This window comes from Phaseolus vulgaris, chromosome 3 (assembly GCF_000499845.2).
Source record: "Phaseolus vulgaris cultivar G19833 chromosome 3, P. vulgaris v2.0, whole genome shotgun sequence".
NCBI classification, from domain to species: domain Eukaryota; kingdom Viridiplantae; phylum Streptophyta; class Magnoliopsida; order Fabales; family Fabaceae; genus Phaseolus; species Phaseolus vulgaris.
The window spans coordinates 11788161-11860249 of NC_023757.2; the positions used below are offsets into that span (position 1 = coordinate 11788161).

General features: G+C 33.9%; 1 protein-coding gene and 1 pseudogene across 4 annotated transcripts; one reads left to right on the forward strand and one right to left on the reverse strand.

Annotated features, from left to right (window-relative positions):
- Window positions 1–6767: 6767 nt before the first annotated feature.
- On the forward strand, window positions 6768–60499 carry LOC137806667 (DExH-box ATP-dependent RNA helicase DExH7, chloroplastic). Of its 4 annotated transcripts, XR_011080385.1 has the most exons (35): window positions 6771–7110; window positions 7206–7308; window positions 7414–7604; window positions 7765–7821; window positions 10341–10491; window positions 10574–10974; window positions 11574–11792; window positions 13646–13757; window positions 13938–14129; window positions 16289–16368; window positions 25057–25179; window positions 25294–25380; window positions 25747–25847; window positions 26166–26223; window positions 28168–28233; window positions 31910–31992; window positions 32104–32287; window positions 32450–32605; window positions 32687–32788; window positions 32881–33033; window positions 35068–35172; window positions 35265–35405; window positions 36800–36889; window positions 36970–37026; window positions 41175–41258; window positions 43944–44042; window positions 44125–44265; window positions 44654–44724; window positions 49123–49192; window positions 56014–56106; window positions 56969–57181; window positions 57646–57738; window positions 58588–58710; window positions 59990–60160; window positions 60234–60442. XR_011080385.1 is itself a non-coding variant. In XM_068606894.1 (34 exons), the coding sequence occupies exons 1-34, from the start codon at window positions 6853–6855 to the stop codon at window positions 60065–60067; spliced, it is 4335 nt and encodes a 1444-aa protein (XP_068462995.1). In that variant the 5' UTR covers window positions 6771–6852; the 3' UTR covers window positions 60068–60499. The 4 variants fall into 4 exon arrangements, 2 of the variants coding, with proteins under 2 accessions (XP_068462996.1, XP_068462995.1); XM_068606894.1 differs by having other exon boundaries at window positions 59990–60499; XR_011080386.1 differs by lacking the exons at window positions 56014–56106; window positions 56969–57181; window positions 57646–57738; ... (1 more) ...; window positions 59990–60160; window positions 60234–60442 and adding an exon at window positions 45201–45378 and having other exon boundaries at window positions 6768–7110.
- Window positions 8876–9343, reverse strand: LOC137806668 (small ribosomal subunit protein eS27y-like; annotated as a pseudogene).
- Window positions 60500–72089: the final 11590 nt, after the last annotated feature.

Below are 72089 nucleotides of genomic sequence, written 5' to 3' on the forward strand. Positions count from 1 at the left end.
TTTGTCCAAGCGTACCCTTAGTTTCATTACCTATATATTCCATCCTTTAAATATTTTAGTTCTATAGGTATTTGTTGCATATCCCATATTAGTAGACTAAATTATAATATATAAGTAGGGTGTAATCCTCACCTTACAAACCGACGGTTTTTTAAGGTTGAGTTATGCATAAACCCATTCACTAAGATGGTATCAAAGCCATTTAGAGCCTATCATAGTCAAGTTCATTGGGCCATTGTGCCACCCACTATTGGGCTCCTGTTACGCTACCCTCAAAGATCTAATTCCCCACACTCGAGGTGTTCATTCCTCAACGTGAAGGGGTGTGTTAGAGATCCCCTCATCAACTATTAAAATCCTTAACAAACCAGTTGTTTTTTTGAAAATCCTTAACAAATTGGTAAATCTGTTTTAATTGATTCTAAACTGATTTGGCTCTTGCATTAAATGTTTTTAACAACCTTTTGGAGTTTAAATAATCTTTTTTACACTCCTGATAGTAATGATATAAGATGAAATCTCTCAAATCAGTTTCTCCAAGATTGCTTCAAGCTTTGGATTTTTCAAAGAGTGGAATAAGATTGCTTTTGTAACTTTTGAATTCAATTTGTGATTGTATCAGGTGTGATCAATCCTTTTCTCTCTTGAAGTTGATCAAGAGTGATCAAGTGCTTTGTAGAATCCAAATCTAAGATGTTTGATGGAAGGCTGGTGTTGTTGTTGTGTTTGGGTGGGATCTGGGTAGAATAAAGTGTGATCCACTCCCATTTTGAATCTAAAACTAATGTGAATTAAAACCTTTTTTAAATTAAGTGTTTTTCCAACTAAGTGAAAAACAACCTGTTGTTTTGTCGTATCAACTGGTTGTTTTACTCTTAGGAGTTTTTAAACAAGGTTGAAAGTTGTTTGGTTTGGTTGACTTAACTCTCAAACCAAAACAATTGGTTGTTTCGTGATTTCAATCGATTGTTTCTTTGAAAATCCTAACAAAATTAAGTTTTGAATGGTGAATCTGTTTTAAAAGTTTTCTAACTGAATACGCTCCTTCATTAAATGCTTTGACCAATCTTTGAAAAATATAAATGGTTTGTTTATGTTTTCAAAAAGGAGGAGAAAGTTTTAAGAAATTCAGTTTGACAGATTTGTTTTTGAGATTTTAAGATTCACATCAAGCTTTGGATTTTCAAGTGAGAGTGAAATAAGATTGCAATTGTATTCAATTCAGATTGTACTATGATCAAGTGTAATCCTTTCTAAACCTTCTGTATTTCTGGTGTTGTGTTGCCAAGGAGTGTTGTGTGTTCTTGAGGTGGTCAAGATCAATACTCTTGGTGTGGTTTGCCAAAGGTAGTGTGTGTTAGAAAAGATGGCTTTAAACTAGAGGGGGGGAGGTGAATTGTTTAAAGGGGTTTTCATAAACTTTTCCAAGCTAGAATGAACTTATTTCAGAAACCAATTAATTCAGCAATTCAGTTAGCCAAAATAGCAAGCAAAGCTGTAATACCAGGAAAAACAATCGGTTGTTTCTTCGAAACAATCGGTTGTTTATACCAGCAAACAACAAACAAACTGAAATTAAAGAGTTAAGGATAGAGAGATTGTACACAGTTGTTTATACTGGTTCACTCAAAGCTAGAGCTATATCCAGTCTTCTAAGAAACCCTGAGGATATCCACTAAGCAACCACACCTTGATCACTTACACCACAACCAAGAGAATGACCTTGAACACCTCAAGAAACACACTCTCCTTGGTCAACACTAAGATTGCTGATCTTGAACACCTCAAGAACACACAACCAATCTCAACAACACACACAAACGAATTGTTCAGCAGTTTACAAAGATTACACTTGTTACAGATAGAAATCTGAAATCAATACAAGTAGAATCCCTATTCAGCACCTTGATCAATCTCTCAACTCTTTAGCAATCTCAGAATACTTTTAAAAACTCTTCTTTGATCAAAACTATGTTTCAAGATTCTTAATATATCAAAACTGTTTTTCAGAATATATCTAAGAATATAGTTTGTTATCAAATCTTAACAAACTCTTAATTGCATTTAAAATAGATTGGTCAAAGCATTTAATGATTGGAGCATATTCAGTTAAAGCATTTAAAGCTCAGTCAAAGAAAACAGTTTTTCTGTTATGGTTTTAAGACAAACAATCAATTGTTTCCTCGAATCAATCGGTTGTTTTGTTACTTAACAAAAACACCATTCAAAAACAGTTTTCAAACTTTCTCAAAACACCTAAGTGTAAACAAGCAGTTGTTTCGACAAAACAATCGGTTGTTTCAACTTAGTTTGAAAATAATTTTGCTTTGATAAAATTGAGATGCTAATTGCTTTGAGATTTAATCTAAGTGTTGATTACAACATTGAACTACCCTAGAACAAGGCTAAAACCAGCACAATAACAACAAACAAAGCAGAGGCTTCATCATCCTTCAAAGGATTTGGATTCTTCAAAACATTGAACACCACTTGGTTCAACAGTGTGTTTCTTGAGGGGTTCAAGGTCACTACTTTGGTGTGTTGTGTTTTTGTAATTTGGTTTGATTACATAATGGTTTACCCAGTGGTTTCTGGGGACTGGATGTAGCTCTTGACTTAAGAGTGACCTAATATAAACTGTTTGTGTGATTCTTTCTTACTCTGAACTCCTTTAAATTCTGTTTTAAGCTGTTTGATTTTTCAACTGATATAAACAACCGATTGTTTTGAAGAAACAACCGATTGTTTTGAAGAAACAATCAATTGTTTTTCTGTTGCTTTGCTGTATAATTGTTGATGTTCTAAACCAACTTGATTCCTGTTTTGGATTTATACATAGAATTTCATTAAACCTGAAAAAGCTTTCAAAAACCTCCTTTAAACAATTCACCCCGTCTTGTTTAAGGCCATATATTCTAACATACTGTACTTTTGTGTAAATGTGTTTTGTGCAAATCCAGATGGTGTTATGTGATCTATGGTGTGTTGTTTGCCAAAAGAGGTGTGTGTTCTCGAAGGGTTCAAGCTCAGCTCTTTGGTGTGTGGTTTGTAATCAAGGTTATTTGATTGCTTAGTGGAATACCAGTGGTTTCTGGGGACTGGATGTAGCTCTTGGAGAAGAGTGAACTAGTATAAATTTGTTGTGTGATTCTTTCTATCCTTAATCTCATTTAAATCTGTTTTGGTTTGTTTTTATTAACTGTTGATAAAAACAACCGGTTGATTTTCTGGAAACAAAATAAAACATATTTGTTTCTTGGCTAACTTGGTTTCTTTCTCTTTGATTCTTCATTGGCTTTCTCTATACCTTCAATATTTGCGAAAATATTTTACAAACAATTCACCCCCCTGTTTGTTTAAGGCCTACAATTCTAACACCTTTAAACTTATGTGGGTGGAACACCAACCATAAGTTTACGTCTACAATCTAAGAAGGAAAGTCTAGAGATGGGCTTAGTGAGTATATTAGCTACTTGGAACCTAACAGGAAGGTGAAGTAACAATTTTTTTCTATTGAACATAATCTCTAACAAAGTGAATATCTAATTCAAAATGTTTGGAACATGAATGTAGTATAGGATTTGCACTGAGTAGTACAACTCCCAGATTGTCTGAGAACAACTGTGGTTGCTTAGATGGTATATGGAGCTCATGTAGGAGAGATTGTAGCCAGATGACTTTAGTTAGAGCAGCAACTATACTACGATATTTTGCTTAAGTACTATTACGTGAAACAACACGTTGTTTGTGTGATGACCAAACAATGTTATTGAGTCCATAATAAACACAATAATCAATAATAGATTTCCTATCATCAATGTCACTGCCTAGTCAACATCATTGAAAGCACGAACATCTATGGTAGGACTATGTTGAATAAACAAGCCATGAGAACTCGTGCTAGCAAGGTAACGAAGAATGCGTTTCACTGCCTTCCAGTGGTGTTCTTGAGGGTTGTGCATGAATTGGCATACTGTGTTCACTGCATATGACAATTTTGGACGAGTGATGAGAATATATTGTAGTGCTCCCACAACAGACCGAAACATAAAGGGGTCATGCATAGCAGAAGAAACATCTTTCTGTAAATGAAGGTTAGTTGCATGGGTGTGGGTAGCGGTTTGGCAGCTTGCATGCTGGTGCGGTGAAGAAGATCAATGATATATTTTTTCTGCGATAAGTGGAGACCACCATGATGATGGTGCCTAACTTCAACACCGAGAAAGTAATGGAAATGGCTAAGATCCTTGAGAGCAAAGCAAAAGCTGAGTTTGGAGATGAGTTTTTGTATTTCTTATAAGGAGGAAACTGTGATAATAATGTCATTAACGTATATGAAGACGAAAATAGTATATGCAAAAGTGAATTGAACAAACAGAGACGTGTCACTTTTGGTAGAGTGAAAACCGAAGGTTTGTACTTAGCTTTTGGAACCAAGATCTGGGAGCCTGCTTTAAGCCATACAGAGCTTTATGAAGTTTACAAATAAGGTGTGGAGAGTGAGACACAAAACCTGGTGGTTGAGTCATATAGACATACTCTTTAAGATCGCCATTCAAAAACACATTATTCACGTCTATATGATGGATAGGTCATGCGATAGAGACAACATGTGATAACACCAAGCGAATGGTGAAAGGCTTTACAACGGGGTTGTATGTTTCATTATAGTCACAACCTGTTGTTTGATTGAATCCTTTAGCTACAAGACGTGCTTTGTGTCTTTGAAAGGAACCGTCCACATGATACTTGTTTTTAAATATCTTGTTGTATCCAACAGATTTAACACCAACTAGAAGAGGTGTGGGGGACCAAGTGTGATTGTTGAGAAGAACAATGTATTCATCATTCATTGCTTGAAACTAGGAAGGAGAAGATATTGCTTCGTTGACAGATGTATGGACATGAGATTGTAAAGCAGTTTTAGTATTAAAAACTTTTGGTTTGAAAATACCTGCCTTTAATCTTGTGGTCATTGGATGATGATTTACAGTATCATTATTAGTGAACAAAGTTGGCACCAATGGAGAAGGAATAATATGGTGAGTAGACAAAGGAGGGTCAAAAGGAAGATGAAAAAGAGGAGTAGGAATATCAGTAGGTGAGTCAAGCACAATAAGAACATGATTTGAGCAGTTTGATGCAAAAATATTAGTAACATAAGAATGAAATTTATATTCAAGCAAATTATATGGAAACAAATCTTCATGAAAGATAACATGCCAAGATATATACATTTTACCATTGGGTGAGAGACAAATGTAACCCTTGTTTTGAGAGTTGTATCAAAGGAAAAGGCAACATGCAAATTTGAAATTAAATTTATGTTGATTATAAGGTCGAAGTAACAAATAGCAGGGAGTGAATACAATATTAACCTAAAGAATAGTGTCTTGAGAGAGCTTGTGTTTGTGCTGACAAGTTATAAATTATTTTATGACAATTTTATATATTCTATCAATGTTAATGAATTTGTATTTTTTTTAAAATAATTATTTAATTGTATAAAAAGTATTATATAAAATTTGTATAATTAAAATTTATAAAAAATATCTCTTGTTCTCTTTCAATTATTTTTAATGATACATGTAAATTTGTAAATTTACATTTTTAACATTTTAAAAAAAATAAAAATTCTCTCATATGGATGAAACCTTCAATAAACTTTTTCTACATTCTAGATATCTTATCCTAATCAAATTCTCAAATACTCTTTTCCTAATTAAAAAAAAGTAACTTAAAATGATAATAGATAAAAAGTGTTCTCGTCGGTTGATTTAACCGTTGTTGACCTCAAAGATGGGCGGCGACTCCTCCTCTCACGGTGGTTTATGTGCTCACACTTGGTTATTAGAGAACGACTCCGTTGAAACAGAGGGGACTCTATCTGTTGATTGCACTCCGACGATCAAGTCAGTACTGAGCTAAGGAACAATGAATAAGTAAAACAATTTCAGTGTTAGAAACGACGTACATTTACTAGGGATCTTAACTCCCTTTTATAGGCTATTTTTAGGTTAACTTCCCTGTCCCACGAGGACCTTTCCTCAAGTGAAATTAGGGTTACTAGGAAGACATCCTGTTGTGTGTTGCACAATCTTAGCGCAACCGCCGCACAAGACTTTCCTCTTATGGAGTGCAAAATGTTAACAGTATGACCTCCAGGGTACCAACTCATGCACCAGCGCTGCGAGGCCATCTGTTCTATAGGTGCCTTAGTTATTCATGTGCCATGCATGCAGCTTTCCCTGAAAACCCTAGTGCTCATGGGCCTTGACGCCTCCAGGGAATACTTACTTGTGGTAGACCTGAATGTATTATACACATCATATGCACGAACCCTCCTGTGATTTAGGTCTTTCTTATATCTAGGTGTCAGCTCATTACTATTTATGGGACCCCGCTTACGTGACCCATTATCGCGACCAGATCACCAATGTCCAATGTCCGATGTGAGTGTCTGATGGCGATCTCTAATGCCGATGTCTGAGGTTTGTCCAATACAAAAAGAAATAACAATTACATTTTATTTAAAAAATACAATATTTAATAACTTGTCAATTAAAATTAAATAATAGCAGTTATTTTTTTACTAAATAACGAAGTGAAATAGTCAGTAATGTAATAGTAAATCACACTGACATGACTCTGATTTGATTGAAGAACAATATTCGATTGATCTTAAAAGTTGAGAGTCGAAATTTTAACATTTTAAATTTTAATGATGGATTTTATTAACTGGATAAAAGAAAAAAAAATAAAAATTTAGCCCAACTGGCGAATGGCGCATTGGAAGGGAAAGAAAAACTCAAATGTTTGATCGTGCAAAACACATTTCACATTGAAGTAAAGATGGCGCCGAAAAAGAACAAACAGAATGCAAAGGCGCAATCAGGTCCGAGGCTTCAAATTTCGGCCGAAAATGAGAACCGCCTCCGCCGCCTCTTGCTCAACTCAGGCCGCTCAACTCCTGCGGCTGTCAGTGCCACTGCGACGGACGATACTCTAACCAAGGCCCAAAAGGCAAAGAAGCTCAAAGCCGTTTACGATAAACTTTCTTGCGAAGGTTTCACCAACCATCAAATTGAGCTCGCTCTCTCTGCTCTCAGGGTACGATGCTTCCAATCCATCTTGAGCATGGAACTATGGAATTTCAATTTTTTTTCGACATTAAAATTCATTCTCTGTTTCATTGTAATTTATAGGAAGCTGCTACGTTTGAATTAGCTCTTGATTGGTTATGTTTGAATTTGCCGGGAAATGAACTTCCGCTCAAGTTTTCTACTGGAACATCCAATTATAACGAAGGTGTATTAGTAATCCCTTTTATTATATAAATAATAATAATATTCTTGAGTTCATCCACTTTTTGGACTTTTGGTCGGTGATCATATAACTGTTATGCCTTGTTAGGGGGTTCTGTTGGTGTTATATCAAATCAACCGAACAATTCAACTCCGGCCGTGGATTCATCTATTAGAACTAATGAAGATGCTCCAGAATCATCAGTTTTAATCAAGAGACAGTGGGATGATGATACTTTAGATTCTTGTCTACCATCTCAGGCAGATTGGATCAGACAATACGTGGAGCTACAGGAAGAGGTAATTTGAGTCCGTACATCACTGCCTATGAATGCTTCTTGTAGGTTGTGCTTGAATGTATTAGGTTTTTCGTGTAAATGATAATGGTCTTCCAAGCATAACCTAAAATAGGAATTTGAAATTAATTAATCTGAGAGCCTTAATAATGTGGTATTTGCAGGATGAATCTGATACTTGGGAAGATGACATTTTTATTGGAAATAGAGCCACAAAAAAGGTATTTCTCTCTTTCTTGAAGATTAACAATGCCTAAACATTTTGGATGTTGATCCCAAGCTCAACCCCATCTATTTCCATTGTTTAGTATCCCCTCTGGTCCTTTTTATAATAGAAATACTGAGTGTATTATTTTTGGTCCTAATTACTAGAAAAGTAGACCCATTTGTCTGATGTTTTATTTGGTAAATTCCTTTTATACTCTTATTTTGTGGTGGATTCTATCTTAGCGAGACAGTTACTCATTCTCTCTGCAAGTTGATTTGTTCATCCTTAATGACAATTATTGGAGTAGTTTTTGGCACGAGGAACACCAAATGGACACTTGGTCATGTTGCTTAACAATATAAGCCACAATCATTGGTGGGAAAAAAAGGAGACTTGGAATTAAGAATGATTAACTTAGAACACATTTGGATAAACTTCTCCATAAAGTTGAAATTAGTTTATGTACAAGATGAATATAAAAATTGGGAAAGTTTATACAAGAGAAGTTTAGCAAATTAGCTTGTGCATAAACTAATTTTAACTTACGGAGAAATTAATACTTTTTCTTTTATTTTTCTCTCCTAGAAGTCCTTAATGGAGAAGTTTGTCCAAGCGTACCCTTAGTTTCATTACCTATATATTCCATCCTTTAAATATTTTAGTTCTAAAGGTATTTGTTGCAACTTGCATATCCCATGTTTGTAGACTAAATTATAATATATAAGTAGGGTGTAATCCTCACCTTACAAACCGACGGTTTTTTAAGGTTGAGTTATGCATAAACCCACTCACTAAGATGGTATCAAAGCCATTCAGAGCCTATCATAGTCAAGTTCATTGGGCCATTGTGCCACCCACTATTGGGCTCCTGTTAGGCTACCCACAAAGATCTAATTCCCCACACTTGAGGTGTTCATTCCTCAACGTGAGGGAGTGTGTTAGAGATCCCACATCAACTATGAATATTATAATATATAAGTGGAGTGTAATCCTTACCTTGCAAGTAAAATTTACGAGATTAAGTTAGGCGTAAAATCACTTACCATTAATTTTTTAAAATCCTTAATGTCTTGATAATGTGTGGGCTCAACTCATCCAATATAACAAAATTAACCAAATCATAACTAAGACAAGAGAAGGCAAATATGAAACTTTCCACTCAAACAAAAAAAGATGACGACCTTCAATCTCCCTTCTTCCTAAAGGAGCATCCCTATGTTAGCCTTGCTTGTCCACCAGTTGGCTAGCACAAGACAGTCTTACAGTTCCCACATACAACAACAATTTGAGAGTGGCTAAACACAGTCGTTATGTTAAAGCAACCTGGCACTTAACATCCACGAAGAAAGAGTTTGGGGACTGAACAAGACACTTGAGTTTGTGTTTGTTCTTCTCAATCTTAGCAAGAGGATTTGGCAAATCACTATCATTTTGAAGAACCATATTGGTAAAAGAATTTGGAGGAGCTAAAAAGAGTTTGATTTATGATATTTTTAATTAAAATTAATTGATTTAAGGCTTAATTATGTTTTAAGTACCTTATAAATTTGAGTATTTTCAATTAACTCTATACCAATTTTTTTTTGTTTATTGAGTGCTCAATATTTTTTATTTTCGTTTAAGTATTCTGTCATTTGATTTTTCCGTCAAGGAGACATAGTCATTACTTCTTTCTTCTTGTCTCCAACTTGCATATCAACACGCGCCTCCCTTTCCAATCTCCTCCAACTTGTTAGTGAACTTGCTCTTGAGAGGGAATTAACAGGTTGATCGGTGAGTTGGAGGTGATTGGAAAAGGAAGGAGCAAATTGATTGATGAGTTGGAGACGAGAAGATAAAAGTAATGGTCACGCCATCCTGTAGGCGCCAAAAATCAAATTGCAGGGTACTTATGAAAATAAAAAAATACTTAGAGCATTCAATAGAACAAATTTTTTTAATAGGGACTCAATTTCAAATTTCAAATTTATCAGATACTTAAAACTTAATTAAGTTGTAAGCCTTGATTTAAATGTTTTTCGTTGGTACTAATGAGTTAGTTGTTTGTTTCTTAAAAAAAAAGAGATAAGAGGGAGTATAACTTTTGGTTAGGTATTACAAATTCTAGTTTACACCCATAGTTATAGGTATTCAATAGTCATTTTTTTTTTCGTTTTTACATCATGTTTTGGTTATAGTTGATTCTTGCTTTAATTTCTTATCAATCTAGTAGTTGTTTTTTATTAAATGCATGATAATTTCTACAATAAACGGTTAGGTTCATTGGCTTTTCCTATATGCCATTTTTAATGACATTGAATTGATGGAGCTTCTTACTTTAAGTGGTTATTCACTTAGACAGTAAATTTTTCTGGGTAGTATGATATGCTGATAATCTTATAGGTCTCCATCTTCATTAGAGGATGGAAAGTTCAATATCTTCATATTGTTTGGTTCCTATTAACTGTGGAATTATGTTGTAACATTGTTTATTGCGAAGTTAAGGAGCTTAACCTCTGATTACGAGCTAACCTCTGTCTCTTGTCTCGTTAGCCCTGTGAACCTAGGCCTTATGATGTGATTGCGAAGGAGTATCTTGCTGCAAGATTAGAGGCTACAAAAGCCAAAGAAAAAGGGGAAAAAAAACGCCAGGAGCAGGCAGGCCATATCATCCGTAAACTGAAGCAAGAGTTGGATGCTCTAGGTTAGTTTGATTTCATTTTCTATTTCAATATTTTTTTTGTGAACTGTAATTGTCTCATTTGATTGTTTAATACATTGATCAGGATTATCAGTTGACAATTTGTCCTTAGAACATGAGCATGAAATCAGTTGTAACTTCAAATCTGAGAGAGCATCCACAGGTCATGAGCCTGTTGATTGCTTTAAAGAAAAAACTCCATGTGATATCAAAGGATTGGCTTCTGACGAAACAAAAGTTGATGCAAGTGATCCTGAGAACCATAGCATGGTGGAGCATCTTGTTAAGTCTGGTTCACCACTTGTACCTGTGGAAAAAAATTCAGCTCAAGGGGAGGTTGGAGATGTTGAGCTTGGTGGTTTCTTCTTGGAAGATGATTCATCTAGTGAAATATTACCTCCTGATATTTTGAAAGTACAGAAACAAGAAGAAATTAGAAGACTATCTGAGAAAAATTTGGATAAACTAGAAGGCATTTGGAAGAAGGTAATTTTTAGGCTCTGCATTTGATGTTTCTTGATGAATGGAGTTTAATGCTGTTTGTGTTTTCCGGTTGCTCTCAAAAGTTTGAGGAAATGCAATAATTGTGTATAGGTAGAGAGAGGGAGGGGGAAAATTCACGCATGGATATTTGTTTCAAATAAAGTTAATATATCAATCAAGGTGGATGGGATATTTTCATTGATTTTCATGCTATATACCTTTATGCATATAGTTTTTCGATTTTTGAAACCAGTAAAATGCCATAAGAACTTACATATAAATTTAAAACTCTTGATTTGGGATACGATTAGATATTTGGCTTTTGGTGAAAATCAAAATGTGATTTCACTGACATTTATGATTAGGAACTCTGCAGGTTTGCTCCACTGATTTTCTCTTTTGCTTAGGAAGATTCCTTAATCTTACCTTCCTTTCCTTGTAATCTTTTTCCTCTTCAGCTTAGTGAATTCTCCTTCATAAAATAGTGATTTTGAAATAACTATGTTGTTTCTTAGAATTAGGTGGTCAACATTTTTTGTGTTTGTTCTTGCTATGATCTGACAGTAGTTATTTCCTGCATGTTATAATTTTCATACTGTTAGGGGGACCCTCAAAAGATTCCAAAGGCTGTCCTTCATCAACTATGCCAGAAATCAGGGTGGGAGGCTCCAAAGTTCGATAAAATTGTTGGTAGAGGAAAGAGTTTCTCTTATACTGTAAGTATATTGCGTAAAGCCAGTGGGAGGGGCAAAAATCGAAAAGCTGGGGGATTGGTCACACTTCAGTTGCCTGATCAAAATGAAACTGTTGAATCTGCTGAGGTGAGTCATCAAAATCAAAATGAAGTTGCCTTAAGCTTGTCATCTCCATGCTTCTGTAGATATAGAAGGTTTTTTTGGGTACTTGAGAGGGATCAGAACTTATTTTGTTAGGCAACTTTTTCTTTTTTGTTTTTTTCTGGCATGAAATATAGGTTGTCTGTAGGTAAAATTTCAGAAGGTCAAGTAGATTGAACTCTATACTCTAAACTCTCTCTCTCTCTCTCTCTCTATATATATATATATGTATTAATAGAAAACAGTATAAAAAATAGAAGAAAGAGAAATATATATTGATGATTTCTGTGGACTGAGAATGAGTTCTTTTTTCAAGGTAATTTCTGGAACTGTCAAGGAATTGAAATGACAATGTAACAGAGCAACATTTCTCGCAAAATGATGAAACAGAGAAGAAGAAATTTCCCAAGTCTGAGAGACCACTTTCCTAATCAGTTAAAACCTCCCATTTTCATTCCCCCATTTTGATTACCCTCACTGCCTAATAATGCTTTCTTGCATGATTCCTGAATAGGTCCTGCAATTCCCCTATATCACATGTCCATTCTGTTATGTTTTTCATTCTGTTGTCCCTTCCCTCTAATTCAGTTGCTACCTGTCCCTCTCCACCTTCACCCAAGAATCTAGAGGGTCCTGAAGCCCATTTATTTCCTTCACCCCTTCCTCTTTTTTCCTTACCTTCTATAGACATGTAAATTGTGCCTATTGTGTGTGTGGAAAGGGGAGGATGGGGGAAGATCATGATGTTTTGTTTGATATAAGCAGAATAGTCAAGTGCAACATGGAAGTGGATGCGCCCCAAACAGGTTATAGTGGGAGGGTGGGTGGGAGATATGTTGATCCTTAAGTAGATTTACATAACATAATGTATATAATATATTTTGTTAAACTAAGAAAGAAAATTTCCTAATGTGCTTGAGTGTTTTCTCTATCGGGTAATTGATTGATTTATAATAAAAAAAGAATGATTACAAAATCATAAATAACTATTGGGTAATTGATTGCCATCCTTACTTCAAACCTTTTTTCCTTGTAGGGAATTATTCATTAAACTTCATTTGTTAACACACTATAACAAAATAGTGTTGCTGAATGCAAATTTTGTCAACTAGTTGAGACAAATCACACCCTTTCTACGTCACTATCAAATTCCATTTCACTTCTAGAGTGACACACCTCCCACAATCTATTATTTAATCAATTGGGTGTTTGTTTCTTCTAAATAATAAGACTTTGTACTATATCTTGTACTGTATATTTAATAGTAATTATTCTTATGGTATTTAGTGGCTCATATTCCATGTCCATAGTCTAGTTCAAACAAAATACTTAGTACTAGTTAAATGGTTCTTGGGCATTGAGGTTGTTATATCCTGTTTGGGCCCTTCCATTTCCCAGAGAAAGTATGTCTAGATATAACAACCTATACTGAGCTTGTATCTTAACACCTCTTTATAGGGTGTGATTTGGGTGTTGCTCATGCTTGTTAAAAAAGAAATTTTTTAATTGGAGGACCAAAAGAAACATTGCCCCAACTTGGAGGACTAAAAACATATATAAGCATTTAATAAATTTTCAAAAAACCATGTGACTCAATTAAATCCACGTGGCAAACGCTAAGTAAACCAGCGTTTGCCACATCATCAACATCATGAACATTGTCTAATCTTAGGACTAAAAATTGCATTTCGCAAAAGGAAGTGAAATTTTTTAACTAGAGGACCAAAAGAAAGTGCTCCAATTTGGTGGACTAAAACATATTTAAGACATAAAATTATATGTTAACAAATTCTTGTTATCTTTCCTTACATTGTTTGCAAATCTTTACCTGATTTCAGGATGCACAGAATAAAGTGGCAGCATATGCATTGTACAAACTGTTTCCTGAGATCCCAGTTCATCTCACAATTTCAGAACCTTATGCATTTCTTATTCTGAAGTGGATGGAAGGTTGCTTTTTTTTATCTAATCAATTTTTTGTTTGTAAATAATTAGTTGTATACATTTTATTGCTTGAAAACTTTAATTTTTATCAATCTCTAATATAAGTATTATCAAGCTATTGGTGTTAGGTATTTAACCATATATACGAAGTTTTGTATAGAAGATATGACATTTCATAACTTACAGGGGAATCATCAAGCAATCTAGAAGACAGTGAGAAAGATCATAGATCAGGTTTTGTGGATTCGTTATTAAAGGATAATAGTTCTGGTGCAACTGCATGTTTTGATGTTACAGATTATAAGTCTCCCCAAAACTTTGATGAACTCTATGAAAATAAATGTTCAACCATTGCCCATCATCAACAATTTGCTCAAAGTAGGTTCATCCATGTCTTATTTAATATAATTTTGAATTTTATTCCCATTCTTTTCTGTTTATACCATGTTTCCTGTTTTCTGAAGTTTAAATAGGAAAAAAGTGAAAACAAAGAATGATAAAAGAAAATTAAAAAAAGTTGTCACTCTTTGCTTTATATTTTTGAAAACTTGAAAGAAAGTGCATGCAGAAATAATTTTCTTAAACCAAATGGCTCTTTAAGATTTTGAAATACATTTATTTCTTTGGCTGCCTTTATGTTTAAATTCTTTCTGTTGTGATTTGCAACCATTTATTAGTGTTTTAGTACTTTGTAAAAGAAAGCCTTTGGGAAATATGCTCACTATTAGGAAGGGTATTGTAGAAGGAACTTTATTAGTGCTTTGATGGAGTATATTATCTGTTAATGATCCTTTAAATCCTGACGGTTTTTATTCTGAACTAGCTTTTATAATCTTAAGATGTTAGATGGGGCACAGTAGACAGGTCAATGTGAATTGTGGTTCATGAGTCAAGATGCTTTAGCCTGACTAACAGTTGGCGGGGTTGGTCAAAAGTTGGCTCATTTTTTTCATGTTAAAATGAGTTGGCTCCCTTAATCCATGGGTCAAAGTAGGTTGAAGTTTGGTTGACCCACTTAACCCACTTTTCTTTTTTTCATAAAATTGGGGTTATAAAGTTTGGAACGGTAATATTTGCATCATTATAATGGTTTTTTATTCTTTTTCCTGTTTTCCTCACTAGTTTTCCTTCTTTTTTTTTGTATGTTTTAGGAGAACCAACCAACTTTTAGGAGAAAGAGAGATAGGAGTAAAGAGAAGAAAAGAAAAGTATGTGAGGATTGAGAAAATTTAAATCTAATTCATGAAAACTGTGATTACAACAGATAGCTATATCTAGTTCTAAGTGTGATACAATTCTGAGTCAGCACTGTAACCACCTGTAGCTAACTTGTAATCTGTAACTAACTAAAATAGAAAAGCTAAACAGAATGTAATGTAATTATGTAACTACATTGAAATGAAAGAAAATGTAAAATATGCATTAATCTGAATACACAGCTTATACAATATCTCTAATACAAACCTATGGTAGGTTGAACCAGGTTATGTTTTTTTTCTAGCTCATTAGAAAGGTGAACCAGGTTGGGTTGACTCTCCTTTTCGCATCCTGTGGTGAGCCAACATAAGTGAGTTAGGTTGAGTTACTATGACAACTCTAGGACATGCGCATGATTTTTTATATTATTTATTTAACATGTTCCTATCTCTAGCTGCTTGGGCTTAAATATTGGATAAAAAACAGACTTATCTATCTTGTGCATGTTGGAAATAGGAGCTGTTGTAAATTCAATTCTGAAAGAAAACCACCTTTATTAATACTTGACATCACATATTAACTTAATGGGGGAAAATTATTATGATGAAAATGCCCTTTCTAAAAGAAATCTAACACTGTTTTCTTCAAAAAAGGTGATGAATGGCACTTGATTAATTCTCGTAAAGCATCCACATCCTTGAATCCTAAATGCTAATTTGGGGTTGTTTGATTTTAATACCATCACCATGATATATGATTGTCATAGTAACTACATGTAAAAGCTGCCTAGCCATTTTTGGCAACGTGCATTACATTGGTTGGTAAATTGTATGGTTTGGCTAAATACATCAACTTTAGTTGAAAGATCATTACAAACCCAATACTCAATAATGTCATCTGATTTTGTATAGTAATTAAATAGTGTTTAGTATAACAAATAGAATATGTTTAGAAAAGGTATAGATGTGCTGATAGGTTAGCTACTTTTGGTCTTTTGATATGTTTACTTGGTGGGAGCATATGCCTACTATTGTGAGTCATGAGTTTGTTAGATATAGACTCAGTCTATCTAACTTTAAGTTTTCATAGTGGGTTTGGTTTGGTCCGCCCACTATCATGTATTTTGTTTTTTTTTTATTTCTTTTCATAGACTTCTTGGTGTGCTGCAAATGGTTGATACAGGTTGAGATACTGACTTCGTATAATGATGGTTTTGCACACCTTTAATGAAAAATGATTTGTTGATAAAGTCCTAGTGGTTAATGCTTATTTTTTTCCTTATACATGTAATTGTTTCTTTTTTAGTTTCTCCTTCATGAAATTAGTGTTCCATTGTATAGGAGAAACCTATATCAAGGAAATGGAGAGTGGTGATTTGAGACAGGAGCAATATATTAAAATGAGAACACCAAGATACCAGGTTTGAGCATATTTTTGTATTTTGACTTTTGGCTTTGTCACTTTTTGGAAGCTGTATAGCATTATTGTAAAGAGTATATTATTAGGATAAACATATCCTTAATACGTCAATAATAATTAGGAAAAAATATCTTTTGGATTTTCGTATTCATTTTAACATATTTTTGTTTCCTTATTTAAGAAAAATTTATTGTTACAAACATAGATGACAAGAATCTAATTGGTGTGTGATAGTTATTATTAAAATAATTTTTTATTTTCTTTCAAAGTTAAAGTTAGTATCAGAACTCACAATTTTGGGAGTTTTGTTTCCATTGCCACATTAAACGTCGCTACTACCACTGTTGACCACCATTGTCGAGGTCAATGGTGGCCAAAATAGTTTGCCCCACTTTGATGATCACAACACAAACAATTGCGTTATCAATGCAGTTGCCACAATATTAGTGATGTACATATTCAATTATTCAACTGGATGGTGGGTGTTGACTTTTTTGTTTTCTATTATGGTTGTGTAAGCTATTTAGAGTATATATACTCTGCTTGTGTAGTCTTTATGTACAAGTGAAATAATATTTAGGTCTTTTGTTAATTTTTTTTCTTCTGTTTTTTCTTCATATCAAAATTTTGATATGGTATTAGAGCCTATCCTAGCCAGGTTTGTTGGGCTTATTGTGCCACATGCTTTCGGGTTGCTATTGTTTCACCCACAAATATCTAGTCTCACACTTGAGATGTAGATGTCTCTTTGTGAGGGGGTGTGTTAGAGATCTCACATTGAGTAGAGATAAGGCTAATTTACAGTATATAAGTGGAGGCAATCCTCACCTTACAAGCCAACTTTGTAAGGATGAGTTAGGCTTAAACTCACTTCCTAATATGGTATCAAGAGCCAAATATTGGTCTGCAATGGTTAGTTCAAGCTCGCTCCCATCTGCTTCCTTGTTTTTTCCCAATTCTATAGCTGAAAAACTTTATGATGCCAATTATTTCCATAAAAAACAAGTTGAACCCGTTATAAGTCACATAAACTTCATAGATTTGTTGTAAATTCTGTGATTCCTCCATGTTTCCTTTTTGACGATGATCGTGCCTTTGGAACAATTAATCCAGCTATGAAGAATGGGAAGTCCAAGATCAAATCTTGCTTTCTTGGCTTCTATCAACTCTCTCAAAGTCTCTTTTGTCTCGTGTTCTTGGAGTTGTTCACTCTTATCAGGTGTGGGAACATATTCATGATTTCTTCTTTCCCTAAACCAAGGTGTGTTCTAGATAGCTTTGCAATGATCTTTTTGCCCACTAACAAGACTATGCGTGAATTCTTGGGACAAAGTAAGTCCATTGCAGTTGAACTTGCTGGAATCGGATGTCCTGTCAAGCATGATGAATATGTTGATGCTATTCTTGATGGTCTTCTACAAGAATATGCTTTAGTTATTTTTGTTATTGAAAGCAAATTTGAAACACCTCCTATCATAGAAGTTGAGGCTCTTCATCTTGCCCATGAATCCCACTTAGAGGAAATTTTCCCCTCCTTCGATAAACTACTCAGTCCTATGAAAATCCAACCTCTTCAAGCTTGCAAGTTCGCAACAATTTTTGTGGAAAATTTAGCCACTCTTCCTTTTTTGATTGTGGTGCTCGAAGCCACGGTGGTTGTGGTCGATAATTGGACAACGTTCAATGTTGATTTGTCTTTAATATGGACACACTTTTAGTATTTGTTACTATCATGCTGATTCATCGTATCAACCTCCTGAATTTGTTGTCCTATATGACCTTACTATGAATCAACCTCTGCAGTTTTCTACTAGTAAGTCTAACCCACCTTCTAAATCAAACATCTGGTCAATCCTACTTGTCTTTGTAACAACTCGAAATTACCCAAGTGCTATGATAACTAATTCATCAGCCCAAGAAATGGTAATTCCAATTGGATACTCAATTTAGGAGCCTCTTTTCATGTGGCAGGCAAATCACAAAATATTCAATAGTTTAATCACTTTGAAGGGCCTGATGAAATTTATATTGGTAATGGTGAAGGTCTTAAAGTTCATGGTTTTGTTCTTCTTGTCTCAAAAACCCTACAAATCCTAATTTCTCACTTTACTTACACAATTTATTGAATGTCCCTTCAATTACCAAAAAACTTACTTAGTGTCAGTAAATTTGCTCTTGATTATGTTGTTAATTTTTAGTTTTTTCCTTACTATTGTAATGTTAAATCATAGGCAACCAAAGAAGTCCTTCTTCGAGGCACCGTTGGAATTGATGGTCTATACTCCTTCCCTAATCTCAAGATTCAGGATTGTTCATCTCAAGCTATGTCAAAGATTTCTTAATTTTACCGTACTACCTCCAGTTCAGTTGTTACATCCGATTTTGTTGTAACAAATATATTCGAATCTAGCAATTTGTGGCATGCTAGATTTGGTCATCTAGATGCTAATGTGTTGAAACATGTTATGACTCATTGTAAAATAAATCCATCTAATAAAAATGTGGATTTTTGTTCATCTTGTTGTGTTGGAAAATCTCATGGAGTACCTTGCTCTTTGTCTGAGACTGTGTATAATTCATCTTTTGAGTTGTTTTTAGTGATCTTTGGGGGTCTTCATATATTCTATCTAACAATGTATATTTGTACTGTGTCCTTCGTTGATGCTTTTTCAAGATTTAATTGGTTGTATCCTCTAAAACTTTAATATGAAGCTTTTACTGTTTTTTAGAATTGTAAGTCCATGGTTGAACTTTTTAGTTTGATACCAATATTAAAAGTGTACAAACTAATTTGGGAGTTAATTCCGGTCCTTTAAAGTGGATTTTAAGGCGTACCCAACCTCATAAAACTGACTTGTAAGGTGATATTTGCAACCATTTATTTACTATAATTTGGCCATATCTTTAGTCAATGTGAGATCTGGACATCTCGAGTAGGGGACTAGATGCTTGATGGTCTAGTAGACGTTTGATAATGTGTGATACGATAGTCCTAACAAACCTTGCTAGAATAAGCTTTGATACCATTTTAGAAAGTGAACTTTAAACCTAAAGTTGAAAGATATAGATGGAATGTATTTCTGATCTTTCTTACAAATGTGAGTACAGTCTCTATTTATAGACTGTTTTACAACTTAATTAAAGAAAGAAATAATAGGTAATGAAAGCCAGAAATAATGAGTGTTTAAAGATGTACAAATAAAATAAAATAAAATAAAATCACTAACAAATCTGTCCTAATAAATATAGAATGGAATTTGCACTTAATTATAGCATAATTCTCCTGACTATACAACACTCCCCCTCAAGTTGGTAAATGTATATCTATCATTCCTAGCTTGCAAGTAAGATCTTCAAATTGTTTTGTGGGAAGTCCCTTAGTAAACATATCTGCCAATTGAAGTCTTAAAGGGATGTACTCAATGGCTATAAGACCATCATCCAACTTCTCCTTATTAAAGTGTCGGTCTATCTCTACGTGCTTTGTTCGATCATGTTGAACTGGATTGTGTGCAATATTGATAGCAAACTTATTATCACACGCCAAGCCCATAGGAGCTTCATATTTTAAAATTAGGTCATCAAGTATGATCTTCATCCATAATAGTTCACACACCCCTTGAGCCATGACTCTAAATTCTGCCTTTGCACTTGATCTTGCAACTACATTTTGCTTCTTGCTCCTCCATGTCACCAGATTTCCACCCAAGAACATGCAGTAGCCTGTGGTGGATCTCCTATCAACAATCGATCCTGCATAGTCAACATCAGTATATACTTTCATGGATAAGTTTTCCCCCTTTTTGAATAGTAATCCTTTTTTTGGAGAGGCTTTTAAGTACTGAATAATTCTATCTACTGCTTGCAAGTGTCTTTCTCTTGGATCATTCATAAATTGACTAACCACACTAACTGCATAGGCTATGTTTGGCCTAGTGTGTGATAGATAAATGAGTTTTCCCACAAGTCTTTGATATTGTGTCTTCTCCACTTTTGGGTTTTCCTTATCATTCCCAATCCTATGATTTTGCTCTATTGGCACTCCAGTGGTCTTACAACCCAACTTACCTGTCTCTTTGAGAAGATCAAGGATGTATTTCCTTTGAGAAATAAAGATGCCTTGTCTTGAGTAAGCAACCTCTATCCCAAGGAAGTACTTCAGCTTCCCAAGATCTTTCATCTCAAATTGAGCAGCTAGTCTCTCCCTCAAATTTTGTTTTTCAATCTCATCATCACCTGTAATAAAGTTGAAAGAAATAGATGGAATGTATTTCTGATATGTCTTACAAATGTGATTACAGTCTTCTATTTATAGACTGTTTTACAACCTAATTAAGGAAAGAAATAATAGGTAATGAAAGCAAAAAATAATGGGTGTTTAAAGCTGTACAAATCAAATAAAATCAAATCACTAACAAATCTGTCCTAATAAATATAGAATGGAATTTGCACTTAATTACAACATAATTCTCCTGATTATGCAACACCTAACATAACCTTATAAAACTGAGTTGTAAGGTATGGTTTATATCCGTTTATATACTATAATTTGGTTATATCTTTAGTCGATGTGGAATATATTCAATACTATTGGCCTTATGTCTCAGTGTGCTTGGATCCTTGATTCAGAAGCATCTAATCACATGACTACCTTTCTCATGCTCTTCAATTCCCAAACATGGCTTCATCATAAAAGACTTGGGCATTCCTCTTTGAACATAATTAAATACTTGTTCCCTTATTTGTTTACTGAAGAGTTTGTTTGGTCTTTCAAATGTGATATTTGTTGTGAAAAACATCATTATGCATCTTAACCCATGATGGTATTGTTCATGAACTAACATGCGTTAGCACTTTACAACAAAATGGGGTTACAAAAAGGAAGAATCGTCATCTTCTAGAAGTAGTTAGAACTTAGAGCCCTCCTTTTTCAAATGTTTGTGCCCAAAACCTACTAGAAATAAGTTATGTTAACTGTCACATACCTCATCAAATAGTTACCCACTTGTGACTTAAATTATGTTATTCTTATTGGGTTTTTGTTGTTTTTTGTTCCCTTTACCCCCTTAGTGTCGAGTCTTTGGATGTGCTGGTTTTGTTCACTTTCATAATCCTAATAACAGGAAATTAGATCCTAAAGCTTATAAATGTGTATTTTATCCTCCAATAAAAGTGGATGCTAAGTTTATCATTCCAAGAATTTTTGTCTTTATCATCATGGGTGTAATCTTTCATGAACAAAATCCCTTTTTGTTAATCTTCCGCTTTATGGGAAGAAAACACTTGAATTTTCAATACTTGAGAAAATGATATATTGGGAGCTGGAAAGAGGTTGCTCTTTGGTGGTTATATACCTATATACATAAGTTTTGTCATACAATAGTGACAAAGCAAAGAGTAAAAGACAAGTAATCCTAGGTGCAAATAAGTATTACCTGTTGCATAATCAGGAGAATTATGCTCTAATTAAGTGCCTATTCCATTTTATATTTATTAGGACAGATTTGTTAGTGATTTGATTTGATTTGATTTGTACAGCTTTAAACAACCATTATAATTGTCTTTCATTACCTATTATTTTTTTCCTTAATTAGGTTGTAAAACAGTCTATAAATAGAGACTGTAATCACATTTGTAATACACATCAGAAATACATTCCATCTATTTCTTTCTATTCCTTTCAACTTGGTATCAGAGCCATTTCGAGCCTATCCTAGCGAGTGTTTGTGTTGGGCCTATCGTGCCACCCGCTATCGGGCCGCTATCGGGCCGCTATCGGACCACCCATAATATATAGTCCCACGCACGAGTTGGCAGTCTCGGCGTGAGGGGGTGTGTTGGAGATCCCACATCGACTAGAGATTAGAGCCTTTCATTGTATATAAGTGGGTGCAAACCTCATCCCCATGAGTCGGTTTTATGGAGTTGAGTTAGGCTTAAAGTCCACTTCGTAATACTACCAAAAAAACAACTTTTGAATAAAGCTTATTTAGCCTACTCTGTACCTATTCTAACACGCCCCCTCCAAATCAGGGCTTGTTGCTACTCAGGATAATCAAGTACTTTTGTCACAGTTTTAGGAATAGTAATAGAAGATATAGAGGAAATAGAAAAGAAGTACGAAGGACACAACATGTACTAGCTAAGAAAAATTGTAAATAGGATGTGGATTACGGGTAGAGTGAGTACTTTTTCGGATAACATTGCACCAACTCAAGTCATCATTATCAGGAGCCATGAATATTGAGTAATGACTGAGAATGACTTGATAAAGGACTCACATTGGAGCATTGGAGTAGTTGATAGGTGATAAGAGGTGGTAGTGATGGTTTGGGTGGATTTTGTATGGCATTTTAGATATCAAGAACAAGACGAGCAACATACTCAACCAATGGTGCCATAAGGGCATGGTTAACATAACCAATATCCTTTACAACAATCCAATCAGTATTACCAAAGGTGCTAATATACAATGGCTAATGTGGTATAGTAAAAGAGATGCATAGACCACAATGTAGAGTACCTTTAAGATATATTGGGATGCATTTAACAACAACTCAATGAGATTTCGTAGGAGCAGACTCAAAATGACACACTTCGTAAACAAATGAACATATATCTCATCTAGTAATAGTAATATACTGAAGAGCGCAACAATAGACCTATAAAAAGATGGGTCAAGAAGAAAATCAGCACCCTGTGTTGATAGTTTAGAACCAGAAACCATAGGAGAAGATATAGGATTAGGTTCAAGCATATTTTTTTTTGGCAAGAATATCTTTTATATGTTTTGTTTGTGGCATAGCTAGAGCCGTTGGACTGTGGTGGACTTCAATGTCAAGAGAATGATCCAAGGAATGCATCTGTTTGAGAGAAAAGAAACAGTCAAGTTTATTAATAAGATGCAAAACAAGAGATATAGAGTTTCCCATTATAATGATATCAACATATAGACAAGTAAGTACATAATACGTTTTTTATGAAATAAATAAATAGAGATGGATCACAATTTATTGTGTTTAAAACCAAAGTCTAGTAAGGTAGTTTCGAGTCTCTTAAACCTAAACCAAGCTCGCGGAGCTTGCTTTTAAGACCATAAATGGCTTTCTGAAGCCTGAAAACTTGAGAAGTGGAATTTATATTTGAGCTCTAGCAACAACAAAATTCAGTTTATTGAAAAGGGGAAATTTGGTCAATATTGTTGTGTTGAATCTGCTGATCAAGAAGATGGGTAGAAGTAGTAGATGAAACTTGAACAATAATAAGAGAATTTTGATTATTTTTTTGTATTTTTATACAGCCAATTCTTATGCAATAATAAAACCCTCAACTTCCTCAATAGTAATAACATCAGATTCGCTATTAACAAGAGTTATAACAATATCATATTCTTGGGGAAGACCTTCAAGAATCAAATCCAAATATTCTTTTAACGCAACTGGTTCTCTAACTGAACGAAGACAATCAATAAGAGACTTAATATGAGAAAGAAGCCTAATAAGCATGCAATTATCTAAAGAAGAATGATGTAACTCAAAGCGGAAGTATCTAGCCTTTCTCCTAGTCTTATGAAGAAAATAGGCATGCATTTTGTCCCAAACTTCATATGAACTAGCACAGCCAAGAATACATGATAAGATAAAACTGGAAAGGGAAGACCTAAGTCACACAATAAGCATACCAACTATTTTTTCCCAAGAAAGAGACGTTGGGTTAACATGTTTAACATCACAATATTCTTTGCAAGAAACTGCGATGATTCTTAAGGAGAAAGTGCAAACTGTCACTAACAATGCTCCTTAATGACAGGTTCAACCTGTTGATGCCACATCCAAAGTTTTTTTTTTTATCTTCAAGCTTCTCTGTAATTTGATTGGAGAATGTGACAGGTACATTGGTAGGAACAAATGAACAAGAGTTTTCTTGAGGAGGAGGGTTTCGATTGGAGGTGGATTAGTAGAGGTTAAGGGTGGAACAGCTATTGAATTTGTTGTAATGACCGGAAGTTTGTTAGATCTAGAGCTCTAAAAGAATGACTCTGTAACTTCTTTTTTTGTAATCACAAGTTAATTAATAAAATCATTCAATTCATTTTGTTTGTAAATACTTTGAAATCCTACTTTGCTTCTTAGAGCTAATCAAAGTCATAGCAATGACAATCGATCCTAATTCTTCTACCCAAAAGTCTTTAATTTGTTCATCCATGTACCCAAAACCTAAATTCTTTCTCTCTGTTTCTCTCTCTCACTGGTTAGTTATCTCCTTTGGTTAGCATGGCAAGAACTGATGTCTTGATTGCTTATTCATATAGGCTAAGGCTATGCTTTAGCAAGAAGAAACTTTGAAAAATTTAAGCTTTTAGCTAAAGGTACAAGATTGGTTTTATTTGTTTTCCCAACTTGTCATGCAATATTCTAGTATACAATGCATCTTTCAAATTTTCCTTGTGCAAAAGCCCAATATAATATGGGAATTGGGATCACAAGGATTGATGCAATTTCAAGAATCAAATACTTGAAGCTCAGGCTATGATGTGGAAGCTTATAAAAGGTTCTATATGTATTAATGTATAATATGTGTAGTAAATGATAGCCAAAAAATATTTCGTAAGATTTTCAGAACAATTGACTTATTCTATACGGAAATGGAAAATTAATCAATTCTGAGCTGGATAATTTATCTACTTCAGGATATGCTGAATCTCAGAGCTACTCTTCCTATTGCAGCTCGGAAGGGTGACATATTGCAATTGATGAAGGAACATGATGTACTTGTTGTTTGCGGAGAAACAGGCTCAGGAAAAACAACTCAGGTAACACATCAACTACAATTTGTGATATTTTTCATCCTGTATTTTCTAAAATTCTTGTTTTCTGTCATTTGTCAGTGCATGCACAGTTTCCTTTCTGACTGCCATTTAATGTAGGTTCCACAATTTATATTGGATGACATGATTGAGTCAGGACATGGTGGATACTGTAATATTATTTGCACACAACCACGGAGAATAGCGGTAGGTTCAATATATTGTGCTCACATATTTGTCAATATATACAATATCTACAATAGTTTTCAGCTGTAGTTGGTAGTCTTCTGTCGCATATTATTAATGAATAGGTATTTACTCGTTACATTGGTTCCTTCCCTACGTGCATGTGCGGGCATGTTTTTCCTGGTCATCAAGGTTTGACGAGGAATACTGCGTTTTGAATTTTCTTACTGACTGTACACTTGCACTATATGAAGCTGTCAAATTGAAACTAAAAATAATCTTGGATTGGTTGGATACTCTAGAAACTTAGTGAATACTCCCAAATTTAATGTATGATTTTCTGCATTGTTATTACCTTCAGTTTTTGTTTTATGCCTCATGTTTTAGGCTATTTCTGTCGCTGAAAGGGTTGCTGATGAGAGATGTGAACCTTCACCAGGTTCAGATGGTTCTTTGATTGGTTATCAAGTTCGTCTTGACAGTGCCAGGTACTCATTTTTCATTTATACTCAATTGCTTGCTTTGTTTTCTTCATTCATTCATTTTGAATTTTGACTTTGAATTATTAAATATTTTTATACTAGTTGAGGATATTTATCAATACAAACCAGTATCCACTTCAGTACCTTGGACCTTTTGTGTGTAAAATTGTTACCTAGATGGAAAGGAAATTCAATGCTGATGCTTTTTTTTGTTTTCACCCTTCACATATCCCATTCCCCATGGGGCAACAAAAATAATGTTTTTCTTTCTGTTCTGTTCTTAGTTGGAAGTATTAAGTTATTGACTGTTTATTTTCTTGTTAGGAATGAGAAAACAAGGCTTTTGTTTTGTACAACAGGGATCGTTCTAAGAAAATTGATGGTAGGTTATTTTTGTTAAATAGTATAACAGGTTTATACCTCTTGTTGTCTTCAACTTGATACATGCATTATTGCATCGAAAATGAGAATGACTAATTTTTTATTGTTTTTATTTTTATTTTTTGTTTTTTTTTTGTCAAAACATGATGACATTATTTAATCCTGTGTAACCGCTTTATTTGGGCAACGCTCATGGCAGCATTAGATATGATCAAACAAACAAATAGTGGCCATCTTAGAAATGGGGGAGTAAGTATGACCATAAAGCCATGAATTTGAGTATCTTTCACAATCATGATTTCTCGGACTGACTTAAATTTGTTTGGTTTTATATATCTTGGAATATTTATGTTTCTTTGGAATAAAAGATTTTTATGTTTAGTTTTAATAGAATTTTCCCCTAACTTAAAATATTATCACATTAAATGATATAGAAAAGGTAACGTGATATTTTTAAGACAATAAAACTGTTTTTTTTTAATTGGGAATGTATGATTCACACATCTCCCATGAGAACAATTTTGTGAGAATTCCAGGTAAAAATTATTTCTTGGAAAATAGGTTTCTTGAGAATATTATTTTCTAAATAGTTAACTAAACAGGAAAAATACACATTCCTAACTTCAGATTAATTGGAAACTGAGAAATCTTGTATCAAAAGTCCCCTAATAGGAAACATGCAGCAGCAACCAATGCTAGATTCTTCTCATCAAGCATTGTCTGTTCCACCCTGGATGGGATAGTTCTTCTTGAATATACTTAGTAATGGTAACTGATTATAAAAGAGAAACAAAGTTATGGTGGGCTGGTGATAACTGGTGGTCACTGAGAAATTAATATATAGGATTTGCATTGAGATCGAATTGTATACTATCAGGTGGAAACTGTCAGGAGAGATTGGTTTAGAATCTGAAATGTGTTGTCCATTACAATGCTAAATGTCTGAATATTTTTATTATTGCTTTGTTTTGTATTAAGTTTGCTATATCATGGTATTAAGAAGTGGACTTTAAGCCTAACTCAACCCCATAAAACCGGCTCATGAGGTTGAGGTTTGCGCCCACTTATATACAATGAAAGGCTCTAATCTCTAGTCGATGTGGGATCTCCAACACATCCGCTCACGCCGAGATTGCCAACTCGTGCGTGGGACTATATATTATGGGTGGCCCGATAACGGCCCGATAGCGGGTGGTCTGATAAACTCAACAAATACTCGCTAGGATAGGCTTGAAATGACTCTGATACCATATTACAAAGTGGACTTTAAACCTAACTCAACCCCATAAAATCGGCTCATGAGGTTGAGGTTTGCACCCACTTATATACAATGAAAGGCTCTAATCTCTAGTCGATGTGGAATCTCCAACACATGGTCTTTTGATATTCTTCGTTTTTTATTGGAGAAAAATTACTTTAAATTTTATGAGATCTTAACTGTGTAACAGTATCCTAGAAGCTTTTAAAAGAGATAGTTCACTATTTATTTTCTTGACATTGTTTCATTGTAAGACATCCTGGTTTTGACTGGCCATCCATATTATTTTCCTACGATACACATTTAGTTAGTAGTACACTCTGGTTCTTAATATAAGACACATTTTATAAGAAATTCATGGTCCTTTTTATAAGTTATTTCAATAAAACATTATATATCTTTCCCTTGCCTCTTAAATATTATGAATGTGTTTTTTTGTTAAAGAATAGTGAAGGGAATTTTAAAAGTCATTAATAATGAGAGTAAATTTGATATATTGGTAACATTTCTTTAAAAAATGAACAAAATCAATTAATTACTTTTATTGGTTGATGTGATTCTGTTGGAAGGGTCTTACATTAAGGATAAGAGGAATTTTACCATAAATGTAATTATACTGTTTATAAATCATTCTTATGTTTTATTTTGTTAACTTTCAAGTTATTGTTTACCTTGTTGATATTCCAGGGGGATAAAAACTTGTCGGGCATTACTCATATCATAGTTGATGAAGTTCATGAGAGGTCTTTGTTGGTGAGTTGAATAAATTAATATGCTATAGACAAGCTTTTTGTAAAGTTTACATTGAATATAATTCACATTATTTATACCCTGGGTGATTGGATATGTGAAGTTCTCGCTAAGATGACTTTGATCACCATGTATCGTGAATCAAGTATTCCAAAAGAGTAAGCAATTAGGTAACGACAAATGACTGATTATATGTTATGTTTCCAAGATGGCCTCTCATGCTATGCTAGATCCCTTTAGGCTTGAAATGTAAACAATGCACAGACCACCTACCCTTTTTTCTTATCAAAAGTAGAATATGCAAAAGCATTACTATAAAACATGATCCCAACAAGGTTGACACCCTATGTAATATCTATATCAATCATTTGCAGCAGACTCTAATAGCATGAAAAAATAAAATACTACAGATTTCTTTTACACTAAAGTACGAGAGCTATGAACATAATGATTCCATTCACTATTCTCAATTTTAGAAAGAATAATATATTGCTTCTGTATTTGAATAATGAGGCCATTGGACCTACAAATACATGAGCCTGCTGGTTATTTTAGGAAATATAGAGAGCTAATTCTAGGAAAACAAATCCCTGTAATTATGTGATTTTTTTAAATACATAATCCTGGTATTAGTAGCAAGATACACATGTAATAAAGAATAAGATTATGGCAAAGGATAAAATAAAAAACCTCCTAAAATACATAATGACAGCACGATTTTGACATTCACCCTCAAGCTGATGAGTAAGTGTTCATTCCTAGTTTGGATATTAATTCTTTCAAGGGTTAAAGCAGTTCAATGCTTTTGGTGAGTATGTCTGCTAGTTGATTTTGAGTGGACACATTGGACCTATAAATGCATGAGCCTGCTGGTTATTTTAGGAAATATAGAGAGCTAATTCTAAGGAAACAAATTCCTATAATTATGGGGCTGTTTTTAAGTACATAATCCTGGTATTAATAACAAAATACCCCTGTAATAAAGAATAGTATTATAGCAAGAATAAAATAAAAAACTTCCTAAAATACATAATGAGTAGCCGGGTTTTGACACCTATAAATATGAGAAAGAGGAAATTTCATTCTTAATTTAAACTTTGTATTGAGCCATCTAGATTGAAGAAACCTTTATTTTTCTAGTAGAAGACAGGGAGAAAAAAAGGATCAAAAGCCTAGACTATTGGGTCATTCAGGCTTCATTATATCATAAACCAACCATCCCAAAAGCTTAAGCTGTTAGGTAAAGATACATGAATTGTTCTATATTATATTTTTCAACACCATGCATATTCAGCCAATCATGACATTTTATGGGTCTAGGGTTGTAAAAAGGTATTATAGGAATTGTGTGCATAAACTTTTAATGATGACTTTATCTACCATGAATATATAATTTTTTTTAATTAAATATATTAATCATTAAATTATAATTTAACTTTGATATTTCTTAAATAAATTGATCTAGCTCTTTCCTTGGTTGACAAATATATTATCATTTCAAATTAAAGCTTACAAATATGTTTATTATTGACTAATAGTTCCTTTATAATAAGTTATGATTTATATTTCTTACTTTGTTAAAAAAGCAAACACTTGAAGTTATAATGATGTGTTCATTATATCTTGTTTTATTAAGTTACTTTTTTTTTCTTTTTTGATCAGCAACGAATTAATATAATTTAAAAGAAACACTTTAGGGGTGTTCCAACCCTTATACATAAAACCTCCTAATTAAGCATTCAACAATTAGATCAAAGTTAAGCGGCACACCACTTAACTCAAAAACTTAAAACTATTTAAAAAACTCAGTCCCAAAACCTGCGACTGCATAACACCAGCATAACACAAACCAGAATCCTGGTTATGAAGGAGACCTACTAGGGGAAACATGCTAACAGCAGCACATCATAACCAAATAGGCCAAAAACTAAAGGGTCTCCAGACCTTGCTGCATTTGCTTCCTGAACCACTACATACCACCATGCATCTTCCAAGCATATCAGTAGCTTGACCATAGAACGCAGCATATGTCTCAAACCAAAACATAAGCCAAGTGCATTGTTTATATAGCAGAACCAGCATATCAACAATGCCGATACCTCCAAAGTTCATACAAGAGCAATTACGAAATCACAAGCCATGATGGCCTGGACCGGTATAGTAACCACCAGCTCAGCCAAACTGAGGAGGACCTACCTGACAGCCTGTACCTTCACCCCTCCTTACAAAAGCAGAACCGGGCTTTGATAACACAAACCTCAAACATCCTCAACAGCACCACCTTGACAACGAACAAACTCCATACTCCATGCCTGTAGTCGAGCAATCTACCACCGAACCAGGGGTTGTCTCTTGACAGCAGAGTGATTCATGTATGACTCTTATCTATATAACTCTTAACACATAGTTCAGGATTTAAGATCCAATCTGAGAAAGAGAAATTAAAATTGTGTACTCTGTTTTTCAACCAAAGCCAAGAGTTGAGTTGTGCCCGGTGAAAGATCTCTTCCGCATCAGGCTTCCCCTGCTTGAAAATGACTAGGTTTCTTTGTTCCCATATTCCTCTCACAGCTGTCACCCACAACCCTTTCCACACAAGGTTTTGCTTTGTGTTCAGGTGTACCAGGTGAAAATTTTCAAAGTGGACCTTTAAGTCCTTATTAAGTTACTTAACGCGTTATGAAAAGACTAATAAGCAAGAAGGGAATAATACTTTCTAATCTCATCTCATTTTAATTTGAATAAAAGGGGGCATGGAACAATAAACCAATTTCAATCCATTTTTGAAATTTATGTAAAATAATATTGTAAAAATATAGTTTTTAAATACGGTTAGTCCACAAATTTCGGTTAAGTTTATATTTGAAATTGATCTTTTTAGTCATTATTATTTGAAAAAGCTTTTTTGGCCATTTTGTCCAAATGGTTTCTTTCTAAACGCTGTCAAAATGAATACCTTACAAAGAAAACAAACATATGGTAGGATGTTTGATGATAAGAATGCAAAATGAAATTATGTTATCATGTAAATGACGTGTAATTTGCTAGCGATGTAAGCTTATCATTTAAGGTATTTGGGGTTGAGGAACTAAAACATTATGGGATATGCACAGTCCATTGCTCTTGACAAGGATATGCACAAAATCTGCATATAGTGGGAAAATGTATTTGCAAAGCTCATATCTATAACAATGTATAATGGGGATATCTCCATTTGGTGTGCCTGTTTTACTGTTCAATAAATGAGTATTGCAAATATGATATATTATCCTTCAACTGCTCAGAGAAACTATACATCTACAAAACTACCACACTGTAGTTTTTACATAATTTTCTATAAATTAACTGCACACTCTATTCGATTTCAACAATTTGTTTTTTCCAAACTTAATGCACCACATTATTTATATCAATCCATCAAATTTCACCGGTCCCATGCTCCTAACCACGAAGAATATTAGTTATCATCTCTCCAAGAACTCTATAAGTAGTAAAGTCATTAAAGAAGCTAGTTTCAACTTTTTTTTCTGTCATGAAATTTAAGAGCTTTTTTAAGCTAATGATTTTATATTTTTTTGTGGTGTTTGAAGTATTCCTCCGTTTCTGCACTAGTCTATGTTTCTAATCTTATATTTTTAAACATATTAATGTCATGTATTTTCCTTTTCATTTCTTACAGGGTGATTTTCTTCTAATTGTCCTAAAGAATCTAATTGAGAAGCAGTCCAGTAAAGGATCTAGAAAACTGAAGATCATTCTAATGTATGCAAATATGTGTTTTATATTGTTACAAGAATTACAGGACTAAACTTTCTTATATTAATTTCGTTTGGGCCTAACTTCATCTGTCATATATGCAACTATAATGATCAGGTCTGCTACTGTTGATTCAAATTTATTTTCAAGATACTTCAGCAATTGCCCTGTAGTTTCTGCTGAAGGCAGAACTCATCCAGTGACCACATACTTTCTTGAGGATATATATGATAAGATTGATTATCGACTCACTTCAGATTCTGCAGCTTCATTAACACATGGGACATCTGCCCGAGGGCAGGTAATCTATGATCAACTTTAGTTACTGTTAGATGTCTGTGACTGTGATTTAATCGCTTTATTATTTATTCTTTATACTTTTTATTATTTGCAGCATACGCCATCTGAATTATATTTTATTATGGATTTTCCTTCCTCTAATTCATGAAGCATTGCAATCTAGATTTTGCAGAGAGATGTTGTGACAAAAAGCAGGGGTAAGAAGAATCTATTCTTATCTGGTTGGGGTGATGAGTCTCTGCTTTCTGAAAGAGAAATTAATCCATACTTTGTTCCAAGTTGTTATCAATTATACAGCGAACAAACTCAACAAAATATGGTAAATCCCTTTTAAGCTGTGAATCTGTATAGCATTTTAAATTGGCACTCTAATTTGACCATTCAATATTTTTTCATTCAGAAAAGATTGAATGAAGATGTCATTGATTATGAACTCATTGAAGATCTAATATGTTTCGTTGATGAAACCTGTAGTGAGGGTGCCATCCTTGTATTTCTACCTGTAAGACTACTTGGTTATCCCTTGAGTTGATATGTTTACATGTATTTTTTAGTGCAAATAGTTATATTTTTCCTTATAACTTGTCATTCCAGGGAATGTCTGAAATAAACTGTTTACATGATAAGTTGGTGGCATGTAGCCAATTTGGTGGGCCATCTTCTGAATGGATTATCCCTTTGCATTCAACAGTTGTGCCAAGTGAACAGAAAAGGGTGTTTTTACGCCCTCCAGGAAATATACGTAAGGTGAGTTTTATTGGTAATATGTTTATGATCCTATATTTGTATTGTTAGATGTGTTAGTTATATTTCACTCAGTGTAACTGTTCATTTAGTTTGTAAATGACTGCTGAGTCAGCAGTCTATAAATAGGTACTCTGTAATTAGCTTGAGTATGGCTTGAGTACAACTGGTGTCATGTGATCTATGTAACCAACTTCACCTAGTGAAGGGCTTTTGGTGTCTTGTAATTAGCATATGGTACGTAAAAATAGAACCATCGACAATAATAGTAATGGAAGGGAAAAGAGAACGATCACTAGACATATGATTGGTTGCACCACAGTCAATTACCTAAGGGCTAATAGAAAGAGATTGAGAGAAACAAGTATATGAATTACCAGTGTGTGTCACCAAGGTAGTGTTACTAGTAGATTAGTGAGTCTTACACCATTTGATAAAGTCTTCATATGTCGTAAGAGTCACACAAGGCTGATCAGCTGGTTATGCAGAAGCAACTAGTGACTCAATGCTAGATGTTCGAGCAATATTTGGTGAATGAGGGATTTCCCATATAGCTTCCAACACTTATCAATAACGTGTACAATGCAATGACATTGTTCATATTTTGGACAAATTTTAGAATTCCTTGTTTGAAGGGGTTCAAAACTATTATCGTATGATGCAAAAGCAATATTTTCCCCTGCAAACGAAGTATGTTTTTTCATGTTTATCTTTTGAGGAATACGAAGAAGCGCAAAAGATGTAAAATTCATAGTGGGGTTTACTTGTGATCCCAAAATCTGATCATGGACAGCATTGTACTTTTGTGGCAAGCCATGTAAGGCTAGGGTTACAAAAATACGTATTGCAAGTGATGGAAGGAGCTCATTAAGATGACCTAAGATAGCATGAATCCACCCTTGATAAGCATACATAGGAACCTCAAATCATCATGGAGCAAGAAGTCTACTGAGATCTTGGCACATGTCGTACAAGTATTGTGTCATTGGTGTAATGGGCACTAGCCTCACTCCAAATTGATGCACACGTCTCATGGGGATGGAAAATAGGTTTGAGTGAGGGTGGATAGTGGATTTCGTAACACTGCACAATTTATGCATATACGTAATAGTTATAGACTCATGTATATATAGTGAAAAATAATATAGTCAATAAACTATCCAAGGAGATCATCCAATTTATTTTCAGAAGTGTTTGTGTACTCTCAAATTATCTTTGGCATTTTAAATTTGTTTCTTTAAATTTTTCATTGTAATTTCATGGTATGATGGTGGCTTAAACTCTTCACTCTATGCTACATTAATGGATATAGCATTGTTGAAAAGAATTCTAGACATGCATCCTCGCTCTCACTTTTCTTGAAAATGTCTTTGGTAATAATTTGGTTGTTCAATCCCTTTTGCTTCAAAATGCTTTTTTAAGTATAACTCTTCTTGCCTGTCTTTTGTTTTTTTCTTACCTCATCTGAATAACCCGTACTTGGCCCCCTTCATATTCTTTGCATTATGACTTTTTAATCAAATTTTGCTGCATTTGAAAAACAACACCAAACATTGATTTTCTATCATCCTTTGGAACTGGTATATGCTTCAACATTCTTTGATGTCCTTACAAAATGATGGTTCAATTGATAAGTTCCTCTTGATAGTACTTTCTTCCAATATTTTTTAAATTAGGTCATTATAAACCCAACCAGAAAGCCCAACTACAGGAGTTGGGTCAATTAATTTGGTAGTAAAGCTCGAGCCCACAAAATGCATTTAGGATTGACGTGATGTATGATTCATCGATTTAGTGAGAAGAATCTTGATCCCCCAACGATCCGTGGCTTCTCCGTTCTTCCTATTCTCCCTAACCTATTTGCTCATTTTTGTTTTCGATACTTACAAGGTTCTCAAGTCATGTGTAATGACTGCACTATGCCTATATTATCATGCATTCGTGGTGATTCTAATGCAGTTTTATGCTCAACGTGCACATAGTTTCTCTCTTCTAACAATTCTAATATCTAAAAAATATGTTTTGTTCTTGTCGTAGGTTGTTATAGCAACAAATATAGCAGAGACAAGCATAACAATAGATGATGTTGTATATGTAATTGATTGTGGAAAGCATAAAGAGAATCGTTACAATCCTCAAAAGGTATGGTTTCTTTCTTATATTCAATACAAGGCAATTGTGTAAAATATATTTTTTTATCAACATGGTTTGATTGCCTTTATGGTTGATACTAGAAATTGTCTAGCATGGTAGAAGATTGGATTTCAAGAGCAAATGCAATGCAGCGTCGTGGTAGAGCAGGACGTGTAAAACCTGGAAATTGCTTTTGTTTGTACACTCGTCATAGATTTGAAAAACTCATGCGTCCATATCAGGTATATAATTTTATATGAAATGCTTAAAATTTCAGAGGATACCCAAAGGTTCATTTAGTTTGTCTTTTGTCATGAAAGTATATACCTTTCTCAAAATATATATATTTATTTTCATGCACACACACACATATATTCATGAAAGCATTATGTTTTTGTTTTATTCCACTTTTTAAGGATGAAAATATGTTATTTATCTTTCATTTTACCATTTGATGATTTCTCTTTGCAAGTGTAGTACAACTAAAAAGGGGTTGTCGTATCTTTAGAGATTAGCAAATAGTAGTGATTTACGCATTTCCTTAACTAAAACTTGCAGGATATACAAATAACATTGTTCACAGACTTGCAAAGTTTGATTTGATAAATTAGAGTACCAAAGTTATAAAATGCAATGATATTAGATGTACTTGAGAACTAATCTAAAGCCTCTTGCTTATACGGATAAATATATGTTTCAACCTTCCAAGTTCCACAAAAAATAGTCCCAAGTTAATTCCTTAATCATGGCCACCTAAGAATCTAAAACTAATCAATCAATCCCTTGATTAATCATATTTGATTCTTCGCATTAAGAGAAAAACTTTTCATAACCAAAAGTTCAACATTCCTAGTTGTTGCAGATTTGGGATGGTTTAGCTTAGTTCAAAAAAGATAATATTTTCCAATAAGAATCCATTTACAAGATCATGAATATAGATTCTTTTACTTTCAACCATCAAGCATAAAACTAAATCTAAGATTGGAAAGCATAAATCTAAATATACATGTAGCAAGGAGTTTATAAAAAAAGTTACAAAGATACATCCAATCCCAACAAAAGGAGGATTAGCTACTCATGAGTCGCACAACTGATGTTTGTAGAGCTCCCAACTTCGTGGTCCTAATATCTTCTCTCCCAGTCTCCCCCCTTTTGGTTTGGGTCTTCTATTTATAGTCCAATACAAGCATTTGTCATTTAAGTGCATCCGCTTAGTGCTTCATAAAACACTATACGGAGTAGGTTTTTTCATGCGAAAAACTTCTAATTCGTTGATAGGTTCTCTAATTTCCTATGTAAGAAAAAAAAAGTGTTATTTTATTGATAACAATCACACCATTTACATTCTCATCATCTCAATTTTTTATATTTGTAATAATCAAAACCTTTAAAAAAAATTAAAATATGCTAAAATGAATATGAAGATTTTTAAGATATTGTTTTTTCTTAATTACTCTGGTGATATTGAGAATATTTATCTTAATAATACCATGGAGGTATTAAGAATATTTTTATCCTAATCACTATGGAGGTATTAAGAATATTTTTATCCTAATAATTTGCTATTTACAACACGCACATATATGTATATATATAAATTATTGTCTTATGTTTTTATTATATTTTGCTTTGCAAGGTTCCAGAGATGCTTCGAATGCCATTAGTTGAATTGTGCTTGCAGATTAAGTTACTGTCTTTTGGATATATCAAGCCTTTTTTATTGGAGGTAAACTGTTTTATTTTAAGACAATATGATGCGTGATCAAATTTTCTGTACAATTTTCTTCAATATATTTCCATTATCAGGCATTGGAACCTCCAAAGGTTGAAGCAATGGATTCAGCAATATCTTTGTTGTATGAGGTAATTTATGGTCTCATACTGTGTCATTGATTTCATTATATGTGCAAAATAATTTGATTTTTGTTAGTTGTAATAAGTAAAGGTCATACTTTTTTTATGTTTCTTATCTATAAATACACAACTTTATATGTTCATTATACTCAAGGCATTAATCCTATACTTCTATTTTACTTTATTTTGACATGGTATCTAGAGCATTAATCCTTGACTTCATGGAGAACCCATTGTTCACCAGATTTTTATTTTCACCATCACCGTTTGGAATTGCAACACCTCCCTTTATATCGTCCCAGCCTTGCGACCATCACACCACAAAAAGCACGAGAGTTAAAGCCTCGACACGCCTCTCCACACCACGTCACCGCCCTGCTTTCTTCCACACGTGGTGGCGTGTCTAAACCCTTTTCTAGCAAAGATTACTAGGCTTGAAAACACCTTATCGTCCTTATTCTGGATATGCCCTTGTCATCTTAATTGCACTTTGTTGATTTTTTGGGGCTTTTCTCTCTCTTTTAAGGTTTATCTCCCTACTATTTATCTATGGTCTCTTTTACTGCCACTACGACTGATCCGTCCATCTATACTAATTATGTCAATGGACATCTATCCATTGACAAATTGGATGGAATTAATTATGATACTTGGGCGTCATACATTAAACTATGCCTTAAGAGTCAGGGTTATGTTGATCTTCTTACCCAGAGTGAGGCCACTATTGCTGAAAATGAGATTTCCCGTTGGTTGAAAATTGATGCTCAATTATGCATTATTCTCAAGTCTATTATTTTGTCATCTTTAAAACAAATATTTCTACTTATGAGACATGATTAGAAGTTTGGAAACATGCCAAGTTATTGTACAACAATGATACTCAACGTTTTTATGGTGTTTTGTCAAAATCTTCTCAATATTGTTGCCCCCAGATGTCTTGATGGTAGAATGACTGAATATTTAGGTAAAGTTCATGCTTTTTTTCACGACTTCAATGAGTTATTGCCTGCTGCCTCCACTCCTCAAGAACTCGAGCAAATGTGAAAGTTTTTAATGTTATTGGCTTGTATGGACTTCCTGATGATTATTCACATGTCCATGATCAGATTTTAGGATCCTTAGTTGTGCCTAATTCTACTTCCTTTGTTCCACGCTTTTGTGTGTGCCAGGTAAGCCAACCATTGATACACATGCTTCCGCTAATGACTTTTCCGTTTTCGTATCCCAGCTTGATGATCGCAATAACCCTCGCAAGCCAAGCAAAGGGCATCACAAATATGAAGATTGTCACAAGCTAAGCCACAAAATTGACATGTGTTATGCCTTACATGGTCGTCCTCCTTAATCTAATCATTTGTCCAATTTGTTCCTTTGTAACCGTCTACTTTGGGCCCTATTTCATCTTATACATCAGGACAATCTGCTATTTTCTATGAAGTTCTTAAATAGTATGAGGATTGTCAGAACTCTAGTTCCACTAATTTTGTTGCACACATAGGTACATCTTTTGTTGATCCCACTAACTCCATTTCTCTTGGCTCTTGGGTTCTATACCCAGATGCCACAGATCACATTACTTGTAACAAATCTTTTTTGTTTTCTCTTTCTACTTCGAACTATTTACCTTTGTAAAATGGCTCTAGGGTCTCATCACATGGTGTTGGTACTACTCATGTGAGTTGCATGGTCTTTATCACCTACGAACATTTGCACGTGTTGGCATGGTATTGGATTCTCTATCTCCTTCCTCAGCTGGGTCATCGTAGTCTTGTCAATATGCAACAACTTATTTCAAGTTTGTTCAATTTATCGAGTTTGTCTTATGAGTCGTGTCAATTACAGAAACACATTTTTAGTTTTTTCCCAGTAGCGTCGTACAACTTGCTTTGTCTCCTTTTGCCTTACATAACTTTGACATTTGGGGATCAACTCGTGTTAAGTCCAATTTTGGATTTCAATATTTTATTACTTTTATTACTGATTATTCAAGATATACTTGGTTGTTTTTAATGGAAAATTACTCTCAATTGTTTTCTACATTTCAATCTTTTTACAATGAAATTAAAAATCAATTTGGAGTTTCTATTCTAACCTTGCACAATGAAAATGTCTGAGTATCTTTCTCATTCTTTTAAATATTTTATGGCTTCTCATGGCATTCTTCATTAAACCTCATGTGCTTATACACCTTAACAAAATGGGGTGGTTGAGTGCAAAAATAGATATCTTATTGAAATAACTCACAATTTTAATCCACGGTGAGGTTCCTCAATCTTTTTTGAATGATGTTGTTCATCAAATTCTCATAGCAATGGTTTCTCTTCAATGATGGTCTCTTTATCAACTAGATGTCAAAAAAGTTTTTCTTAATGGGGTTTGCAGGAAGAAATGTATATGGAGCAACCATTAGGTTTGTGTCTCATGGGGAGTCTTCTAGATTGGTATGTCTCTTAGGGTCTGGTTTGGAAAATTTAGCAATATTGTTTAACAATTTGGTTTGACTCGCAGTGAGGCAAATCATTCAGTTTTTTATCGTCACTAGGTGTATCTATCTAGTAATATATGTTGATGACATTGTCCTTATAGGAAGTGATCACTATGGCATTGGACATGTAAAAGAACACCTTTTGCACCACTTTCAGACCAAAAATATTTTCAAACTCAATTATTTCTATGGGATTGAGTTGGATATTTTGAAGGACACTGGGTTAATGAATTCAAAATCTGTTGACACACCCATGGATCCCAGTACTAACTTATACCTAATCACGGGAGTGTGTCTCAGGTCTTGAGAAGTACAAAAGATTAGTTGGAAAATTAAAACTATCTTAATGTTATTCGTCTTGACATTTCTTATGTAGTCAATGTGGTGAGTCAGTTTCTTAATTCTCCATTTGTAGATCATTAGAATGCAATCATTATATATTGAAGTACATTAAAGGTTCTCTTGGAAAAGGTTTGTGATATGGTCACAATAACCATACTAAAGTTTTTTGTTATTCAGTTGCTGATTGGGCATAATTTCCTTCTACTAGAAGATTTACTTCCAGATGTTATGTTTCCTTTGGTGATAACTTGATCTTTTAGAAGATCAGTAAAGAAAATGTTGTGGCGAGATCTAGTCCACAAGCATAATATAGATCTAGACTTCTGCTACTTGTGAACTTATTTGGCTTAAATAGTTACTTAAAGAATTGTAATTTTGAAAGGTCCCTCAAATGATACTCATATGTGACAATCAAGCTACTTTTCATATTAGCTCAAATCCTGTCTTTCATGAAAGGATTAAATGTATCGAGATTTATTGCCATTTTATTCGAGAAAAGATTGTATCTTGAGAGACCAAGATTGAGTTTGTTAATTTGGATGATGAATTGACATATATTTTTACTAAATCTTTATAGGGACCTAGAATTGATTATATTTGTAACAAACTTAGTACATACAACTTATATGCACCAGCTTGAGGTGGGAGTTTTAGATGTAACGGGCTAAGCCCATACATTTTGTATGTTTCTTGTCTATGAATACATAACCCTATTTGTTCATTGTACATAGGGGATTAATCCTATACCTCTTTTTTACTTTTTCACAATTTCCTTCAATTTATAAAAACTATAGGTTTGATTTTGATAACCCACTTTGATAAATTATACATATCTTATTTTAAAGCAAAACAGGCTGCAAGATTGCTCTCTCATTAATGGCAGAATATCATATTTATTTTTTCAGCATTCACCATGTGCTAATACTGTTCTTAAATGGCAGAATTTTAAGATGCCTTATAAATTTAAGGTATGTTGGAAATGATTGATATAGTTTGGAATGCCAACCTAGTTAGGTTTGCAATTTATATAGTGACGCTTTTGCGTACCTCATTTTTTAGCTAGGTTTTTTTGTTTCTTTTCTATTTATTAGATAAATTTAAGAACTTTATTTTATAGTGATCTCTATTGCCTTATTATATAGCACTTCATATTTCTTTTCCCAAGTTAGTATTTGACTTTCTCCATAAGCACATGTGCCTAGTCCTAGTGTCATGCATTTGGGAATAGTCAGTGTAATCATCCTTTTTGTAGCATTATATAATATGATAGATCGAAATGTTTTCTTATCTTTTGCATATGTTTGCTTTCATGGAAACCACATTGTTTTAGGTTGGTGCACTTGAAGGGGATGAAGAGCTGACACCTCTTGGGCATCATTTGGCAAAACTACCTGTGGATGTATTAATTGGGAAGGTGTTAAGCAAATTTCTCTTTTCTCTCTTCTTCTAATGTTAAATTCAAAGTTTGTTATTCAATGTTGTTATATCTTAAGAATTTGTCAATTTTTATGTTGTGCTTTTCGATGTTTTCGTCAATTTAAGATGATAAAGATTCCAAGAAAATGAGAGAAAGGCATGTGTAAGAAACAAGAGAAGAATTTTTGTAAATGTGCTTGAGATTATTTCTTCCTGTGCTAATTGATTACAAGCCACACAAGTGGGTGTTGCTAGAACTAGGTGCATGAGCCACATCACGGTAGCACTAGTTCACTATTTGAGATATAGGATACTTGGCACAAGTTCTTTTTTTTCTCAAGGCAATAGGTAAATCATCTAAAGTAGGTTCAAAAACGCTATTTAAGTTGTCGTCAAGTGTCTCATGGGTATGAGTTCTTACCTCTGGTTCGAACAATTGAAGTTGTTGTTCAACCGGGATGGGTTCTTGTTGTCTTCCCTAATATCGTTTCCTAAAATATTTGTCTTCATTATTCTTCTCTGGTAAATTATGTTGATGCAGGGTCTTTGTCATTCTCCATAAGAGTGAAATCCTGCAACAAAGATAAAGGAGACAACCCAAGGACCTTAGATTCTTGAATACACTCCCTTGAAGCTGAAAATTAGGAAAAAAGGACTCTGTTTCATGAAAGGTGGCATCCGTGGAGACATAGACTTTACGATTTGAGGGTGATAACATTTGTACCCTTTTTGTTAGAGGCATAACCGATGAAGACGCATTTGATGGCCCAAGGATCTAACTTACCCTGATAAGGACTATGAACATGGACAAAAACAGGACAACCAAAGACATGACTTTGAAAACTAGTTATAATGGGAATAGAAGTATAGAATGTGGTCATAAGTTGAACAAAGCTAACACCCTCTAGGACCCGAGAGGGTAATCTATTGATCAAATAAGTGGAAATCAAGACGGTTTCCCCTCAGTAATATCTAGGAACAAATATTTGGAAGAGTAAAGCTCTAGTAACTTCAAGAAGATGACGATTTTTCCTTTCTCCAACCCTATTTTTTGAGGAGCGTCCATACAGGTTAATTCACGAACAACTCAATTTTCCTTGAGGAACTTGGAAAGATTTTGGTCCTCATATTCTCTTCCATTATCAGAATGCACTCTTAATTGGGCTTCCAAATTGTGTTTGAATCATTCGGTAAAAGTTTACAAAGTGAAAAACTTCAGACTTATTTTTCATGAGAAATATCCAGGTAACCAAAGTACAATCATCAATAAATGAAACAAACCATTTTGCACCCGAGATATTACGAATAGGTGAAGGGCTCTATACATCTGAATGAATAAGATCAATAGGTTTAGAACTTCTATTATTATTGGGAAAAATTGTTTTCCTATGGTGTTTAGCAAACTAACAAACATCACAATGAAAACACTCAACAAATATTTTTGTAAATAAAACATGAAATAAGGACTTTAGGGTACTAAATGGAGGATGACAAGATGTTTGTGTTCAAGCAATATCTGAGAGGATGACCAAGATTAAGGGCCTTGCTGAAGATTAGGAGTGACTGTAGTCTAGCACACACTTTATTTTCTTCATGCAATAAGTAGTATAACTTGTCCTGCTCCTTGGCAATTCCAGTCGTCTTCCCTATGACAAGATCCTAGAAATACAATGGGAACGAGAAAAAATATCACTACACAATTTAAATCTTGAGTAATCTTATGGTTAGACAAGAGGTTATTAGATAGTTTGGCAACATGAAGCATATTTTTTAAAGGAAAAGGAGGATTGAAGGTGGATGTTACTACAATATGTTTCTTTAATGTAACCATTTTTGCAACTATTTGGTTTCTCTTTTACACCATATTAGCCATAGTATTCAATTGTCGTAATTGCAGAGTAGTGGAGTGGAGCGACCTGTTTTCTACTCCTAAAGCACTTGTCATGGAGCACTTGGCTCTTGCAGCCATCACAGAGCCATTTGTGAGACAAATTGTAGAAAATTGCGACAGATTGTTGGCTTTGTGGCCACTCCTACTTTTTTGTTGTTGTTAGACAAGGCTCTGTGAGACTACATCCTTCGCCATTGCTGAACAAGGTTCCTACTCTTCCATCTATGTTATGGGGGAGGGGGATGCTAGCTTATGTCTTATGGTTGGGTCTTAGAGTTTTAGGGTAGTTTACTACTTGTTGGTTTAAATTTGTTGTGCCTCAATTTTGAGTCCAATTGCTTTCTTTTTTTCTCATCTAAAGCATAATATTTTTTATCAGTACATAAAGCTTGGACAAAACATGTAATATAAATAACTAAGGAATGGTAATAATAACAAGTATATGGTATTAAAAGATATAAAGACTATTTACGGCATAATATGTAATACACTAAATAAAGCATTATATATATAATAATATAAATAAAAGATTAATAAATATAATACAAAAAGACCAGCACATTAAATTAAATTACAGAAGTCACTTGTAATTTTTATGTCTTATCTATAAGATGTTTATTGTTTCTGCTAAAATAATTTCTGGTAAATGATAATGCCATATATCAAATTTACTGAAAAATTGGTGCTCACTATGTCGATTTCTATGCTGCTCTTCTCTTCATTGATGATGAGAAAAATGTGATATAAGGGATGCTGAACCATCCACGAATGGAATTGTTTCTGTAATTGCAGATGCTGCTGTATGGGGCAATATTTGGCTGTTTGTCTCCTATCCTCTCTATTGCTGCATTTCTGAGTTACAAGTCTCCATTTGTATATCCTAAGGATGAGGTCCTCTATCTGCGCTTTCATAAAATTTTCCCAAGCTTTACTTCATATTAGATTTTAAATAAGCTGCTATGCCTATCTTCAGAAGCAAAATGTTGAAAGAGCAAAATTGACACTGTTGAATGATAAGGTAGACGGGCCTTGCAACACAAATGATATTGATCGGCAATCTGATCACTTATTGATGATGACAGCTTATAAAAAATGGCAGAGGATTTTGACTGAGGTCAGTATGTATTTGCAATTTCACTTTTACGCATCCTTTAATTTTATCTTTAGTATTATTTTCAAGTTATTTGTTACTTTTTCAAGTGCACAAACTAAGAATGCACATGAAGCAACCCTATAGGAAGAAATTACTACTGTTTGTATTGCCCATAAATGGTATTTATTGTTGGATTTAGGGAGGGAGGGTAGAGAACATGCTTGGATAAATACTATCACTTATCGTGATTATGAAAAGGATTTACTTATCTAGCGGTGGATATACTTAACTGTAAGCTGTAAAAATATACACTGTTATCCATATAAACTGTCACATTTCTGCACATTATTATTAGTATGTTGTTTTTTCAGAACACAGGTTTAATTGCTTTATAATTTCAAACCTGCAGAAAGGAACTAAGGCTGCACAGAAATTCTGCAATTCAGTTTTTCTGAGCAGCTCCGTAATGTTTATGATAAGGTATTATTTCTTTTTAGCTGCATCTCATTCAAGTGACTACAGAGGTTAGTTTGCATTTGTTTCTCATGTATTCATAACTTTTAGGAGAACAGATCAGCTACCACTTCATATTGTTTCATCTGTTTTTATCTCGATGTTGATTGCTGTAGATTTATAGAACCTATGAATTGAAAAAGAAAAATCTTTTGTTACAGCGTTTTTCTGAATCTCTCAACAGAGGATTCAGTTATTCATAGTAGAGATTAGAAGGAGTTTTTGTAACTTCCTTTAGCATAATGGAATGCTCGAATGACGAATTATAGATAGCTAAGACTAATCTAGTGCTAGCCATTGAAGATGAAACACTTAATGTTGGAGATCCCACATCGACTAGAGATAAGGACATTTGATAGCATATAAGTGGGTGCAAACATCACTTTATGAGTTGGTTTTGTAATTTAAAGTTTATCCTAGCAAGAGTTTGTTGATCTTATCAGGTCACCTACTATCGGACCACTATCGGAACACCCATAAATATATAGTTGCACGCATGAGTTGACAGGTTTCGGTGTTAAGGGATGTGTTGGAGATCCCATGTGGAAGATGAAGGCTATGGATAAGTCTTTACTTGTTACATATGACAACCATGTGGCAAGGCAATTATAGAATGGTGTGGTAAGTAATAATGTTGTAATGCAATTGGAACATTTTGTCTGTTATCTAGTAAAATTGAATTCTAAAATGATATTCATTAGGTATTGTAGGATTGTTGTGAACTTAAAGTGGTTTCTCATAGGAGAAAGATGATTAAGTTGGGAGCACCACATGAGCGCATAATTGCTACAGTAGACTTGTCTGGCGTAGGTGATCTGGTTGGTGTTAACTATGTTACGGCAAACAAAGGATTGTCGTGTGTCTTTGTAGAGAGGTGAGACGTAGATTCATCTGCCTTTGTAAAGAGGAGACATGCAGATACAAACACCTTTCATTCGATGATGTGTCTAATTTGTTGCAGCTCCCGGTTATTGGGCAATTCTACACATACCTGACCTTAGATGCAATTGCAACGATATTTGTAGGTTGACTTACTTTGTGTTGATCGTGGCGCAACTGCCGATGAGACTAGGCATTGTTGGGGTGGTCATGTCTGTCTAAGTTGGTTGAGGGAGGTTGCTGCTAGAACATATTTGCTCCACCTAGTTAGTTGCACTATTTTCGCAAATAAGAGTGCAACCTCAGTTAGTGTTTCCAATCTGGGATCTTTTTGTAGATTTGAGGCTTACGAAGGGATTCGCATGGGCGGCAGTGGCATTGACCCACATGTACGAGCGGTTGGAAGATGCTAGCTACACAAATACGAGGCAAATAACCGGGTATAGGACATTATTGCAAGCCTTAAATATACTAGTTTTCCTTATAAGAGTATAGAGAGAAGGAGAGATTAGAGAGAAGAAAGATAGAGAATGAGTAATCTTTATTATATGATTCAGTATTAAATGTACAGGGAAGGCTGGGTATTAATAGTACCCAGTGCAGTAGTAATACAAAGTAAATGTAAACAGTTAAGACTGTTATACCTAATAACAGTTAATACTGTTATACCTAATATTCCTCGCAATCTAAAAGGACAATCACTTTTTGTAGTTCCACTTTCAGTAACTTGTAAGTCCTTATATTACCTATATTTACCTCCTCTCACAACTGATTACTTTTTACGGCAAGTGCACCGTGTTTGTCAGAAGTAATAATGGTCCCTAAGGACGGATATCGATCCCACAAGGAATAGTGAATTATCGAGTACAATAATCGCTAAATATAAAAACAGAACAATTAAAAGAGTTTTGAATTAATTGTGTTGGCACTGATCAATAAGAAAACAGACAAAGAATTAGTTGTTTCAATTGGAAAAATAAGGATTAGTTTCATCTCTCTCACTCTCAAGTATTTTGATTAGCATGTCAATATTAAGTTCTTTGATTGAAATTGATACCCGTATAAAAATCATTTATATCGATTCCTCGCATATAAAATCCTTAATGGCCCCTAACTATCGATCCCTCCCATAATTATAAGAACAACTTAGAACGAAACTCAGACGTTTAATAGCAATTAACATTTCAAGTCTATTCCTAGCACTCAAATATATTAAGTATTGTTGTTTAGGTCCAAACCCTAAAAATACCTCCCGGTCAGATTTAAGATTCTCAATTTGTCACAGAAAATTAAAAGTAAAACAATACCATTAATCAAATAAGAACTGAATATTAATATATAAGATATCACCTCAATACATAAGAGTTTGAGCAGATTACTCCCAATCCCAAAGGGTAGAATTAGCCACGCATACTTCTATCACCTTCCATTCTCCCAATTGGGTTACAATTCACTCTATGGTGTTTTCCTCTCAATCTGGCACACTAGAATTGAGCCTCTAGCCATCTATTTATCCTAGTTTTCTAGGTTTAAGTTGCTTCCTGTGTCGCGTTAATGGGCTAAATGATAAAACATAAAAAATGCCCAATCTTTCTTTCCATCTTTTTCCATTTTGGGACCTTCCATCTTTATCTTTTTAGCTCAAATCATTCATCTTTAATCCAAATTTCCAATCTTCCTTAGAAATCTGCAATTAACACCAAATTTGGGAATAAAATACTCTTATTCAAATAAAACTCATAAAAATGTAAAAAGTATAAATTCATAAATTAGAGATTATTTTATATGTAAATTAGTAATAAATCTTCATAAGTTTCTATATTTTAATATGAAATATTACTGAAATTAGACACTTATCAACAACCTAATAATACATAGGTCATCCTTCCTCGTTGCTCCTTCCATGTACAATAACTTAATAACAAAACCAAATTCATGTGCAACCTTCCTCGACCACTTAAACAAGTCATCACGAGTAGGAAAAAGCTACAATAGCATATGTGAATTTCAACTATGATTCTCATAATACACTTGACAAATACAAAACATGTCAATAGTTTTTTACCTTTATGTCATCTATTGTAAATGCCTCAACACACAGATGTGTCCTACATTCATTATCCAATGCATTATAAGATATTGATTGCTCCAGACAAACATAATCTAGCTCCTCCTACATATTAACCTCAATTGACATTCAGTCTATGAGCCTAGTTTATTCATCTATCCTGTCAGAAACATAAAATTAATAAAGAATAAACCTAAAGCAAAATCTCGAAGGTTACTTATGAATTTTGGAATCCTAATTTCGGAAGAGGAAATTTGTAATTCGGAAACCAAAATTCATAAGCCAAAATTCATCTTCCAGATTCCATTTTCCATAATGCAATTTCCCTCTTCCGAAATGAACTTTCCATAATTTTAAACCTCAAACTATAAATAAAAATGCTTTCGGATTGAGCGAAAGGTCTTTTCGGAACCCAATTTCTAGACACACTACCTTCGTCGCCATTTTCATCCCAAACCCATATTCAATCACACATTCTTACCTCAATCACGTAAACCAACCTTCCATTCACAACCACGACCTCCAATGCACCTTATTGGAGCTCAGCTAGCCCCCACCTCCACTAAAATCAACACCAGAAGCTACACATTATGCTCTCATTCAAATGAAAATAACATGTATGGTGCAAAAAGTAACAACCTTCTTTTTTTACCAAAAATGGTCATTCATGTGTCGAGTAGAGGATAGAAAAGCTCTGGCGATCCTTTTATCCACCAGCCGCGCGACAACTCGCTTTAATCCCCTCTGATTTTGATCTGCCATCCCAGTCACCTCGGCTTGTCCTCCAAACTCGTTGAATTGTGCGAGTATACTCGTCATTTTAACAACATTGCCTCCAACTGCTCCATCAGTGTTACACTTCACCAAATATTAATTGGAGGCATCTAGCTAACTTGAATAATCTTGACAGATTTCCTAGGATGTTCAGATACAACAAAGACTTTGATTATACCAAATTCGTCAATGTTGTTATTTATGCTACCAACTCAAATGTTACCTGCAAGATTAGATTTGTAATTGTTTTTGCTTCATGTAATGATAATCTATCTTACAAAACCTCATTTTATTCCTGCTGAACCATATTTTGTTAATAATACCAATCATAGCATCTTGGATAAAGGTCCTAACCTGATCATTTCATCTTCTATTTATAACAGACCAAATAGATTCTAGAAAAGAGTGATCAATAGGAATCCTGATAAAATGGAACTGCCAACTCCACAAGCTAGGATATAGATGAGGATACATTAGGCAAATGCATAGCATATTTATGATATTTTGATGTTTAGTTTATTTTGACCTTCCAACCCTTGGTACTAATTTACATTAAGCAAACATAAGATGGCTTGTTAATTCAATCTCTTTGTAAATTATATTCTTTATCAACTCTTTTCAATAGCTAGTGTATTTGATGTCAGGGAGATGAGGATGCAGTTTGGAACTTTGCTAGCAGATATTGGTCTCATCACTCTTCCGAAAGATTATCAGGTATGCTTCTTGTTAGATATTATTACATATTATTAGATATAATTATATATTATTAGATATTGTTAGATATTTCATATTTATGCAATGGGCTTAGTCCATATGTTTCTTTTCCTATATAAACATAACCCTATATGTTCAATATACATAAGGGATTTACCTTATTATTTCTTTTCCTTTAATATGGTATCTAGAGCATAGGGTTAGGGTTCAATTTTTATTGGTGAACCCACTGTTCACTGGGATTTTCCAGCCACCGCCCCATCGCCTGGTTGGAGTCGCCGTCGAACCCTCGTCGAGGCCCCATCAAAGCCTCACCGAAGCCGACGCCAGACCCTCGTTGGAGCCGCCGTCGGAGCCGTCGTTGGACCCTTGCCGGAGACGTCTCCGGAATATTGTCAGAGCCTCCACCAGAGACGCTGTCGGAGCCTTCATCTTTGTTGTTGCCGCCAATTAACCGGTGACTGAATTTGTCCTTATCCTGTATGGCTTCTTCCGCTACTGCTGCCACTGTTGCTTCTTCCGCGATCATTATGTCAAATCCATCTATTTATACTAATTATGTCAATGTTCATCTCTCCATTTACAAATTGGATGGAACCAATTATGACACTTGGGCATCAGATATTAAATTATGGCTTAAGAGTCAAGATTATGTTGATCATCTTACCCATCCTAATGTTGCTGAAATTGAGGTTTTCCTTTTGTTTAAAATTGATTCTCAATTATGCATTGTTATCAAATCTATCATTCACTCATCTTTAAAACAAATTTTTCGTACCTATGAGACATGTTCAGAAGTTTGGGAACTAGCAAAATTATTATACACCAATGATACTCAACATCTTGATGGTACAATGGCGGAATATATAGGTAAACATCATGCTCTTCTTCATGATTTTAATGAGTTATTACCTCTTGCCCCCACTCCTTCTCAAGAACTAAAACAAAGATCCAAGTTCTTCATGTTATTGAGTTTACATGGCCTTCCTGATGATTATTCTCACGTTCGTGATCAAATTTTGGGATCTCCTATCGTGCCCAATTTTACTTCCACTTGTTTTACCCTTTTGCGTGTGCCAGGTAAACACACCATTGTCTCATGTTGATGACTCTTCTGCTTTAGTCTCTTAGCATAATGATCGTACTCGCTCTCACAAGCCAGGCAAAAGGCGTCACAAGTATGACAATTGTGGAAAACTTGGCCACAAAATTGACATATGTTATGCCTTACATGGTCGTCCTCCTAAATTTGTTGCGGTTGCTCAAACTCCCCATGTGCAACCTTCTACTATGGACCATACTTCAATTGATACCCCAGGCCAGTCTGCTATTTTCAATAAATTTCTTAAATGGTATGAGGATCATTAGAATCCTAGTTCCACGGCTTCTGTTGCACGTTCAGGTACATCTTTTGTTGGCCTCACTCACTCCACTTCCCTTGGCCCTTGGGTTCTAGATTCATGTGTCACAGATCACATTACTGGTAATAAATCTTTTTTCTCTTCCCTATCTACTACGGGTTATTTACCTTCGGTTACCATGACTAATGGATATATAGGGTACCGTCACATGGTGTTGGTACTATTAATCTTTTTCCTTCTTTATTTGATAATGTTCTATATGTCTCTGGGTCTCCATTTAACTTATTATCCATTAGTCGTCTCACTCGTTCCCTTAATTGTGTTATTTCTTTTGCCAAAGATTCTATTTCTTTACAGGACCAGAGTTCGGGACAGATGATTGGCACCGGATGTGAGTCTCATGGACTTTATCAACTATATATCTTTGCATATGTTGGCGCGATTATGGATTCTGCATCTCTCATTCATGCTCGGTTGGGTCATCCTAGTCTTGCCAAGATGCAGTAGCTTGTTCCAAGTTTGTCTAATATGTCAGTTAGGGAACCACATTCGTAGTTCTTTTCCTAGTAGTGTCTCACAATGTGCTTCATCTCCTTTTGCCTTAGGTCACTCTAACATTTGGGGACCAAGTCGTATTAAGTCTAATTTAGGATTTCAGTATTTTGTTACTTTTATTGATGATTATTCAAGATGTACTTGGGTATTTTTAATGAAAAACTGTTTTGAGTTGTTTTCTATATTTCAAATATTTTAAATGAAATTAAAAATCAATTTGGAATTTCCATTCGAATTTTGCACGGTGATAATGGACGTGAGTATCTTTCTCATTCTTTTTAAAATTTTATGGCTTTTCATGGTATTCTTCATCAAACTTCATGTGCTTATACACATCAACAAAATGGGGTAGCTGAGCGCAAGAATAAACATCTTGTTGAAACAACTAGTACTATTTTAATCCATGGTGATGTTCCTCAGCGTTTTTGGGGTGATGTTATTCTTAGTGTTAGAATATATGGCCTTAAACAAGAGGGGGGTGAATTGTTTATGAAAGATTTTCGCAAACTTTGAAGGTATAATGAAATTCAAAGTAGAATCGCAGATATAGAAATCCAGAAAGCAATCAATTAAAACTATTTAAGTTGATTTACAGAAAATCAACCGGTTGTTTTCGCGAATTAACTGGTTGTTTATATTAGCTGAATTGAAAACAACTTGAAAGCAGAATTTAAATGAGTTTAGGGTAAGAGAAAAGCACACAAGCAATTTATATTGGTTCACTCTTATCTCAAGAGCTACATCCAGCCCCAGAGACCATTGGGTATCTACTATGCAATCAAAATCCAGATTACAAACACACCACCAAAGAAGTTACCTTGAACACCTCAAGACACACACTTCCTTTGGCACACAAACACCACAAAAATCGGAACAACCTCTGATTATGCACTTACACACCAATATTCAAAAAATACAATAGATTAAGAAAGTATTACGAATATCAAATCAAAAGATTACAGCAATCCTATTCCATTTCTTTGAGAAAACCCAAAAGCTTGAATGCAAATCTTGAAAACTCAAATTTGTTTTCACACTTTCACAAAATGTCTCAAAACTGTATCAAACTTTAAGAGAATATAACAACCTCTTTAAATATTTAAAGTTGATTCAGTTAGAAAACATTTAAGTTTGACAACCAATTCAATGGTTTGACAGCAAAGTCAACCAAGTCAAACAGTTTCAAAAACCTATAAGTGATAAACAACCGATTGAAACGACAAAACAACATGTTATTCCACTTCTTCATAAAACAATCTTTTTCAAAAAGGTTTTGATTCCAAACTGTTTTAGATTCAAACAAAGAGTGGATTACACATCATTCTACCTAAAACCCACCCACACACACAACAACTTCAACCTTCCATCAAAGACCATGGATTTGGCGACATCAAAGCTTCAAGATCATTCTTGATCAACACTTAGTACATGTTATCTCATTAATCACATGCCAGGTTTAGTTTTAGATGACAAAATTCCTCATTCTATTTTATTTCCACATGACCCTCTCCACTCTTTACCTCCCAAAGATTTTGGGTCCACATGCTTTGTTCATAATTTTAGTCTTGGTCTTGATAAATTATCTCCTAAGTCACACAAATGTGTCTTTTTAAGGTTCACTAGATCACAAAAAGGATATAAATGTTTCTCACCTTTAAACCGTTATTTTATTTCAGCAAATGTCACCTTCAGTGAATCTTCCCTTTATTGTAAGTCTTGTCCTTCTCCTTCTATGTCTTCATCTAATCAAGTTAATATTCATCTTGTTGTGCCTAGTGCACCTAACGATTCACCACCGCCACCAACTCTTCAGGTGTATAGTCATCGTCAATTGTCTCATTGTCCATCAACTGACTCTATTCTGGTGCCAACACCTCATCCCCCCGGCTCCGATAGTTGAACCTGGTCATCCTATTGCTATCCGTAAAAGTATACGTTCTACCCGTAATCCCTCTCCACATTATACTGCTTTGAGTTACCATAGACTATCTCAACCCTTTTATACTTGCCTTTCGTTTATTTCTTCTGTATCCATTCCAAAATCTAGAGGTGATGCCTTAGCTCATCCTGGTTGGCGTCAGGCTATCAAAGGAAATGAATGCGCTTCAGAATAATGGAACTTAGGAACTTGTTCCTTTACCATCTAGGAAATTTGTTGTTGGTTGTAGGTGGATTTTTGCTATCAAAGTTGGTGATACTTTTTCTCCAGTGGCAAGATGGCTTTTGTTCACTTATGGCTTCAACAATGGCCTCTTTATCAACTGGATGTCTAAAATGCTTTTCTTAATGGGGATTTGCATGAAGAAATTTATATGGAGCAACCAACAGATTTTGTTGCTCAGGGGGAATCTGCTGGATTGGTATGTCGTCTTCGTAAATCCTTATATGGCCTCAAGCAGTCTCCTAGGGCTTGGTTTGGAAAATTTAGCAATGTTGTAAAACAGTTTGGTATGACTCGTAGTGAAGAAGATCATTCAGTTTTTTATCGTCACTCAAGGGCTGGGTGTATCTATCTTGTAGTATATGTTGATGACATTGTTCTTACAGGCAATGATCACCATGGCATCTCACAAGTAAAACAACACCTTTGTCAACACTTTCAGACCAAAGATCTTGACAAACTCAGATATTTCTTGGGGATTGAGGTAGCACAATCTAATAATGGTATTGTTATCTCTCAAAGAAAATACGCATTGAATATTTTGGAGGAAATTGGGTTGATGAATTTGAAATCTGATGATACTCCCATGGATCCCAATGTCAAGCTTCTACCCAATCAGGGGGAGCCTCTTTCAGATCTTGAGAAGTATATGAGCTTAGTTGGAAAATTGAACTATCTCACTATTACTCGTCTTGATATTTCCTTTGCGTTCAGTGTGGTGAGTCAATTTCTTAATTCTCTATGTGAAGATCATTGGAATGTAGTCATTCGTATAGTGAAGTACATTATAGGCTCTCCTGGAAAAGGTTTGTTATATGGTCATAATAATCATACTGAAATCGTTTGTTATTCAGATGCTGATTGGGTAGAATCTCCATCTGATAGAAGATCAACTTCCGGTTATTGTGTCTCCGTTGGTGATAGCTTGATCTCTTGGAAGAGCAAGAAACAAAGTGTTGTGGCAAGATCTAGTGCAAAAGCAGAATATAGAGTTATGGCCTCAGCTATTTGTGAGTTTATTTGGCTTAAACAGTTAGTTAAAGAATTGCAATTTGGAGAGGTCACTCAAAAGACACTTATATGTGATAATCAGGCTGCTCTTCATATTAGCTCAAATCCAGTTTTTCATGAAATGACCAAACATATTGAGATTGATTGTCATTTCATTCAAAAAAATATTATATCGGGGTGAGTTTGTTAATTCAAATAATCAATTAGCGGATATTTTTACTAAACCCTTATGAGGGCCTATGATTGATTACATTTGTAACAAACTGGGTACATATGATCTATATGCACCACCTTGAGGGGAGTGTTAGATATTATAGATATTGTTAGATATTTCATATTTATGTAATGGGCTTGGCCCATATGTTTCTTTTCCTATATAAACATAATCCTATGTGTTCAATATACACAAGGGATTTACCCTTTTTTTTTTTTCCTTTAATACTTATTTTCTTATTCTTAAGTTTAAAGGATATTTGTGTTGTTGGACAAGTAATTAGAAATGATCCCTCATATTATATGCAATTGTTCATGGAGTCATGCCAAATTAGAAAACATGTTCAGGGTTCTTTGCTGGGCACTGTTCGTCATGAGTCATAGTCACCTTTTAATATTGTTATTTCAGATGTTTTGTGAACTAGTTGTGTCACTTTTTTAAGGATATAGATTCTTTATTACTTTCATTGATTAATTCTCTAAGTATATTTGTGTTTTTTAATAAATAATGTTCAAAGTTGTATTTTAAAACTTCCATTATGAAATTAAAACCTAATTTGAGGAATATATTTTGCATTTTTCACAGTGAAATTTCAACCATTTCAGCATCCTTTAATTCTTTTATGGTACTCATGCATAATAGTTTAACTGTAATAACTGCATAACCTTTAAATAAAGCAATTATGGTTGAGAGCAAGGAGATGTTTGTTTAGGGTTAGGACCTTTGGATATGGTCGCCGGAGTGGCCCACACCTTTCTGGCCCACCACTAACCTCAATGGCGATGACAAACAAGAGCATGGCGGTGGTTAACATGGCAATGGAAACAGGACTCCCAAGTTTGGGAGTTCTAATACAAAATTGAACTATGTAAGGAAATCAAGAATATTTTATTGATAATAATCACACCAATTGCTGGAGAATTATCTCATATGTAGTCTCTAATTACAAGCTGACGTGCTAATTCACAACCCAAAGTAATAGGTAGTTGACATATACATTTATCCACATTAAAAGTAGAATAAAGGTTACAAAATATACAATTACACAACTGATTTAAAGTTTAGAGAATTTGTCATTATTTCGATTGACATCTCTTGTAACTGTTAGAAGTCGCAAGCATCAATTTGACAGCTACGAATTTGTTTTGGTAAATTGTATAGAACCATAAGATTTGAATAATGAATCGCAGGATTTTGATAACATGCTCTTGTTCTAAGCTTTATCATGTAGACTCTCCTAGGTTGGTTAAAACTTATTTATATAACACTTCAGAATTAAAATAAAAACGATAAATTCATGGGAAAGAAGAACATTCAAATATTTAAATTAAATTCCTTGAAATACTTCACTATCTACAATATTGCATCCCATTTCAGGTGAACTATCTTTATTATATGGTACTAGTCTGTTTATTTTATCGATGCTAGATATGTGCTTTATACATTTTGTTTAATATTATATGTGAGATTGCCCTCTTTGTATGGAAAAATTTCTTATACATGATCTGGCTCACTTCAGAAACATGGAAAAAAAATAGGGAGTCTTGACAATTGGCTTTCTGATGCATCGCAACCATTTAATATATATGTGCATCATTCGTCAGTTATTAAGGTAAAGTTCTCATATTAACTTGATTACAACTTTTAGTTAATGCTTGCTTCTCGTTTAATTAAGCTTTAAATTGATATTCTTTACAGTCATTTTGACTTTCTATATTCATGTTGAAATAGAGAAAGATAGATGGAAAGATGCTGAAAACTATCTGTATGGACTGCACACAGCAAAGTCCATCTTACATAAGCTCGTGACAACAATAAATGCATAATACAACATATCTATAAATCATAATCTAATATGGGCGGAGCTTCTTAAGAAATTGATCCGATTTGTTGACCTTATAAATGTGTTGAATATCACATAATGACTTCTTAGGGACATCGGAGTGTAAAATGGCAGATGTTCTGCCACAGATTCAGAAAATCAGAGTAACAATACTAAACAGAAATAGATCCTTGCTGATAATTGGCAATGTCAATCTGACGTTGAAAGCATATGGCTACATTGTTCTTGCTGTAAATTTGCTTCAAGTAATCCCACTGATTTGTAGTAGTTGAAAAGGAGCGTTAGGGGTTGTCTAGTATTCCTAGACTGCTTATGTATTAGACCATCTGGGTCATAACAATCCTACTACTGGTATCCGTCTGTAGTGGTTTTGGGAGGTGACCACCCCGCTATCTGCTATTAACTATGAGAGGAACCAAAAGTGGATGAGTTTTTTCTTTATTATGGAATTGAAATGTGAAGTTACTATTGTGTTTCATGCATAATGCTATATATATTTCTAAATGTTATTTATATTAGATTCTTTTATGAGTTTACAAAACTTCCACTATTTTAATTTAGTTCTCATGTTTGACAGCCTTGCTCACCTCCATTCTTTTTTCATAGAAAATCTCTAAGTGCACTCCTGCAGGCTATACTATGTGCAGGTTTATACCCCAATGTAGCTGCTGGTGAACAAGGCATTGCTGCAGCAGCTCTCAGCAGCCTTAAGCAGTCTTCTAGCTATGCAAATTCTCATCGAACAGTCTGGTTTGATGGAAGAAGGGAGGTTCATATTCACCCTTCATCTATCAACAGTAACTCAAAAGGATTCCAGTACCCCTTTCTTGTCTTCCTTGAAAAGGTTTGCTGATACTTTTGGCTGGAGCAGCTTATTAATTCCTTTTAGCATCAAATTTCTTCTACCACACAATTTGAAAATTTATTATTTTTGTTCATATTTGTTTATCCAATTCGGTGCTTTGAAATCAATGTAATATTATTATTATGGTATTTACAAATCTAAAATTACAATAAGGAAATCGTGGCTATCTTTATTGACCTTGAGAAAAAGAGTTGGTAATTTTGATCATCAGAATTGATGGGTGTTAGATTTAGCACTGCAAAAGTTTGTTAATGTTCCATTGGGTCCTTAGCTAGTATTACTTGATGTATTCGCCACTCATGTTTCATACAATTATTATTATAATGTTTAATGTACTAGTTATCATGCATATGATTCTGCACAAATTATGTATATATGTGCAGAATTACTTGCAATTCAATTCTTAAGATTTTAGACTTATTGTTTACTGGTGAAATTGTCAGGTTGAAACAAACAAAGTATTTCTTCGAGACACTTCAGTCATATCTCCATACTCCATTTTGCTGTTCGGAGGGTCAATCAACGTCCAGCATCAGGTACATGTTACTCTTTTCGCAACGAATGATGTTTATTCAATGGAAAAAGGACTAAATTTTGAGAGGAAATACTTGAGATTATTAGAACCCAAACTACATGAGCCATACTTTACTTTTTCAGCACATTTATTCTGTTTTGTTAGTCTGTTAGGGACAGCTTGCAATCTGTTAGTTTCTTAGTATTAGCTTAGCTATGATAAATTATAACTAAAAGACAAACATTGATTTGAAACCATGTCTAGGGCAGCACAGGTGATTTATTTATATTAAGAAAAAGAATCCAATACAATAAATAGAGGAGATAATTGAAAAAGTACCAATTTTTTGAAATTTTTGTAGTAGGTTAGTAGGGGGCTTTGCTGTCATTCAAACCTAGTCCTAAATTTTCCGACTTAAGTTATTTTGAGTAGTCATTTGATTCACAGGTAATCGTAGATTGAAATCATAATCTGGCAAATAGTTTAGGAGCCTGTTTTCTAGTTTCACCAGTTTATTAATTGAATAAGAAACTGGTAGGGAATTGGGTATTATAGAATATATAAGTCTCACATTGAGTAATAGATGTTTGGTGGAGCATTTAAATTCTCGATTCTCTCGATCCCCCTAATAGTTTTTGTGAATGGGTTCCCAAGTGCTTGGGTGTTTGTTAGAAACATTTCTTATTAATTTAAAATAATGACTTCGGGGGACACTCAGAAAGTGCATCTGAAGTTAGGTGAACCAAAGAGATGCTTCAAACAATAAGTATTTTCTTAATGGGAACAGGTATTTTGCTTAGATTGTTTAAAACTGCACTCCGAAGTGTAATTTTTGTTTCTTATTTTTAATTTTCTTTGCTTTTTGTGACAGACTGGTCAGGTCATCATTGATGGATGGTTGAAATTGACAGCACCTGCCCAAGTAGCTGTCTTGTTCAAGGAGCTGCGATTAGCTCTCCACTCCATTCTGAAGGAGCTGATCAGAAAGCCACAGGTGCCATTTTAAGCTTTATTTCCTTAGTCAATGATATTATGTGGTGGGTGGCTCAAATTCCGAAGCATTTTTTACCACTGAAGTTTAATGGTCAAAATTCTATATACCTCCCACCTATAAAGGAGTTCAAGTTTGATTTTAAAAACATCAAACATCTCAATGTCAAACTTTGTAGCAATAGACATCTTAAATTTTTCAATGGAATAACTATGAGCTCTCTTTATACCACGTACTAAGGTATATGTACTACGAAGAAACACATCAAATCAATAGAAGAACTAAAGATAAGCAAATAAAGCGTGTCAAAATTCTGATTTGGAACTAATATTGATATGACTATTGAAAATTAAGGAAAGAAATCAGAGTCGAGAGATTTGACATTGAAATCAATCAGAAATATTGTGGTCTGATTTATGCTATTAATAATAGGATTTGATGTAACTAGAATGTGTCTTTCCTTCTTTTTAGCTACAGCAGTTATATGAATAACTATTTTCCTGATTTTTTGGTCAGATTCATGCACAGAATTATTCTCCTATTCCTATTTATATCTCATGATTGTATCAGTGAAATATATTCACTTTTCCACAAAATGAAATCTACTTAATTTAACTGTGAAATAGAGTGTACAGAAAATCCTTTAATAATAATGAGGATGAAGAAAAAAAAATTAAATTATCTCTCACAACACTCCGGAATGAAATAAGAGAACATCTTTTGTGCATTAAGGGGCTAAACACCAAAAGAAACAACAATGAAAAGCCATGAGGAAAATCTATACTGGCATTTTCTGCTAATAAAGCAAATTAGTTTTGCTATCTGGATAGTCCAAATAAAGGTTGGACCAATTGTCATAACTTCATTTGCAAAACACTTTCTCATAGCTTAATCTGCATCCTTGGTATCATATGTGACCAAACTGGATGGTCTGAGTTGAAAGAAAAAGAATTTGTATATTAATTGTGATGTACAATCGGTAATCTCCCTTTTAAAGGATAAAGATTAAAAAAGTAAATAACTGAAAATAGGAAAACAAATATGCCATGATATCCTAAAGATATCACACACGTATTCACCAGTCCGATAAAACGAGTTTTATCAGTGTCTACCGTTTCCCCCAATTCCCTGAATTTTGAGCTAATTTTAGCTCTTCATAATTAGCCGCATTTTAAGTATTCTATCAAACTGTGAATGCATTGTTTGACGCCTTATGCTATCTATAGCTACCTGTTACTTCTTTCAATATGAGAATAATACTTGGGTTTGTGTTTGCTTTCAGAATGCAACTGGTCTGAATAATGAGATCATTAAATCAATGATCACTCTGCTTTTGGAAGAAGGGAGCACGCAACAATGATTGAGTATCAACTGTCAACTCATGTGAACCACTTAAAGATGCTCTGGTTATCTAGTTTAGGAGGCTAATTTCTACCTCGTGTAATCTGCTTGTCATTCAGTTTGAACCTTCCTATTTCTTTACTGTTGATTATAAACTCTGACAAACGAGTTCAACCATAAAGCTCCATAAAGTTGATCAGACCTGCGCTTTAGCTTTTATGTCCTGTGCAAGGAAATAGCAAGTTCTATTTCTAGACAGGCAGATATTTTATTCTAGTATACACCAGTTGCTACTACTATTATTTATTTAGGAGGTGTCGATACCTGCTATTGTCAGGAAGGACTGTTGTGGTTGCAATGTTCATATTATAATACCTCGTGAAATGCTAAATAAGTAGCTGGATAATGTGATACCGATTCAATCAATTCGATTTAATTGATCTGTTTTTCACTTATTTTCCTAAACCGAAACTAGATCTGCAAACACAAATGAAAAACTTATTAGTTTCTTCCCTTCTGATAATTTGAATAAAAAAATTATTCCATATTTTAGAAAACAAATTAATAACTTCTCTGTAATTATATTTTGCTTAAAAGAATATTTGTAGGCCAGAAAAGTTATGTATGTGGGTGCGTGGAAGAGGGAGGTAAATTGATTATGTACAGTAAATTTTATTTAGTTCATACATTTTATTTTCAAATAAAATTATGTTTAAATAAATTAATTCGACAAAGTATAACAATTAATGTTTAATTTATAGAAATTTTTAAAGTTTAGAAAAATTCAACGCAATAGCTAAATTGATAAATAATTAATTTTTGTAACGTAAAGGTCATTTAGTTTGGCATTTGATGCCTGAGCATAACCATAAGACGTCACATTACATTTCATAAATAGGACTTATGTTTCCGGTATCTTCATTAAATTTGAACCTGTACATCACTGTTATGAAATGATAATAATGTCATTGTTAGTTTTTAAATAAGAAATAGGTTTTCCATCTTCTCTCATTGCGTATTTTGTTTCACTGTTCTAGTACCTGGGTTGTGTTTCACTGCATTTGTTCCTTGAGTTTGGTTGATCATTATGGTTGCACATTGGGTGGTTGTCGGTGGTGTAGGGATTTGAGACACTCTTTGTCGGGGAAGTTGAGTTTCGTGTTTTTTTTGCCTTATAGAATGGCTAATTGGTGTTTTTGAAGAATATGTTTCCATAAAGTCTCCAGAAAACCAGAATTAGAGGAAGAGGTTCTCAAGTCAATTGTGTACGTTGGACTGCATCTATTTGAAGAAGAGAGGGCGGTGGTGTTATTAACATTGTGGAAGGTCCTCAACATGTACCTGGTATTGAAAATGACAAAAATACCTTTTCAAAATGACGAAAATAACCTTAGAAGAAGGTGTAAATAAATATTGCTTCCAAAATCTTTTATCCGGAACACATGTTTTAATTCTGGAAATTTGTATTCAGAATGCATTTTTAATTTTGTGTTCTGGATTTTTTTATTTGGAATGTATTTTTTTATTTTTGAATTATATTTACTATTTTGGATTTTTAAATTCGGAATAAGGATAATTTTGGAAATTTTGAAAAATGATAGGGTGCAGGTTATAATTGATATGGTGCAGGAAGAAATTGCCTGGAGATTATGTTGTAGTTGAGGAGACTCATGTGGAGGATGAAGTCTATCTTGGAGGTCAAGTGGATAGATCATTATTAGGTAGTTATGAGGACTATGTGGCAAGACAGTTATGGAATAATGTGGTAAGTAATGATGTTGAAATACCATACGTGTCCATATCACATGCATTAATTGTAGTGGGATGTTATCTACACCAAAGGAAGTCAATTCACAAGCACAAGGCCTTAGTATATCTAGGGGTACACCCACAATGAGTTTTATTTAACCGAACATATTAACTTGATCATTCTCTTTCGCAATATGTTGTAAAGCATATTTAGACATAAAATCAAGCAATTTTTTGTACTTTGTCATGTTAAAGACATGATCCACCACATCAAGACTCTTTTGAGATGAAGCTTTAATTATATTGTGTTGCAAGATAAATCATCTTGTTTATGAAATCCTATAAAAGCATTAGTCTCTCATGGAGCTCTAAAGCATCATCTTTAGACTTCAATGTGCAGCCTCAACCCTACAAAGGAAACCAAATATTATGCTTGTAAATCCAATATGCAACCTTAACCCTACAAAGGAAAACAAAGACATGCAACAGATGCACATACATATTACTTATTGTGTTGCCTAAGTGCATCACCCAACTTGTCCATGCCTTAATAATTTTTTCTTTGTGTGAATTAACCAAGTATCATTCACATATTTAATAAATATAGATCATGAAGAACAAACAACTTCAAACACCTGGACACAATGTTGAAACGCGTCTACATTCTCACAATCTACACAGATCCCCAAGCTTCCATCACTTGATCTCATGTCTCTCTTGGATGCACTAACATTTACATTTTGCATTCAAACTTTTATTAATGTTAAAGTGACATAGAAGATTAGAAGCATCAGAAAACACAAAATTTATTGCATTCATGGTAGCAATATCTCTATCACTCACCATGACCCTAGGGTATGCATCAATTCTCAAAACAATCCTTTAAGTCTCTCAAGGGCCTATACAAATTTATTTCCATGCCCAAATGTGAGTAACACAAATGGAGTAGACAAGGTCAACCTCGTTGAAGTAATACCGAAAACTTCAAGTTAGGGCATCATACTTATTAGTTTTCTAGGTATTATCCATCACTAATAGGGAATTCAATGGTTTCACTATGGGTGTATCTAAAATATATCTTGCACCACATTTGTCCCTCATTGAACCTACACCAATGAACATACATGTCTCACTCTAGTAATATTATCAATTGTTTCAATTTAGTTTGTAACCTCGTTTTGATCTTTGATACACAGTCATGGCATTACAAATGTGTTTTATGGTGGTTACATTCTTCTCATTGTGCTCCTTCATTGTTAGCAAAATATTTAGGTTTTTAGGCTTCACTGAACTCTTTGTCATGTTAACAAGCATGAACTTCCCATTAGTTGTTAACCTACCAATATATAGATGACTTACCAACGTATATGTCAAGTCATGATTATAAGACCCACAAAGTAATTTTTTTGTGACCATGCATCCTTTACTATCTTTTACCATTTTCCAAGGACATGCACATTTTCTAGTTTCACTTTTAGTAGTCTCTAAGCTTTTTTTTTATTTCATTTGTATTTACCTATTCTCTCACAACCTAATAATATGTATATCATCCTTCCTCGTTGGTCATTCCATGTATCTGACCATAATATAATAGTAACAAAGCTAAAATCAAATGCAACTTTTCTCGCCTATTTCAACATGTCATCCCTAGTAGCAAGTACCCACAAAATATTATCACAATTTCAAATTTTATTCATCAAATACGTTTTACAAATAATATGTAAATAGTTTGGATCTTTTACCTTTACCTCATCTATCATAAACACGTCCCTACATTCATGTGGCTTACATTCATTATTTAATGCATTACAATATATTGACTAATCAATATTAACATCATCTAGCCCCACTCCCTACCCACACCCACATCAATCTCATTTGATATCCTCGTGTGAAACCCTAGGATAATATCATACTTCTGCAATAATTAAATACATGTTAGAAATTAAAACAAAAAAGGGCAAATTCCCATGCAAAATCCCTAGTACCTTGTGAAAAAGAAAATCCAAAATAGGTTTTCTAGAACAGTTATTTTGACTTTTGGAAATGTAATTTTGGAATGAAAATTACACTTCTGGAATTACATTTTTGAAAGCCAAAATAACTATTCCAAAATGCATTTTCTCAATTCCAGAAAAGCAATTCTATAATTTTATATTAAGTTATGGACAATGTATTTCACAAGTCTTGCTTATGCTTCATATTCTATTCTGGAATTACATTTTTGAAAGTCAAAATAACTATTCCAAAATGCATTTTCTCTATTCCAGAAAAAGCAATTCTATAATTTTATATTAGGTTATGGACAATTTATTTCACAAGTCTTGTTTATGCTTCATATTCTATTCCAAAAATCGATTTTTAGTATGCATACCAAAAAATTTCAAAAAGCTCATTCTGGAATACAATGTCAAAATGGAAACAAAGTTCTGGATTACCTGTTCCGCAACCTATCGCTCAATTCTTGAAATGTAATTATGGAATTCAATCAAACTACCTCAAACACATTCTGGATTGCCTATTCTGGAAGTGTTTTTCCAAACTTCGAATTCTAGAAAATCCATTTTCACCATTTCACCCCACCACCAATGCCATATACTCCATATTCATGCTCGACAAAGTCATTATTGGTTATAGAGTAGCTTTAAGTTACACAAAGACTTAGTATGATACATTGCAAATCTCCCTTGAGGATAATTCCAATATCCTTAATTGTCTTTAGGTATTTCAAGATCTGCTTCATAGTCTACCAATGCTCCATCCCAAGTTTGTTCACTTACCTAGTTAACCAAACTAATTGCTTAGGAGTGCATATCTTTATACATCAAACTCTTCATTTTAGTAACATGAGGAACACGTTTTCCTTTTTCTAACCATATTAAGAAATATTGAGCTTTACAAGATGTATATATTGTCAAAATTGTGCTCACGGCCTTAGCACATTCCATCCTAATATATATTAGCATCTTTTGGATGTACTTCCTTTAACACAAAAAGAGTTTCTTTTGGGTTATCCATCTTTACCTTAATCCTGAAATCACCTTTGTTATGTCTAAATCCTTTGCTTCAAATTCACTACCGTGTAATGAATTTAACCTTTTGTTTCTTAGTCTTATCTTGATGCAATAGTATGTTGCCTATATACAACAATAAGTAGACGAACTCACAATTGTCCACTTTATGATAGATGCAAAGATCATAAGAACTTATATTATACCATTATCTATATAAAAAAATTTAAACTCCTTAAAGCATAATTCTAAATTGTTGTTGGTTCTTAGAAATTTAACCATCTTCCAAATTTGGTTAGGCATTAAGAGGATTCAATCACCACTAAAAAAAGTCATCTTTGACAACAGTTTTAAGTGCATTTTAATAATAGTTTTAGAACCATAGTTGATTGATTCCATGTTAAAAAAAAAGGATGTTTTCAATAGTGACTGAAATCATTGTCGTATATATAACCTCTGATACTGGTTCTATGCAAAATCGTCATCATATATACACCTACGACAAAGATTTCCATTACGAATCATTGTCACACGTTGCACATATAACAACGACTTTGCATAGAATCGTCTTTATATCATTTAAATATTTATTAAATTTTACATCAATACGAATACGATTTTGTATAAAATCGTTGTTGTCAATAACCTTATGATGACGGTTATGGGTATAATTATTGTTTTATTCTTTTTTTCAATTTTGCTTGTTTTTTTTGTTTACCTTAATTAAACAACCTCAATAAATGAAATTTGTAGTATAGCCAGCTAGAATCAACCATATCATACGAAAGCATAAATTTTTCCTTTTTTAATCTAAATGAAGACAATTATAACTCAATAAAAAATAGTATAAAAAATATATTAAAATGTGTAAATAAGTATTGTAAATGTCAAAAAATTTGAAACTTAAAAGCCAAAAGTGAAAAGAAAAATTAAATAACGAAGTTTGTAAACAATTAAATGTCATATAGCCTAATATATTGTAAAAAAATGGTAAAATAGGTTGTCCATGTTGATATAACAAAGTCAATATTAAATGTCATATAGCCTAATATATTGTAAAAATTGGTAAAAGTAGGTTCTTCATGTTGATATAACAAAGTTAATGGATTTAAAATGGAATGATTGAACATATCCATGAAATATTGTAACACAATAATTTGAAATTAGCCTATAAATTATAAATAGTTTGTTTAATAATGAAATATTTAAACATAATTTTTTGGTCTCTACTACTTCTAATATTATCACTCTCATTATGTGTTGACTAAATGCATATAAATCCTACTCTTATAATCAAGGATGTGACATATAATTGATTAGTACAAAAATTTTAATTAATATTTTTTATATTTCACAAAATTTTAAAGAGAATTTACATTGATCTTCAGGTTATACAAAATGAAAGTGATAATTAACCACAATCACTACACACCTGAAAATCAACATAAAATACAATGAACTGAAATTTATTAAATATATAAATGTAGATTAAAATACGTGTCCTAATGAATTATTAAAACATTATTAATATTTTCAAACCATCAAACCGTATAGTAAGAAATGTCAAGAGTTTGGTAGTCTTAATCATATACCTTCTCAAGAATTACAAGGAATTGTTTCTCCATGGTCATTTGTCAAATGGGGAATGAAAATTCTTGGTTCATTTCCTTTAGGATGGGGACAGACCAAGTTCTTAATTGTAGTCATTGACTACTTTACAAAATGGATAGAAGTTGAAGCTCTCACAAAAATAACAGCTCAACAAGTCCAAATATTTGTGTGGAAATATATAATTTGTAGATTTGGTATCCCATACGCTATTATAACTTATAATGGCCGACAATTTACTAATAAAAAGTTTATGGAATTCTATGCAGATCTAGGAGTTAAATTAGTAACAACCTATGTTGAACACCCGCAAACAAATGGACAAGCAGAGTCTGCTAACAAAGTTTCGGCCAACTAAAAAGAAGACTTGGAAGTGCAAAAGGATTTATGGGCATACAGGTGCATACCTCAAAAAACAACTGGTTAAACTCCATTTAATCTTACATATAACACTAATGCCACAATACCAGTTGAAGTAAATGAACCAACTTTACGAAGACAAATAGAAGATTGGAATATCAATAATGAATGCTTTGAGAACTTTTCTAGATTTAATTGAAGAACTTCGATAAAAAAAAAAAAGCAAAGATAAAAGAGGAAGCAGCAAAAAGAAGAGCATGCAAGAGGTTTAATTCTAAAGTCAAACTAAAAAGTTTCATTGAAGGAGAGTTAGTGTGGAGGATGAGAACTGATGCTAGAAAAGATCCACAATAAGGTAAACTAGCACCTAATTGGGAAGATCCTTTCAGAATAATAGAGAATCTACAAAATGGAGCTTACTTATTGGAAACGTTAGATGGAAAGATCATATCGAGAACATGGAATGCAAGTCATTTGAAGTTTTATTTTAATTAAATACATTGTAAAGACATCAATTTTGTGTATAAAGCCATGACATGGATGTTTTTCTTTGTATAAAGAAAATTTCGTGCAAAATCAAATCATGTATAAAGAAGTTATTCATGAACAACAAATCTTACTTCATATTATTTCAAAAACCTCTCAGACTAGGATGTTTTCACTTCGGGTGAAATCCCTCCATAGAGCATATTTCATATTAATTCAAATACCTCTCGGCCTATGATGCTTTCCCTCTAGGTGAAATTCCTCCCGAGAGTATAATTCAATAACCTCTCGGCCTATGATGTTTTCACTCCATGTGAAATCCCTCCCGATAGCATATTTCATATTAATTCAAAAACCTTTCGGCCTATGATGCTTTCACTCCTGGTGAAATCCCTCCTGGGAGTATAATTCAATAACCTCTTGGTCTAGGATGCTTTCACTCCAAGTGAAATTCCTCCAAAGAGCATATTTCATATTAATTCAAATACCTCTTGCCCTAAGATGCTTTCCCTCTAGGTGAAATCCCTCCCGAGAGTATAATTCAATAACCTCTCGGCCTATGATGCTTTCACTCCAGGTGAAATCTCTCCCGATAGCATATTTCATATTAATTCAAAAACCTCTCGGCCTAGGATGCTTTCACTCCAGGTGAAATCCCTCCCAAAAGCATATTTCATATTAATTCAAAAACCTCTCAGGATAGGATGTTTTCATTCCAGGTGAAATCTCTCGTGAGAGCATACTACATATAAATCATGAAAACTCTTGGTTTAGGATATTTTCAATCTAGAAGAAATCCTTCACAAGAATATATTTTATCCAAAGTAGAAATTTCTCAAAAGTTGTCCATGCCGAAAGGTCAAATTAAAGCCGAAAGCTGAATACATATGAAAAATTTACAAATTAAGTTTTTTATTCAATGTTAGAGGTTCATTATATAATCAAAACAACAAAATCAGAAACAAGATAATTAAAAGAAGTAATCGAAAGATTATGCCGAAAGGTCAAATTATGTAAATGCTTTAAGTTAGTACAATCAAAAGAGGTCATAAAAAGACCAAGATAAAACACATTCAAAAGCCCGATAATTATTAAATCAGGAGCTATTACAAAAAATCAAAAGTAAAGACTAATTCACTTCTCGGCATTTGCATTGCCATGGGCACCTCCTTCTTATGCATCTTCGTCAGAGATTTGGTCAATCGGAACCAACTCACCATTGTAAAAATCTTTGCCGACATCAAAGTTTTCTTCATCTAAAGGAATCTTATAAAAAATAAGTGGCTTGCTGAAGGGCTTTGTCGAAACCTAGCTTATGTTGCTCAATAACATAGCCTTCAACCACAGACACATTTAATTTCAGTTGACTTATCTCCATTTGTAAATGATGAATAGTTTCGGCATCAGTTTGTTTTACGACACACAAATTAGATAAATTTTCCTTCAATTGTCGGTTTTCATCATGAAATTTCAATCTTTTGGCAGCCAAATTAGCAATCTCATCTTTGAGTGATTCCTTTTCGGCTTCATATTGGACATTCACATTGGACAATTCTTTAACTTGAGCAATCAAAGAATCAAGCTTTTTACCCAACTCGGATAACTCTGCTTTCAATATCTTAAACTCAGCAGAAAAAATACCATTTGCACTTCCTTCTTTGTTAATATTGTCGATTAATAAAATGCGATTTGCAAGTTCGACAATTGAATCCGCCAAGGAAGGAATATCATATGTCTTTAGCATATGATGAGAAGGCCCATCAAGATTAGTCTGAACAAACTCTTAGAAACATGTTGATGCAACAAAAATTGTTTTTGGAAAAGGCCGAGAAGAACTCCCAACAGCATGACGATGACGTCTAGAAGATGAATGTGATCTTCTAACACTTCGGTCTCGTTTCTTGCTCCTCTTCAAAGGACCAGCCTTAACATTTTTTAAGTTATCAAGTTCAGCGATAACCTCTACCCGAGAAATGGGTTCGACAACATCCAGTTCTACTTCATGATTAACTTCTCTTTTAGGTCGAGGAGTTAAACCTCCAGCTTTGCTCACAATTTTTGAGAAATAAGAACATTGTTTCGAAATAGTTGTCGTCATCAAACCTGAAAGTCAACAAAAGATTTAGCAAAGTTAAAAATCTCTTGTTATAAAGAAAGAACTTGAAAAAATACTTATCAAGGAAATCTTTTCGTGGTCTTTTAGAAGTATATAACTGTAACAAAGCGCGAGTAGGAATCTTATGGGATAAGTGATCAAGTACTTCAAGAGCATGACGGCCTTCAATATTCATCGAATGATACGAACATGAATTGAACTTCAAAGTAGAGTTGGTCCAGTAGAAAGGAATGTTTGGAACATCACCATCAAAGAAATAGTTTCTTCCATTGCCTTCGATCATAATTTTGAAAAAAAAACCACCTTTGAAGTTCTTATACGAAGAAGTAAATGGTTTAAGAAAACAAAATTTTGACTTACTAATCAAGGACAACCAGGTCGATAACTATAATAATACAAGAAAGATTTCAGACTAGGAGACAACGAAAGAAATTTACAGAAAATGCTAAAAGCTTGCATAGAAGCCCAACCGTTGGGATGAAGTTGAGTAAAGGCAACGTTGAGAAATCGAAGCACACCCATTTAAAATTCTTCTAAGGGAAATCTAACAAGAAGGTCAGTGAAAATACATTCATAAAAATAGAAAAAAAATCACAATTGTCACCCTCATGGACATGACAAACATTGTCAACGACTCTGGCGCGCCAAAAAAGAAATGATCTCTTCAGTTGCATTAGGAGAATAAATATAAATGTTGGAAAGAAAACTTCTAAGGGTTGAAGAAGAACAATACCAAGAAAAATATTCTCAGACTTTAGGATTAACCAATCATAATCGAGACGAAGACTTATCCTCCCTTCTGCTCTCTCGGCTCTTTCTTCAACTTCAACATCCATAGACGCATCATTCGAGTCTTTCATACAACAAAGTGTAGCAGATGAAGAGACTGAATCAATATTTGTATTAGTCTTCATCACTCTCCCAGTAGACTCATTACCCACGCTCGAAAACCTCATAAATTCATCAAAAACGGAAACAGAGCTTGAAGAAGACATTGTACCTTCTGAGAGTATTCGGCTAAATCTTTCGGAATCAAGAATACAAAAAAGCATGAGGTAGATCATATGAAACTAAGTATTTATAGCAATAGTAAAACTCTTCCATATGAAACATTACAACATCACAACCGTTGAAATGTATTACATCTAACGATCAGGTGTTTATAACCCGTCAGGTCAACCGGCAAATTCAAGAAAAGGGCGCGAAACGAGGCAATCTTTTGATACGAAAATGCATTTAATACAAAATCAAAATCATTTCCAAAATATATTTCTACTGATATGTTTTAAATGCAATTTTTTCCTTCTTAATAGGCATGACGTCTTTTCAAAATCCTCATGCCCGGGAGGCTAGAGTACTGTCTAGGCCGAAATATCAACCGAAAGGTTGTGCCGAAAGGTCAATCGAAAGGCCAGACCAAAAGGTTAAATACAAAAAATAAATAAGTAAAATTAAATTAGTTACTGTAACAAAACCCATAAAACAGACTCAAATATACAGGTGTGTGTTTAAAGAATATTAAATGCAAAAAGAAAAAACTCAAGTAGCTTTTAAGCCTGATAAGAGAGCCTTATAAATAGATGTTCAACCCAAGAGATAAGTAGAGTGAATTTATCTTATAATTATACAAAATTAATTCCAACTTTGGCATCGGAGCGCCTTGCAGGTACGCACACTCACCCATGAGAGGAGACCGAGATGAAAAGCCGAGAGATCCAGTTGATCCAACCCAGTTAATTAAGTTTACTAGTCATTTAAGCTCAATCTCAAGTCAAAGGAAGAGTGGACTGAAAGCCCAACCCGAGAGAGGAGACCGAGAGGATCAGGAAGACCGAGAAATTTGCAACAAAAAGGAGTTTTGTTTCTAGACCCTAGTAAAAACAATATATATATATATATATATATATATATTATTCAAAATCAAACATACAATTAAATACAATCAATCAATGCACAATAATCGTTTAAAGGATAAAAATTAAGAACAAGAAATGGGTCAACTTGGATTTTGAAGTAGAATCGGTGGTGGTGATGGTGGCAGATAGTCACAATGTTAACATGAGAGCGTAGTAAGTGTTGACGTTGAGGAATAAAACATAGCAAGATATTGTATTATCTTTGCTAACAATTACATTTATAATACTTGCAGTAATTGTCTCCTAAATGCTTATGAGTAGTTACTTAGAAATATTTATTTAATTGAAATAGGAAAAATAAAGAGTCACATGCAGTTACGTGCATTTATATACAGTTACAAAAACACAATATCTAACACTCCTCCTTGATTTTTGAACTGCAAACTTCAATCTTTTATCTTAAGAATTCAAACTTGCTAGGTGAAAGTGGCTTGGTAAACAAATCTGCAAGTTGATTTTCAGGTTTACAATAACAAAGAGACACATCACCAATCTTCTGCATTTCTTTTACAAAAAATAACTTGTTATTAAAGTGATTAGTTTTTTCATGAAAAATTGGATTGTTAGAGATTGCAATAGCAGCTTGGTTATCAACAAAAATCTTTGTGCTATGCTTCTGCTCCATATTTAAATCAGTCAGGATCTTCCTTAACCAGAGAGTTTGATTTACAGTAGCTCATTTGACATCCAACTGAAATACTTTCCAATTATTTTAAGTAGCGAGAGCGAGAAGCAATCGGATTGTGTCAAGCCTAGCAACAGGTGCAAATGTGTCTGAATAATCAACTTCGAACA

What these genes read in the sequence shown, in the direction of transcription:
- LOC137806667 (XM_068606894.1), top strand. Translation starts at nt 6,853, where the DNA reads ATGGCGCCGAAAAAGAACAAACAGAATGCAAAGGCGCAATCAGGTCCG. An exon ending in TCAAGCCTTTTTTATTGGAG is followed by an intron (nt 36,890 to 36,969) that starts GTAAACTGTTTT and finishes TTCCATTATCAG; the next exon opens with GCATTGGAACCTCCAAAGGT. An exon ending in CAATATCTTTGTTGTATGAG is followed by an intron (nt 37,027 to 41,174) that starts GTAATTTATGGT and finishes ACATTGTTTTAG; the next exon opens with GTTGGTGCACTTGAAGGGGA.